Source organism: Vulpes vulpes, unplaced genomic scaffold (assembly GCF_048418805.1).
Source record: "Vulpes vulpes isolate BD-2025 unplaced genomic scaffold, VulVul3 Bu000000612, whole genome shotgun sequence".
NCBI classification, from domain to species: Eukaryota; Metazoa; Chordata; class Mammalia; order Carnivora; family Canidae; genus Vulpes; species Vulpes vulpes.
The window spans coordinates 36766-106560 of NW_027325718.1; the positions used below are offsets into that span (position 1 = coordinate 36766).

Below are 69795 nucleotides of genomic sequence, written 5' to 3' on the forward strand. Positions count from 1 at the left end.
TTTGCAAGTTCAGAGAGTTCCCTACACTTTGTCCCCGAGCATTGCAGAAATGGCGTGTAATTTTCACTGAGCAAATGCAGTATCTTGAAGGCAGGATGGGCCAAGCCTTTCATCTCTTCAGGGGATTTGAGACCTTCTTAAAAGCAGAGAGGCTGAGGAAGGAGAACCAAGCCCCGCAATCTGCTCCCCACACAGGGGTCAGGGAAGATGCTGGGCTGATGGGCCACTGGGTCCTGAGGTCCTTAGACCCTGTTCCTCCAACGGCAGTGGCATCCACATAGTATTTCAAGCCGGCCACGTGGCTTAGCCATTGCTCACGGTGCTGAAGTTACTTCTAACGTCCCTTAGAAACAGATGAAGGCATTTAAAGAGCTTGGTGGTCCTCTCTAGAGATTAGAATCTCCTTAAAGTGACTGCAGTTACCTAGAGGCCCCAAGGGTGTAGACTAGAGGTATACAAACACCTTATGCTATTTATACTGAAATATTTTTATTTAAACTACATATAGACAATTTACCACATGTCTACATATTAACTTTAAAACGTGTTAGTGAAAATCATCAGCACATGTATCAATTAAGGCATCACAAATGAAATAATTTCAAGAAGCTTCGATCTCACATCAAAACTGGCAACCGAACCCCAAACCGTGTAATCCACTGAACTCATTGCGTTGACCAGTCCTGAGGATAAATACAATGAGATAAACCTACAACCACCATAGAGTGATTGGATTCCAAATTCTTAACTGTAATCATACATTGTTTGTAGGGTTTTCACCTTTGGAACTACCTGCCATCTTTTAAGGGGTCTTAACAGTAAAAACCTGACATTTAACTCCTTAAATAGGAGGTAATCAGACTTCTAAAAAAAGTTTCCGCGGGCCTAACTGGTGAGCTTGTTCATAATTAAGACACAGAGGTACACATTTAACAAATCTCACAAAACTCTTAGCCTTTCTACCCCCAAATTAAAACAATTTGAATTAAGAGTAATAGGAAATGCTTCGGGTCTTTAAATAGGCAGAGTTGGAATATGTCTAAGGTGATTTGTAAATCTAAGTGGTTTAGAAACACTCAAGGGCATTTAAATAAAGCAAAGTGTTCCCTCCCTTACAGCTCCCACCCCAAGCCCTACCAGCCACGGGAGTCCAGACCCTGGAAAGTCACTGTACCTTCCTCTGCAGGGATGACCACTTGACACGATGAGCACTGGGCATTAGACTGTATGTTGGCAAATTGAGCTTCAATAAAAAATATAAATATACATATTAAAAAAAAAAAGATGACCAACCCCCAATTTGCCCAGGTTAGGACATCTCCCAGGACACACAGAACTTCCAGTGGTAAAAATGGGAGAGTCACAGGCAGACAGGGATGCGTTGGTTGCCCTACCTGAACCCTCAGCTCTCCAAGGAAAATCCACCTCACCCCTGCCCCACCGTGGCTGTCCCCAGGGCCAGGGAGGACCTCCCAAAGGGGTTTCCTCATTCACAGTAAGCTGCTGAGCTGCAGAGAACTGTTGCCAAGTCTCTCCGACTGCTTTAACAGTGTTCACGTCTCTGACCCTGAAGACCGCAGCTGCCTCTCATTAGCCCCCAAAACCCAACAGGAGGTTGGCGGCGGCAGGGCAGGTGAGAGGCTGCTGGCGCAGGTGGCTGTCCTTCCAGCTAATAGAGGGGGTGGGGAGAAGGCGGGCCTATAAAGAGGCAGGTTGCAGCCTCCTCCCTCCCGTGGGTATCTTGGCTGGTGTGAGCTGTTGGTCCAGCCCTGGGCGGTCAGATCCTGGTGGTCCCAGCCGGGCTGCCGGAGCTCTCTGATACAAGGGAGGGAGGGGGGTGGGGGTTGCTGGGCCTTTGTTTTCAAGCTGGCAAGGTGGGCTCTTCCTCTGGGTTCCTTCCTCCTGAGAAAGCTCCTGTTTTCTCTTGCTCTCTTTCACTCTGCTGAAGCCTAAGGAGGTTCCAGGCCGCAATAAGCCTGTTCAAACGCACCTCCACCGGCATGTCTAAGGCCTCCTTTGCTCTAAGACCTTTCTTTCCTTTTCTAAAGAGGATCATAGGAGCAATTCCTTGGCTCCTGGGCTAAGGGGAAGTTCTCTTTCATGCAGCAGAACAGGGTGGGAAGGAGACTGCTGGGTCCCTAGTGGCCCAGCCTGGGAGGGAATGCTAAAGCAGCCTTTCAAGAGCAGCCCCCGGCCCGTGGAAGCTGATGTTGGTTGGGAACCCTAGGCAGGGCCTCACAAAGCCTCTGAGTCAGAAGTTGGGAAGCCTGGAGTCTGCGGTACAGCAGTCTGCAGCTCTCCGTGCCTGTCGTTCATGAGCGGAATTATTAACTAGGTCAGAACAAAGCGCTAGTGATGGTGGAGCAGGTGAACCTGAGCTCCCAACCCACGAGCAGCAGGCATCTTCCCTCCCCAGCACCAGGACTGGCTGCCCTGGGCACTAGATGCTTCTTCACTTACTTCTGTGGTCCTGGAGGTCTAGGTGGCTTCTTAGATCTGAATTTGTGATGATAGAGAACCCTCAAACCTTTTGCGGGCTGGCTCCCCACGGCACCAGGTTAAGGAGGTGCTCAGCAGAATGGAGACAGGCAAAGATCTTTGAGGTTCAGGAAGCTGGTTCCTTTTCTGGGCTGTCACTAAAATAGGGTTTCTTCCTCAAATCTTGTCAACGCTGTCAGAGGGATTAGTCCTGCAATGATGGGGGGGGGGGGCTGTAGCTGTCCTCCAGAAAACCTTAAGGCCGTCTCTAACTCGTGAGGGATAGGGACCTCCGCTCCTCTCCCTGAAGGGTTATCTGGCTACTAGTTCATTAGAACTAAATAAACCAAAGCTCCCCGCCCCCCCTAACCTGGCAAGGGTTCAACATTCCTTGCTAGTTCTGCTTCTCTAGTCAGGTTTCATTCCCCAAGGATGAAGTGACCTGATCCTAGTTCCTGTCTTTTCTAGTGATCTGTTTGTAAAATTCCCTCCCTCCTGAGGTGAGGATTAGGTGTTCTGTAGGAGAGAGTAAAGTCTTATCAGCTGGGGCTTTCTCAAAGCACAAGTCCCTGTTTGAAAAGGCATTTGGGCCCGGTTCTAATCAACTCATTAGATCTTGCTTCATGATGCTGGGAACCACCTGAATCAGGTTGTAGCATGACTCCTTCCTATGCCTGTGAAGCTGAGCTTTCTTGTCTGCTTTGGTGCTGCTGCCCTCCCCTGTAAAACAAGGAGTTAGGGACTAGCTAGCTCTTGAGGTCTTCACAGACCCCACTTCAACATGGAGTGTGTCCAAAGTCCGGGCGCTAGCTGCAACACTTCTGTGGGTACTGGCGTGGGCCTCCGGCTGGAAGTGGCGTGCTAGCTGGATTGTGTGAGGCAGCCCCCAACACCGCCACAAGCGGCCAGCAGATGAGGCTCATTCTAAATGCAGGTGATGTTGGCGTTCCTTGTGGGAAACGCGGAAATGCAGAGGATGCGGAAGCCTTTGTAAGCCTGCAGCTCAGGGAGTGAAATTGCATGGAGCATGGTCTAGTTTAGCCGTCCTACCATAAGGGATCTTTAGGTCCCCCTTATGGTGCAGAGAACGCCGCAGTCCTGCTCATGAGCTTAGAGGAAGCCACTATGGATTCTCTTGCCTTGCTCCCAGCCCGGTGTCCTCCTATAATGTGTCCAAGCTGCCATTTCCCCCATCCATCATTGTGCAGAAAAGTGGTCCTTAGCTTCATGCTGAAGTAATCCTTCCCAAACAGTAGGAGGTGGGTGGGTGGGTGACCACTTAGGATCCTCCCTAGAGGAACACCATGAAGACTACTACAAAGCTAAGCCCCTAAGTGCCTTTGTGGTTTGGCCTTAACCTTGCCTTCGGAAATGTGGAGTAGAAGGTGCTTGGTTCTATTCTCTATATATCCATCTTAGATGGATCCTTAAGATCCAATCCTAAGGATCTTCTCAGCCATACTACACCCTCCACTCATGCAACAATTAAGTGCATGTAAAGTATAGGTGTTGAGGCTGCTCTCTGAAGTCATGTGCAGCTGGGAGGTGAGCTTCTCTGGCAACTTGCACGCTGTCCCCTGAGATCTGTGCTGGGGCTCTAGATGCCACCCTATAAAGGGCAGGTGGCCTCTGGTGGGCCTTGAGAGGCTCTAGGTGCCTGCCGTACAGCCCCCTTAGTCTCCAGTGAGGTACGACTTGTAATCCTCGATGAAAAGTCTGTTCGGACAGGCATGCCTCAGATACCACGGTTTTTTGCAGATACAATAAAGTGGCTAAATGAACTTCTTGGTTGCCTAGAGCACGTAAGAGCTACGTTTATACTACACCATAGCCTACTAAGTGTACAATAGTCCTAAAATGCCTGAACTAAATCTCCCCAAAATGCTGTCCCCTGAACCTTCAGCTGGTCTTTCTGCTGGTGCAGTGTCTGCCCCAGTGCTGACAGCTGCCGACTGATTGAGTGGCGGCTGCTGGGGCGAAGGGGGCCGTGGCAAGTTCTTGGGACGACAATGAACTTAGCCGCATGAACGGACTCTCCTCCCACACGATTGCTCTGTGGCTATGCGCTGCTGTTCCACAGCATTTTACCCACGGAACTTCCAAAACTGGAGTCGGTCCTCTTGAACCCTGCTATTACCTTATCAAGTAGGCTTATGGAAGAGTTCAAACTGCCATTTCAACAGTCTTCACAGCATCCTCACCAGGAGTAGATTCCATCTCAAAAACCATGTTCTTCACTCCTCCCCGAGCAGCATCTATTCTCTCACTAGCTCTAGCATGAGATCATGGCCGTGTGGTCCCACGTTCAGGCTCCACTTCTAATTCTGTCTCTACCACATCTGAGGGGGCTTCCTCCACGGATGTCCTGAGCCCCTCAATCATCCATGGGGGTTGGATCCACTTCTGAACTCTTGTTCCTGTTGACATTTTGACCTCTTTCCAGGAATCATGAATGTTAATGGCCTCTGGAACAGTGAATCCTTTCCCAGGTTTTGAACTTCCTCTGCCCAGATCCACCTGCAGGCTCCCTGTCTACAGAAGCTATATCCTTACAAATTGTCTCCTAAGAGGACTTAAGTCAGAAATACTCCAACTGTGGGCTGCAGTATAGAGGTAGTTAGCGTGAACACCTCAATCACTCTGTAGGCCCCCCTCAGCTCTTGGGTGACCAGATGCATTGTCAATGAGCAGTTAACTAGAAAAGGATCTTTTGAGTAGCAGGTCTCAGCAGTAAGCTTGAAATACTCTAAGCCATGTTATCGGCTATCCAGGCTTTGTTGCTCCATTTTTGGAGCACAGGCAGGGTCGATTTAGCGTAATTCCTAAGGGCCCTAGGATTTTTGGAATGGCCAAGGAACACAGGCTTCAATCTAGTCACCAGCTGCATTTGCCCCTGACAAGAGTGGCAGCTTGTTTCTCAGAACTCCTGGCCCCAATCTACTAGAAGTCCCTAGATGGCGTCCTACGATACAAAGCTGTTCTCGCTATAGTGGAAATATTCACTATCTTAGCTAGATCTTCTAGAGAACTTGCTGTATCGGCTTGTGCTTCTATTATGGAGACCACTTCTTGAACCTCAAGAACGGACCTCTGCCGGCCTCAAACTTGAGCATCCCCGGGTCCCTCCACTCACACAAAATTGGAGAGTTGGCCTTGCTCTGGATTAAGCTTTAGTTTGAGGGAATTTTGAGCCAGACTTGACCCTCTAGCTCCATCACTCGAACTTTATATCTATGTCTGCATTAAGGCTGCTGGCTTTAACCTTCCTGTGGTCCCTGGTGAAGTACCAACTTAAAGAACTTTTCCTTTGCATTCACAACTTGTATAACTATCACAAGGCCCAGATTTGGGCCTATCAGCATTCAGTGTACCTTCTCCGCTAAGCTTGTTTTTTGAATTGAAGCGTTCAAGTGGAAGGAAGAGTTCCATCTCTCTCACGGAGATCACTGTATATTAACTGGCTTACTCTTGTCTCAGGGAGGCTTGAACAGACGAGACGAGAGTACCAGGTGGGTGGACCAGTCAGAACACTCCTGTCCGTTTCCGATCCTATGGTTGTGGTTCATGGTGACCTGAAACCGTAATTATAATCTCAAAGGTCACTGATCACAGATCATAATTATGAAATCTCATGAACTATCAAAATGTGCTGCAGAGACAAATGGTATAGGAGGGAGTGGAAATGGCACAGATAGACTTACTCCATGCAGGGTTGCCACTTTTTCTTAAGAGTGTAAGGACCCAAGGTACACTTGTACAGGCTCAGATGTAGAGCAGCTTGTGCCGTCTCCTCCCAAGCGGGGGTGTGGGGAGCTCCTCAAAATACTTGAGTATTAGGTCCATAAGAATACTCTGAAAATCCCAACTGAGTGCTTTTCCAGATCCTGGAGTACAAAACCAGATCTCCTAAGCACAGGGTTTTGTTGAGGGCCTCTGACATGGGGATCTGCCCTGAACTATGCTCAGTTTCAGAATAGTGGTTGCTTCTAAGATGAATCCATCTGGTCGGGCTCCAGATGAATGAATCACAGCTAGACTATACTCCTGGCAAAGTTTAGAAGGCCTCCAAACAGGAGCAGAATACTGGACTGAGCAAGTTTGCACTCAGGGTGGCCCCTTAGATGTGCTCAGATCTCCACGGATTGGGTTTGCCTGAAGTTTCAGGCTCCCTTGTTTCTGCTTTCCTTACCCGGGGTTTGTCTGGTCTTGAGTTTTCTTTAACTTCTGTTTGAAGACCTTCAGGGACTCCCAAGAACTGTTCTTCTGGCTCTACAGTTCTGGGCTTGAGTGTAGCCTAGTATCTAATAAGAATTCGCTTTGTAAAGGGAAAGTCTTTACTGAATTCAAGTGGTAAAAACTAGCAAAGGTTGGCCCAAATACCCAGTGTTGGACCCTGGGCTCGGACTATACTGCAGCAATAAAATGAACAGCTGGTTGCAGAAAAGGTTAGCAACTTCTAGTCTACTTTCTGCGAGACAGAGGGCTCCGTTAGGGGGTGACTGGGTGGATCAGTAGTTGGGCATCTGCCTTCAGCTCTGGGTGTGATTCTGTGTCCCAGATCCAGGGATTGAGCCCTGCATCAGGCTCCTTGCAAGGAGCCTGCTTCTCCCTCTGCTTGACTCTGCCTCTTTCTCATGAATAAACCTATTTAAGCCTTCCTAAGAAGGCAAGGGCCTATTGAAAAGCCCCCAGATAAGGGCATCCCTGTTCTTCCTGACAGGTGTGGTTGGAGATTGGCAATGAAGTTTAAAGCCAAGTTAGGACCACTGAACTTCCAGGTCTTACAGGGTTCGTCCTAGCCAATCCTAAAGTCCCCTGGTGAGCTGTGGAAGTTGGGGTGCCTATCAGCTGTACACTACCAAATCCTGCGGTCGGTCTTGGTCCATGCCTAATGAACTTGACCAGACTTAAAGACCCGAGCTAAGGAACCAGGTTCTGTCATCTATATCAAGACATCACACTCGCCCCCTACCTCTGCTACTTGTGAAGAGGAGCGGTGGGGAGCTCTCCCAGATTCCTGACCTGAAAATTTAGTATTCCCATAACATGCACAATGGAACAGGACACTGGTATGAAGCTCTAGGTGTTGACTAAATTGAACATGGAGTTAAATGTGACCAGCGTGTGTGCCCAGTAGGCAACTGCCTGCTTAAAAATAACAGCTCTGAATCCTGGGTGCTTTCACGGAGTAACCACATTCAGGGCATTTTCCCTTATATCAGGGTCCAGAGCGCTGACATCTAGCTGGCCTTTCTACTATAGCCCTAAGGCCTAATGTCAATTAGGGGACAGTCTGACAAATACGGCATGTGGCCATATTAGTACCAGCTGTGCTTTGGAGGATACTTTTGAATCAAGATCTACTTAAATGGATAGAAGATCCCTACAGGCATTTAGCTTGGGTCCCAGATGACCTGGCATCCATCAAAGCCTAGCCCTGTGGCTGGATTTTGGAGGTGACTATACCTTCCCTTGAAGTTTCCTTTCAAGGCAGCAAAAAATGAACTGGAGTCCAAGAGATCTCCAGTGCCATCCCAGGACAGCTCTGAAAATGAGGCTCTTTGTGAGCATAGTATCCTCCTGTATAGTACTAGGAGCATACCTTTTGTGATGGAGGGTTATCAGGACCAGGCTTTAAAATGAAGGGATCTTGTTAAACCCTCTATCCTGATAGCTAACTTCCGGAGCCCAGCTGTGGCTCTTCCTCAAATGAGGGCTTTAGTTGAGAGTGACTCACCCAGCTTCTGGTGGGTTTTTGTTTTTGTCTTCTATTGGAGTTCAACTTGCCAACATCTAGCATAACACCCAGTGCTCATCCCATCAAGTTGCCCCCTCAGTGCCCATCACCCAGTCACCCCACTCCCTGCCCACCTCCCTTTCTACCACCCCTAGTTTGTTTCCCAGATTTAGGAGTCTCATGTTGTCTCCCTTTCTGATATTTCCTTTTTTTCCCCCCTCCTTTCCCCTTTATTCCCTTTCACTATTTTCCCAAATGAATGTACCATGTAATGTCTGTCCTTCTCCGATTGACTTATTTCACTCGGCGTAATACCCTCCAGTTCCAACCACATCGAAGCAAATGGTGGGTATTTGTCGTCTCTAGTGACTGAGAAATATTCTGCTGTATACACAGACCACACTTTTTGTTTGCTCTAACTGGCTTTACTAAGCCATTCATGAATAGGCAGCTATTCCACACAAGTAGAGAGCTGCTCCGAGGGTCTGTACAAAATTGGGATGGTCTTCTAGGCAGGAAGGTGGGGTGAGGAAATCAGAATAAAAGATTTTAGGCCAGGAGCTCTTCTAGGGGGTGAGGGAGTGAGCAGCAAGGTTTTCATCAACCAGGTTACCTCACAGGTGCTGATCAGGAACGTACAGATGGACTGCTGTTCCATTCTTGCGATGGGTTTTAAGTACCTGCTTCTTAAAACTACAAAACCCAAACTGCCTATGGCCAAGCAGTCAGGGGGAAAAAATGGCTTCACAAGATCTGCTTGTACTGAGAATGGAGTCCAAGAGTAGACCCCAACACTAGGGACCTCCGAGGGGAGAGGTGGTCCCACTAACATGGGCTGGAAGTACTGCCGCCGAAGTTGTGCAGCATGGACTGTATTAAAGCTCCAAATGGGGGATGGGGACAGGAAAAACCTACAAAGCCGACTCCCTATTCTAACGGATTCCTCCATTCTTAGCACAGCTGGTGAAGTAGCCTTCTTGGCTTTTAAGAGCCACAGGTGGCTTTAAGGTCTTAAGGAATGAAGGGATGAAAAGTATTAGGGGAATTGCTCAACCTGAATGAGTCAAAAGCAGTATCTCCATCAGTCACTCGAGCTCAAAAAAAAAAAAAAAATCCTGGTGGTGAGAAGCAAAAAGTCTAAACTTATTGCCTTAACCTTGTAGATCAGTCTGCAAAGGTCAAGCCCTCGTCTTCCTAATACATTCCATTTGTAACTTTCCCTCTTCCAGGATCGAGAAGCAGATCCTATCTGCAATCCCTTTCAGGGGATCAAAAGCATGGAGGGATTATCCTCCTAGGCAACCTGCCTGAAGTAAGGGTTTGGAGCACAACTGCCGAAGAACAGGGCTGGCTGCCTCCTACCCTAAATTCTGTGCCATTTCCTGTGAATGGAGGACCGGACACCACTCTATGCCGGGACCTCCCTGTTCTCCAGAGGTGAAATCTAGGTGAATCTGTGCTATAGTCTCTATCAAGGCTGAGGTCTTCAGGGCTCTGGGGGAGCCGTAGTTTCTACCTTAGGGACCCAGACCAATCTTGGATCTTCTTTCCTTATTAGTATCTTCTTGGGTTCTCTCTTCTCTGCCTCCAGAGAACTAGGTCAGGAAACCAGCAGCTCGCTGGGGACTTCACATACTAGTGTGCCTAAAGAAACGTGTCCAATGTTGCTGACAGGGCTTCTGATTGTACAGGTCATGGTGAACCTGGAAACCATCTTGTGCCTGGTGCTCCAAACGGTAGTTTTCTGGGTTGGATGAATAACTATCCCTTGGTTGCCTACCTGGGAGTTCAGGGAGTCCTGCCAGGATGCCATATCTGTTCTGCCAATACCTTGGTGGTCCTCCAAGGAAAAAGGTCCTTGGTCCTTTGGTGGTCCTTGGTCCTTGGTCCCTCAAGGGGGGCTTCTCGGTTGTAGAAAGCCTGTAAGGGATCTGTCACTCCCTGGGGGTTATCTGCCCTGGAAAAATGTATCTATTTTCTAGGATTCTCTCTAACCCCTCACCCCCACCATCTTCTGGAGGGATTTCAACTCCTTCTAGACCTTGAGCTTATCACAAAACCAGGATCTCTTTCTTGAAAACCATTTCCCCACTAACACTAGTGCCTTACCACGTTTGCAAGACCTTCCTAAATGTCTGGGGTCTGAATGTTCCCAAACAGACTTCAACCTCTTCAAATCTCCCTGGCAGATCTAGGTCTAAAGGGCTTCTGGCCCAGCTGACACCTGGCCCAGGGACTGACAAGTCTCCAGCTATTATGTTCAGGTCTCCTTTGAAAGCTGTTCTTCAGCTGGTCCCTATCACTCCTGCTCTAGGTTTGGTCTCAGAACGTCATAGCTTCAACTAGAAGCTAAGTGCTTGCTCTCCCTGCCCTCCGCCCCCCCGCTCTCCTCCAGTAGCACTCTTCTGAGCTTCCATTCAGTGTGTTGTAATGCCTACTACTGGTCCCTACTAGAATTTCCTAGGTGCTCCAAACATGGAGGATTCTGTGATTCACCATCTTCCTTAAACCAGCTAGATCTCCACAATTCCCCATCCCACACTTATTTTTAGAAAGCCTAAAACTGATGCTGCTTCAGGTTCCTGCTGTCCTTGCACTGATGGTTTTCTTGGTATCTTGGTGTTTAGGAGCTATTCGGAAGTTTAGAAGGGGCTGAGGGAAAGCTGGTGTCCCCTTCATGTTGGGTTATAAATTGGGCAATGGTGCTGCCGCCATGGTTCTAAATACAGTGGCATCTCCTAGCAGGCCCCCCACCCCTTCCACAAATCCTCCAAAATCCATGTCTGATGGGGAATCCTGGGAAGGAGCTTAGGGGGTTGAAAGCTAGGCCCATGTGTGAACTTAAGCCCATGGTGACTTGTATCAGATGAACAAGCCTGGCAAATGGTACTCCTGATTCCTGTAAGGAGGACCATCTTTGAGTTATGCTAGCTTCTTGGCTATTACATTTTACTTAAAATCTGGATGCCCCAAAGCACTTAAAATGTGAAACCCAAGATTGGAGTAGAAACCAGGGTTTTTTGGTGCTAGGAAAGAATTACCTTGGCATCCTGACTGAAGATCCACATGTCAAAGGGCACTGCCAGCAGCCATTCAGTGGTACCTAGATGTTCCCCAGGGGGCTTTCCTGAGTACCAACTTTGCTACTGAAACTTAACATTTCCAGTCATCCTCCCTACAAAACGTTCTCTATGTTTTTAAATTTAGCAAGGGACTATCAGATAACCAAACTTAATGCTGTCTTGGTAAAAGTCTCTGTAGAAGTATTGCCACGTGGCTTTAGAAAGAGCCAACTCTTGTCAGCAAAAGGGCTCCCACCTTAGATATCTGGAGGCCTTAGAGTCTCATACCCATGTACCCAGTACATAGGCCAGACTAGGGGATGGCTTGGTGGCTACCTGCCACAGGACTGGGGTCTAATCGAGGAGGAAGTTGTCCCAGCACATAGGGCAGGAGCCTTCAGTTCTGGACTTCACCTGGTTGAATGACTGGGTAGTGGAGAGGATAGGCACTACCCTTGATCAAAACTGGAGATGTTGACGATCTTTATTACTAGACTTCAAGGCAATCCTGGCTCAAGACACTTCTCCAACATGGTCTCCGGAGAACCCTCTACTGAAATGACCAATGATGGTTGAATGTGACTAACCTCGAAAATGCTGTGAGGCCTTTCAAAGTTTGATCAGTCTAGATACCTGATTCTGTGAATGTAGTTTAGGCATTGCTTTTTTCTTTTTTCTTTTTCTTTTTTTTTTTAAACCTTAAGCAGTTTTAGTTCACAGGACTTGAGCAGAACTATAGACTTCCATACAACCCTCTGCCTCCCTCACATGCAGTGTCCCTCCCTTGCTGTGAATATATACCACCAGATGGTACATCTGTCCATCAATGGACCTACATGGACCAAACCTCTCCCACAAAGCCCATAGCTAATATTGGGGTTAATTCTTCGTGTACATGGCTAATGAGCTTAGACAAATGACCTAACCACTATTATGGTATCTCCCTGAATATTCTGCCCTAAGAATATGGAGTAGTTTTTTCAAATTCAAACCTAATATGTTGAGGGGGGCCTTGGTTGGAGAACCTCTTGAGCTCCTTTGTATGTGACCAGGCTTTGGTCCACACAGACCTGCCTTCACACAGTTACCGTGATCCATGCAAGGAGCAGAAGCTCAAAGACCTAAAAGCACACAAAACAAGGGGCTGAGGAGGTAAGGAAGGGTGTTCCAGACATAAAACTGATCTTTGAATCTGCGCTAGAGGATGGAGGTGAAGGTAGCAGAATTGAAGAGCATGGTGGATAGGAGCTGGTCTTGCACAGACTAGGAGCAGAGGGGAGTGCAACTTGCTGACTATACCGAGATGGGGGCCATGGAGGTAGCATTCTCTATACTCCAAGCTCCAATAGACTTGGAGTTCCAACAAATTGGAGTCCCCTCCTGCAGGGCCTTCTGGACCATAGAAAGCAGGCTCACAAGGCCTGAGGAGGTGGGTATAACACAAGTCCTCACTGTTGCTCCTTGGTGCATCACCAGTGTCCAAAGCAGACAAGAGTCCAGGAAAGTCCCACCACGTCAATGACTGGCTGTGTGGTCACAAAGGATGTCTGTCCTTTCAACTAGTAGCAATTTTTCAAGCTCCTAATACTGATGAAAAATACTAGATTTCAGCAAAGTAGTAGACAAGACCTCTCTTCCCAGAAGACAGGCCAAATCTTCCTTCAAGTTGTTGAAACCTGTAGTGCTAAGGAGTCAACCGCAAAATGGTTCTGGCAGCCTTAGGAATTCCACCCCACTTCCCTGAGGTCAGCCCAGCCAAGGGTGTTTTCCGTTGTAACCAGCAGGTTCCTGGGGGAAGTCCGGATCTCCAGGGCCCCATTGCAAAGACCCAATTACCGGGAACTGGGCAAAAACCTTGAGAGGCAAATTTGCAAAGCTTGGACTGAGCCTGAACTCCTATGTGCTTTCCAGTGGTGTTCCTCTAACCTTACTCTACTGCGTTGGTGAAGTGTTAAAGTGAATCCCCTGCATGAAACTGATCCAGGAAGATGAAGTCATTACTGACAAGCCCAGACACTTTCCTTGTGCTGCCCCTGATCCTTATCAAAGGCAAGATTTATCAAGTGATAGAAGTGAAAACACAGGGAGGGGAGCGGCGCGGGTGATGCGGGCCTGGCCTTGGCGCCCCCGAGAGCCCCGGGCCGGCGACCCCGCCCGGTGAGTGGGCCCCGGGGCCCGAGCCCATGTCGGATGCCCCCGGCCACGCGAGCACGCGGTGCCTAAGGATGATGCCCACGTCGCGCTGCTGAGCTGCTGAGCCTCGCGCTCTGCATCTCCCTGGCCTTCTGGGTGGTGTCTCTGACCGCCAGCACCTACTACGGCAACTTACACCCTATTTCTCCTTGGCGTTGGCTGTTCTCTGTCGTCGTTCCTGATTTGATCGTCTCCAATGGCTTTAAAAAGAAAAGTCTAGACCACAGTGGGGCCTTGGGAGGGCTTGTGGTTGGATTTATCCTAACCATTGCAAATTTCAGCTCTTTTACCTCTTTGCTGATGTTTTTCCTTTCTTCTTCAAAACTCACTAAATGGAAGGGAGAAATAAAGAAGCGTCTAGATTCAGAATACAAAGAAGGTGGGCAGAGGAATTGGGTTCAGGTGTTCTGCAATGGGGCTGTGCCCAGAGAGCTGGCCCTGCTGTACATGATAGAAAATGGCCCCGGGGAGATCCCAATAGATTTTTCCAAGCAGTACACTGCTTCCTGGATGTGTCTGTCTCTCTTGGCTGCACTGGCCTGCTCTGCTGGAGACACCTGGGCTTCAGAAGTGGGCCCGGTTCTGAGTAAAAGCCCGCCGAGGCTAATAACAACCTGGGAAAAAGTTCCAGTTGGGACCAATGGAGGGGTCACAGTGGTGGGCCTTGTCTCCAGTCTACTTGGCGGTACCTTTGTGGGCATCACCTACTTCCTCACACAGTTGGTCTTCGTTAATGATTTAGACATTTCTGCTCCCCAGTGGCCAATTATTGCATTTGGGGGTCTGGCTGGATTACTAGGATCAGTTGTGGACTCATATTTAGGAGCTACAATGCAATTTACTGGTTTAGACGAAAGCACAGGCATGGTGGTCAACAGCCCAGCGAATGAGGTGAAGTACATAGCGGGGAAACCCATTCTTGATAACAATGCAGTGAACCTGTTTTCTTGATAACGACTGAAGAAAACAGGTTCACTGCATTGTTATTGCCCTCTTACTCCCAACTGCTGCTTGGGGTTTCTGGCCCATGGAGTGAACTTTTTTTTTCCTTTACAAAGGTTGAAAACTGGCAAAGTCAGCTAAATTTGCAATTCCAAGTTTCATCCTAAGAAGAATAATTGTAATGGCAAAGAGGAAAATACCAGCGCTTCCCATATTCCATTGTGATGAAATTCCACATTTTTCCTCTCATTAACTCCCCTGTAACAGCTGGCCTCTTTGTAGTGAAAGAGATGTGTGCATAGACCTTATTCATATTTTTCTTCTGAATAGAGCTTCTTAAGCAATGAAACTATAATGTCCCTATATATTGCTGAGCTGAAAGTTCCTACGTGGTAAATACAAATTTTGTTTTGTTTAAACCAGTCTAGGGACTAAAAGTATAATGCCACTAGTACCAGTTTCCCAAATTTTAGTTTTGGGGAATTTAAACTGATGTGTGTGGAAGCCTGAATAAATGTAGTCCTAGACTTCTTCCATTACTTGCTATTTCCAGTTGTGAAAAGTGTGGAGTTTAAGTTCTTAGTATGCTACTCCACATTTGTTTTTCCTTCCTCAGGGTTAGAATGAAAATAAAGTATATGTCTTTTTCATATGACCATTGGAATGCACGAAAAAATTATTTTTAAGTGAAAGAGATTTATCTTCTATCTAAAAAAGTGCACCTTACATTTCAGTTGATTTCTGAGCAGAAATTATTCTGAATTCAATATTTGTTAATGTATTTTCTAGCTTTCTTTGAAATTTGTATAGGAATCTGTTTTACTTTGGCATCCTGAATAGTCACTGGAAAACTATTGCAATTAGTTTTTTCGTTTGCTACCTAGAATTCATTGGAAGATGCTATGACTTCTATTCTGAGCTTAAGTTATGCTCTCCTGTACAATACAGACTCAACTAAAATAAAAAAAAAGTGAAAACACAAACGGTTTTGAACTTCATATACCACAGGACTCCATTTCTATATAGTTCTTCACCCTTATCTGAAACTTCTGCATATTATTTGTAGCAGTTCTCCACCGCTGTATGGTATTTCATTATAAACCTACTATGGGGGATCCCTGGGTGGCGCAGCGGTTTGGCGCCTGCCTTTGGCCCGGGGCGCGATCCTGGAGACCCGGGATCGAATCCCACGTCGGGCTCCCGGTGCATGGAGCCTGCTTCTCCCTCTGCCTGTGTCTCTGCTTCTCTCTCTCTCACTGTGTGCCTATCATAAATAAATAAAATTTAAAAAAAACTTATAAACCTACTATGGCTTATCCATTCTAGTGTCATACACTCAGTTGGCTGCACTACCTGTAACCGTCCCCAAGCTGTCATGTCGAATATGGCAACTGGTGTACAGAAATGCGCTCTATGCACTCTGCAGTAAAACCCGTGTTCTAGGCTTCATGCCTGGTGCCTTCCTGCCTTTTTTTTTGATTATGTAAACGCCTTTATTTGAACTAATTCATTGCTACCAGATTACATCACTTTTCAGAGTTAGCGTAACATTATGATCTCAGAAAGTACAGCAAACAGCTTGACAAAGCAAGAGTACATTAAGTTTTACATATGTATTTTTATTTTTTAATGACCTCATCTCCTTGTTTTAGGTGTAAAATTAGAAAAATTATGGTATGCTTAGCATGCTTGGCCTATGTATCCTGTCCACGTTCTGAGCACCCTCTCTCATCAAAAGTGTCATATTCAACAGCATTTTCAATCTAAAGAGAGAGTTTGATGATACAGGTTTTAAAACCAATAAGCATATATTGAACCAAGTCTTTTAAGACCAAATATGTCAACTGTTTACAGCTTGGGTGTGAGAGGGCAGATGCAAAATCAAGGAACACTTTTCCTCTACCTATAATGTATGGTTTTTACGTACTTGAAGACCCCTTAAAAAAAGTAGCAAAATCAGCACTCTTATTTAATGTAATCAAAATATCCTTAAATGTACAAAAAAGATCACGTAGAAAGAATACTGTAAAAAGATACTGATTTTAAGAATAAAAGAATACGAGTGCGAAGTGGTGAGGGGAATACATCGGAATGGCCTTCCAAAAAGTAATTCACTTGATAGGAGTGTTCCAGTTTCTCTGTCAACTATGTATTTGCCGAGGCTTAGTAAGATCTATAACCCTGCCTTGCTGTTGACTTGGAATAATCTTTCAAGATGGAAACGCATTGGAGGTGTTTCGTGCTAAGAAATAGGTGTGGGAGTGGGGGGTTCCTGGGATACTCCAAGGGAAACGAGGTCATCTTTCCTTCCAGCTCAACATGTCCCCACCTCTGAAGATGGAGGTGAAGATCAAAGAGCCTAAGGCAACTGTCCTAACCACCTCACTCCTTAATGACTATGCCTGCTGCCTCTAGAACAAGATAATAGCAAGTGTTCTCTCATCTTGTCTGCAGCCTGATAAGACCAGGGTGTTGAGAGGCTGAAAGAAAAGGCTTCACTGGTGATGTCCTAAAGTAGGCCGTGTGACCTTCTGTTAGAGCTGCAGAAACAGCAAATGGAATCCTGCTTTCTCCTGTCTTCTGAGCAGGACTCTTGTCCGTGTGGCACATCGTGGGTAGTAAAAACACAAGTGGCTCTCTGGATCCTCGGAACTATGTGTAGTTTAAGACAACCATGGTAGAGACTATAGAAGTCTATAGAAGTATAGAGCTGAAGGGGACTTGGGCCTCCAAGGACACTAGGAAATAGGCTGAAAATGTTCAGAGAAAGCCACAGCCAGTACAACTCACTCAGCTTGTTTTCCTCTAGACCTCATTCCCCAGACTCTGGCTCCTAGGCCTAGACTGGTTCAAAGAATCCCTTGGAGGCTGGTACCTACTCAAGAATTGCCCAATAAGCAATTCCTAGGTCTCCATTCAAGTCCTTGCCTATTTGGTTGATGTTGGAGCTCTAGGAAGCCTGGCCAGGTGGGGCTTCCAACCAGTTCAACTAGTAATATGGCTGTACCTACCTATACAAGTGGGTTTCTGTATGTGGTTCTTGAGTCTCAACCCAGCTTGGTGCCCTAACCATGTGTGGGCAGGTAACTTAAGACTTATTTACCAGTGGAAAACCACTAAACTAGCAAAGCTAAAGCCACCAGGGTTTCCCACTGACCTACTTTTCTGCTTGTATTTTCAGTAGAAGGAAAAACCCATTCGTATCCTATAGAACATTAGTCGGGGGGGGGGGAACAATGTGGCCTATAACTAATGGATGCTAGTCTATTCAAATATGGAGTACCTAGAGTGGTCAAGGCAAGATGGGGGAAGTGTAGGGGTCCTCAACTCCTGCTCCCACAAACTTCCCTAAATAAACCAAAGCTCTCCCCCCCTCTAACCTGGCAAGGGTTCAACATTCCTTGCTAGTTCTGCTTCTCTAGTCAGGTTTTATTCCCCAAGGATGAAGTGACCTGATCACTAGAAAAGACAGGAACTAGGATCTGTTTGTACACTTACTCTCTCCTACAGAACCCCTAATCCTCACCTCGGGAGGGAGGGAAAGTCTTATCAGCTGGGGCTTTCTCAAAGCACAAGTCCCTGTTTGAAAAGGCATTTGGGCCCGGTTCTAATCAACTCATTAGATCTTGCTTCATGATGCTGGGAACCACCTGAGTCTAGTTGTAGCCTGACTCCTTCCTATGCCTGTGAAGCTGAGCTTTCTTGTCTGCTTTGGTGCTGCTGCCCTCCCCTGTAAAACAAGGAGTTAGGGACTAGCTAGCTCTTGAGGTCTTCACAGACCCCACTTCAACATGGAGTGTGCCCAAAGTGTCCGGGCGCTAGCTGCAACACTTCTGTGGGTACTGGCGTGGGCCTCCGGCTGGAAGTGGCGTGCTAGCTGGATTGTGTGAGGCAGCCCCCAACACTGCCACAAGCGGCCAGCAGATGAGGCTCATTCTAAATGCAGGTGATGTTGGCGTTCCTTGTGGGAAACGCGGAAATGCAGAGGATGCGGAAGCCTTTGTAAGCCTGCAGCTCAGGGAGTGAAATTGCATGGAGCATGGTCTAGTTTAGCCGTCCTACCATAAGGGATCTTTAGGTCCCCCTTATGGTGCAGAGAACGCCGCAGTCCTGCTCATGAGCTTAGAGGAAGCCACTATGGATTCTCTTGCCTTGCTCCCAGCCCGGTGTCCTCCTATAGTGTGTCCAAGCTGCCATTTCCCCCATCCATCATTGTGCAGAAAAGTGGTCCTTAGCTTCATGCTGAAGTAATCCTTCCCAAACAGTAGGAGGTGGGTGGGTGGGTGACCACTTAGGATCCTCCCTAGAGGAACACCATGAAGACTACTACAAAGCTAAGCCCCTAAGTGCCTTTGTGGTTTGGCCTTAACCTTGCCTTCGGAAATGTGGAGTAGAAGGTGCTTGGTTCTATTCTCTATATATCCATCTTAGATGGATCCTTAAGATCCAATCCTAAGGATCTTCTCAGCCATACTACACCCTCCACTCATGCAACAATTAAGTGCATGTAAAGTATAGGTGTTGAGGCTGCTCTCTGAAGTCATGTGCAGCTGGGAGGTGAGCTTCTCTGGCAACTTGCACGCTGTCCCCTGAGATCTGTGCTGGGGCTCTAGATGCCACCCTATAAAGGGCAGGTGGCCTCTGGTGGGCCTTGAGAGGCTCTAGGTGCCTGCCGTACAGCCCCCTTAGTCTCCAGTGAGGTACGACTTGTAATCCTCGATGAAAAGTCTGTTCGGACAGGCATGCCTCAGATACCACGGTTTCTTGCACACCAGAATCAAGCGGCTAAATGAACTTCTTGGTTGCCTAGAGCACGTAAGAGCTACGTTTATACTACACCATAGCCTACTAAGTGTACAATAGTCCTAAAATGCCTGAACTAAATCTCCCCAAAATGCTGTCCCCTGAACCTTCAGCTGGTCTTTCTGCTGGTGCAGTGTCTGCCCCAGTGCTGACAGCTGCCGACTGATTGAGTGGCGGCTGCTGGGGCGAAGGGGGCCGTGGCAAGTTCTTGGGACGACAATGAACTTAGCCGCATGAACGGACTCTCCTCCCACACGATTGCTCTGTGGCTATGCGCTGCTGTTCCACAGCATTTTACCCACGGAACTTCCAAAACTGGAGTCGGTCCTCTTGAACCCTGCTATTACCTTATCAAGTAGGCTTATGGAAGAGTTCAAACTGCCATTTCAACAGTCTTCACAGCATCCTCACCAGGAGTAGATTCCATCTCAAAAACCATGTTCTTCACTCCTCCCCGAGCAGCATCTATTCTCCCACTAGCTCTAGCATGAGATCATGGCCGTGTGGTCCCACGTTCAGGCTCCACTTCTAATTCTGTCTCTACCACATCCGAGGGGGCTTCCTCCACAGATGTCCTGAGCCCCTCAATCATCCATGGGGGTTGGATCCACTTCTGAACTCTTGTTCCTGTTGACATTTTGACCTCTTTCCAGGAATCATGAATGTTAATGGCCTCTGGAACAGTGAATCCTTTCCCAGGTTTTGAACTTCCTCTGCCCAGATCCACCTGCAGGCTCCCTGTCTACAGAAGCTATATCCTTACAAACTGTCTCCTAAGAGGACTTAAGTCAGAAATACTCCAACTGTGGGCTGCAGAATAGAGGTGGTTAGCGTGAACACCTCAATCACTCTGTAGGCCCCCCTCAGCTCTTGGGTGACCAGATGCATTGTCAATGAGCAGTTAACTAGAAAAGGATCTTTTGAGTAGCAGGTCTCAGCAGTAAGCTTGAAATACTCTAAGCCATGTTAACAGCTATCCAGGCTTTGTTGCTCCATTGTTGGAGCACAGGCAGGGTCGATTTAGCGTAATTCCTAAGGGCCCTAGGATTTTTGGAATGGCCAAGGAACACAGGCTTCAATCTAGTCACCAGCTGCATTTGCCCCTGACAAGAGTGGCAGCTTGTTTCTCAGAACTCCTGGCCCCAATCTACTAGAAGTCCCTAGATGGCGTCCTAAGATACAAGGCTGTTCACGCTATAGTGGAAATCTTCACTATCTTAGCTAGATCTTCTAGAGAACTTGCTGTATCGGCTTGTGCTTCTATTATGGAGACCACTTCGTGAACCTCAAGAACGGACCTCTGCCGGCCTCAAACTTGAGCATCCCCGGGTCCCTCCACTCACACAAAATTGGAGAGTTGGCCTTGCTCTGGATTAAGCTTTAGTTTGAGGGAATTTGAGCCAGACTTGACCCTCTAGCTCCATCACTCGAACTTTATATCCATGTCTGCATTAAGGCTGCTGGTTTTATCCTTCCTGTGGTCCCTGGTGAAGTACCAACTTCAAGAACTTTTCCTTTGCATTCACAACTTGTATAACTATCACAAGGCCCAGATTTGGGCCTATCAGCATTCAGTGTACCTTCTCCGCTAAGCTTGTTTTTTGAATTGAAGCGTTCAAGTGGAAGGAAGAGTTCCATCTCTTACACGGAGATCACTGTATATTAACTGGCTTACTCTTGTCTCAGGGAAGCTTGAACAGACGAGACGAGAGTACCAGGTGTGTGGACCAGTCAGAACACTCCTGTCCGTTTCCGATCCTATGGTTGTGGTTCATGGTGACCTGAAACCAGAATTATAACCTCAAAGGTCACTGATCACAGATCATAATTATGAAATCTCATGAACTATCAAAATGTGCTGCAGAGACAAATGGTATAGGAGGGAGTGGAAATGGCACAGATAGACTTACTCCGTGCAGGGTTGCCACTTTTTCTTAAGAGTGTAAGGACCCAAGGTACGCTTGTACAGGCTCAGATGTAGAGCAGCTTGTGCCGTCTCCTCCCAAGCAGGGGTGTGGGGAGCTTCTCAAAATACTTGAGTATTAGGTCCATAAGAATACTCTGAAAATCCCAACTGAGTGCTTTTCCAGATCCTGGAGTACAAAACCAGATCTCCTAAGCACAGGGTTTTGTTGAGGGCCTCTGACATGGGGATCTGCCCTGAACTATGTTCAGTTTCAGAATAGTGGTTGCTTCTAAGATGAATCCATCTGGTCGGGCTCCAGATGAATGAATCACAGCTAGACTATACTCCTGGCAAAGTTTAGAAGGCCTCCAAACAGGAGCAGAATACTGGACTGAGCAAGTTTGCACGCAAGTTTGCACTCAGGGTGGCCCCTTAGATGTGCTCAGATCTCCACGGATTGGGTTTGCCTGAAGTTTCAGGCTCCCTTGTTTCTGCTTTCCTTACCTGTGGTTTGTCTGGTCTTGAGTTTTCTTTAACTGCTGTTTGAAGACCTTCAGGGACTCCCAAGAACTGTTCCTCTGGCTCTACAGTTCTGGGCTTGAGTGTAGCCTAGTATCTAATAAGAATTCGCTTTGTAAAGGGAAAGTCTTTACTGAATTCAAGTGGTAAAAACTAGCAAAGGTTGGCCCAAATACCCAGTGTTGGACCCTGGGCTCGGACTATACTGCAGCAATAAAATGAACAGCTGGTTGCAGAAAAGGTTAGCAACTCCCAGTCTACTTTCTGCGAGACAGAGGCTCCGTTAGGGGGTGACTGGGTGGCTCAGTAGTTGGGCATCTGCCTTCAGCTCTGGGTGTGATTCTGTGTCCCAGATCAGGGATTGAGCCCTGCATCAGGCTCCTTGCAAGGAGCCTGCTTCTCCCTCTGCTTGTCTCTGCCTCTTTCTCCTGAGTAAACCTATTTAAGCCTTCCTAAGAAAGCAAGGGACTATTGAAAAGCCTCCAGATAAGAGCATCCCTGTTCTTCCTGACAGGTGTGGTTGGAGATTGGCAATGAAGTTTAAAGCCAAGTAAGGACCACTGAACTTCCAGGTGTTACGGAAGTAAGACCAATCCTAAAGTCCCCTGGTGAGCTGTGGAAGTTGGGGTGCCTATCAGCTGTACACTACCAAGTCCTGCAGTCGGTCTTGGTCCATGCCTAATGAACTTGACCAGACTTAAAGACCCGAGCTAAGGAACCAGGTTCTGTCGTCTATATCAAGACACCACACTCGCCCCCTACCTCTGCTACTTGTGAAGAGGAGCGGTTGGGGAGCTCTCCCAGATTCCTGACCTGAAAATTTAGTATTCCCATAACATGCACAACAGGACAGGACACTGGTCTGAAGCTCTAGGTGTTGACTAAATTGAACATGGAGTTAAATGTGACCAGCGTGTGTGCCCAGTAGGCAACTGCCTGCTTAAAGATAACAGCTCTGAATCCTGGGTGCTTTCACGGAGTAACCACATTCAGATCATTTTCCCTAATATCAGGGTCCAGAGCGCTGACATCTAGCTGGCCTTTCTTCTATAGCCCTAAGGCCTAATGTCAATTAGGGGACAGTCTGACAAATACTGCATGTGGCCATATAAGTACCAGCTGTGCTTTGGAGGATACTTTTGAATCAAGATCTACTTAAATGGATAGAAGATCCCTACAGGCATTTAGCTTGGGTCCCAGATGACCTGGCATCCATCAAAGCCTAGCCCTGTGGCTGGATTTTGGAGGTGACTATACCTTCCCTTGAAGCTTCCTTTCAAGGCAGCAAGTTCCTTTCAAGAACTTGAGCCCAAGAGATCTCCAGTGCCATCCCAGGACAGCTCTGAAAATGAGGCTCTTTGTGAGCATAGTATCCTCCTGTATAGTACTAGGAGCGTACCTTTTGTGATGGAGGGTTATCAGGACCAGGCTTTAAAATGAAGGGATCTTGTTAAACCTTCTATCCTGATAGCTAACTTCCGGAGCCCAGCTGTGGCTCTTCCTCAAATGAGGGCTTTAGTTGAGAGTGACTCACCCAGCTTCTGGTGGGTTTTTGTTTTTGTTTGTCTTCTATTGGAGTTCAACTTGCCAACATCTAGCATAACACCCAGTGCTCATCCCATCAAGTTGCCCCCTCAGTGCCCATCACCCAGTCACCCCACTCCCTGCCCACCTCCCTTTCTACCACCCCTAGTTTGTTTCCCAGATTTAGGAGTCTCATGTTGTCTCCCTTTCTGATATTTCCTTTTTTTCCCCCCTCCTTTCCCCTTTATTCCCTTTCACTATTCCCCCAAATGAATGATACCATGTAATGTCTGTCCTTCTCCGATTGACTTATTTCACTCGGCATAATACCCTCCAGTTCCAACCACATCGAAGCAAATGGTGGGTATTTGTCGTCTCTAGTGACTGAGAAATATTCTGCGGTATACACAGACCACACTTTTTGTTTGCTCTAACTGGCTTTACTAAGCCATTCATGAATAGGCAGCTATTCATGAATAGGCAGCTATTCCACACAAGTAGAGAGCTGCTCCAAGGATCTGTACAAAATTGGGATGGTCTTCTAGGCAGGAAGGTGGGGCGAAGAAATCAGAATAAAAGATTTTAGGCCAGGAGCTCTTCTAGGGGGTGAGGGGGTGAGGGAGTGAGCAGCAAGGTTTTCATCAACCAGGTTACCTCACAAGTGCTGATCAGGAACGTACAGATGGACTGCTGTTCCATTCTTGGGATGGGTTTTAAGTACCTGCTTCTTAAAACTACAAAACCCAAACTGCCTATGGCCAAGCAGTCAGGGGGAATAAATGGCTTCACAAGATCTGCTTGTACTTAGAATGGAGTCCAAGAGTAGACCCCAACACTAGGGACTTCCGAGGGGAGGTGGTCCCACTAACATGGGCTGGAAGTACTGCCGCCGAAGTTGTGCAGCATGGACTGTATTAAAGCTCCAAATGGGGGGGGGGGAGGAACAGGAAAAACCTACAAAGCCGACTCCCTATTCTAACAGATTCCTCCATTCTTAGCACAGCTGGTGAAGTAGCCTTCTTGGCTTTTAAGAGCCACAGGTGGCTTTAAGGTCTTAAGGAATGAAGGGATGAAAAGTATTAGGGGAATTGCTCAACCTGAATGAGTCAAAAGCAGTATCTCCATCAGTCACTCGAGCTCAAAAAAAAAAAAAATCCTGGTGGTGAGAAGCAAAAAGTCTAAACTTATTGCCTTAACCTTGTAGATCAGTCTGCAAAGGTCAAGCCCTCGTCTTCCTAATACATACCATTTGTATCTTTCCCTCTTCCAGGATCAAGAAGCAGATCCTATTTGCAATCCCTTTCAGGGGATCAAAAGCATGGAGGGATTATCCTCCTAGACAACCTGCCCGAAGTGTAAGGGTTTGGAGCACAACTGCCGAAGAACAGAGCTGGCTGCCTCCTACCCTAAATTCTGTGCCGTTTCCTGTGAATGGAGGACCGGACACCACTCTATGCCGGGACCTCCCTGTTCTCCAGAGGTGAAATCTAGGTGAATCTGTGCTATAGTCTCTATCAAGGCTGAGGTCTTCAGGGCTCTGGGGGAGCCATAGTTTCTACATTAGGGACCCAGACAAATCTTGGATCTTCTTTCCTTATTAGTATCTTCTTGGGTTCTCTCTTCTCTGCCTCCAGAGAACTAGGTCAGGAAACCAGCGGCTCGCTGGGGACTTCACATACTAGTGTGCCTCAAGAAACGTGTCCAATGTTGCTGACAGGGCTTCTGATTGTACAGGTCATGGTGAACCTGGAAACCATCTTGTGCCTGGTGCTCCAAACGGTAGTTTTCTGGGTTGGATGAATAACTATCCTTGGTTGCCTACCTGGGAGTTCAGGGAGTCCTGCCAGGATGCCATATCTGTTCTGCCAATACCTTGGTGGTCCTCCTGGTCCCTCAAGGGGGGCTTCTCGGTTGTAGAAAGCCTGTAAGGGATCTGTCACTCCCTGGGGGTTATTTGCCCTGGAAAAATGTATCTATTTTCTAGGATTCTCTCTAACCCCTCACCCCCACCATCTTCTGGAGGGATTTCAACTCCTTCTAGACCTTGAGTTTATCACAAAACCAGGATCTCTATCCTGAAAACCATTTCCCCACTAACACTAGTGCCTTACCACGTTTGCAAGACCTTCCTAAAGGTCTGGGGTCTGAATGTTCCCAAACAGACTTCAACCTCTTCAAATCTCCCTGGCAGATCTAGGTCTAAAGGGCTTCTGGCCCAGCTGACACCTGGCCCAGGGATTGACAAGTCTCCAGCTATTTTGTTCAGGTCTCCTTTGCAAGCTGTTCTTCAGCTGGTCCCTATCACTCCTGCTCTAGGTTTGGTCTCAGGACTTCATAGCTTCAACTAGCAGTAGGTGCTTGCTCTCCCTGCCCTCCGCCCCCGCTCTCCTCCAGTAGCACTCTTCTGAGCTGCCATTCAGTGTGTTGTAATGCCTACTACTGGTCCCTACTAGAATTTCCTAGGTGCTCCAAACACGGAGGATTCTGTGATTCACCATCTTCCTTAAACCAGCTAGATCTCCACAATTCCCCATCCCACACTTATTTTTAGAAAGCCTAAAACTGATGCTGCTTCAGGTTCCTGCTATCCTTGCACTGATGGTTTTCTTGGTATCTTGGTGTTTAGGAGCTATTCGGAAGTTTAGAAGGGGCTGAGGAGAGCTGGTGTCCCCTTCGTGTTGGGTTATAAATTGGGCAATGGTGCTGCCACCATGGTTTCTAAATACAGTGGCATCTCCTAGCAGGCCCCCCACCCCTTCCACAAATCCTCCAAAATCCATGTCTGATGGGGAATCCTGGGAAGGAGCTTAGGGGGTTGAAAGCTAGGCCCATGTGTGAACTTAAGCCCATGGTGACTTGTATCAGATGAACAAGCCTGGCAAATGGTACTCCTGATACCTGTAAGGAGGACCATCTTTGAGATATGCTAGCTTCTTGGCTATTACATTTTACTTAAAATCTGGATGCCCCAAAGCACTTAAAATGTGAAACCCAAGATTGGAGTAGAAACCAGGGTTTTTTGGTGCTAGGAAAGAATTACCTTGGCATCCTGACTGAAGATCCACATGTCAAAGGGCACTGCCAGCAGCCATTCAGTGGTACCTAGATGTTCCCCAGGGGGCTTTCCTGAGTACCAACTTTGCTACTGAAACTTAACATTTCCAGTCATCCTCCCTACAAAACGTTCTCCATGTTTTTAACTTTAGCAAGGGACTATCAGATAACCAAACTTAATGCTGTCTTGGTAAAAGTCTCTGTAGAAGTATTGCCACGTGGCTTTAGAAAGAGCCAACTCTTGTCAGCAAAAGGGCTCCCACCTTAGATATCTGGAGGCCTTAGAGTCTCATACCCATGTACCCAGTACATAGGCCAGACTAGGGGATGGCTTGGTGGCTACCTGCCACAGGACTGGGGTCTAATCGAGGAGGAAGTTGTCCCAGCACATAGGGCAGGAGCCTTCAGTTCTGGACTTCACCTGGTTGAATGACTGGATAGTGGAGAGGATAGGCACTACCCTTGATCAAAACTGGAGATGTTGACGATCTTTATTACTAGACTTCAAGGCAATCCTGGCTCAAGACACTTCTCCAACATGGTCTCCGGAGAACCCTCTACTGAAATGACCAATGATGGTTGAATGTGACTAACCTAGAAAATGCTGTGAGGCCTGTCAAAGTTTGATCAGTCTTCTAGATACCTGATTCTGTGAATGTAGCTTAGGCATTGCTTTTTTCTTTTTCTTTTTTTTTTAAACCTTAAGCAGTTTTAGTTCACAAGACTTGAGCAGAACTATAGAATTCCATACATGCCCTCTGCCTTCCTCACATGCAGTGTCCCTCCCTTGCTGTGAATATATACCACCAGGTGGTACATCTGTCCATCAATGGACCTACATGGACCAAATATCTCCCACAAAGCCCATAGCTAATATTGGGGTTAATTCTTCTTGTACATGGTTAATGAGCTTAGACAAATGACCTAACCACTATTATGGTATCTCCCTGAATATTCTGCCCTAAGAATATGGAGTAGTTTTTTCAAATTCAAACCTAATATGTTGAGGGGGGCCTTGGTTGGAGAACCTCTTGAGCTCCTTTGTATGTGACCAGGCTTTGGTCCACACAGACCTGCCTTCACACAGTTACCGTGATCCATGCAAGGAGCAGAAGCTCAAAGACCTAAAAGCACACAAAACAAGGGGCTGAGGAGGTAAGGAAGGGTGTTCCAGACATAAAACTGATCTTTGAATCTGCGCTAGAGGATGGAGGTGAAGGTAGCAGAATTGAAGAGCATGGTGGATAGGAGCTGGTCTTGCACAGACTAGGAGCAGAGGGGAGTGCAACTTGCTGACTATACCGAGATGGGGGCCATGGAGGTAGCATTCTCTATACTCCAAGCTCCAATAGACTTGGAGTTCCAACAAATTGGAGTCCCCTCCTGCAGGGCCTTCTGGACCATAGAAAGCAGGCTCACAAGGCCTGAGGAGGTGGGTATAACACAAGTCCTCACTGTTGCTCCTTGGTGCATCACCAGTGTCCAAAGCAGACAAGAGTCCAGGAAAGTCCCACCACGTCAATGACTGGCTGTGTGGTCACAAAGGATGTCTGTCCTTTCAACTAGTAGCAATTTTTCAAGCTCCTAATACTGATGAAAAATACTAGATTTCAGCAAAGTAGTAGACAAGACCTCTCTTCCCAGAAGACAGGCCAAATCTTCCTTCAAGTTGTTGAAACCTGTAGTGCTAAGGAGTCAACCGCAAAATGGTTCTGGCAGCCTTAGGAATTCCACCCCACTTCCCTGAGGTCAGCCCAGCCAAGGGTGTTTTCCGTTGTAACCAGCAGGTTCCTGGGGGAAGTCCGGATCTCCAGGGCCCCATTGCAAAGACCCAATTACCGGGAACTGGGCAAAAACCTTGAGAGGCAAATTTGCAAAGCTTGGACTGAGCCTGAACTCCTATGTGCTTTCCAGTGGTGTTCCTCTAACCTTACTCTACTGCGTTGGTGAAGTGTTAAAGTGAATCCCCTGCATGAAACTGATCCAGGAAGATGAAGTCATTACTGACAAGCCCAGACACTTTCCTTGTGCTGCCCCTGATCCTTATCAAAGGCAAGATTTATCAAGTGATAGAAGTGAAAACACAGGGAGGGGAGCGGCGCGGGTGATGCGGGCCTGGCCTTGGCGCCCCCGAGAGCCCCGGGCCGGCGACCCCGCCCTGTGAGTGGGCCCGGGGCCCAAGCCCACGTTGGAGGCCGCCGGCCGCGCGCGCACGCGGTGCCTGAGGATGATGCCCACGGCGTGCTGCTGAGCCTCGCGCTCTGCATCTCCCTGGCCTTCTGGGTGGTGTCTCTGACCGCCAGCACCTACTACGGCAACTTACACCCTATTTCTCCTTGGCGTTGGCTGTTCTCTGTCGTCGTTCCTGATTTGATCGTCTCCAATGGCTTTAAAAAGAAAAGTCTAGACCACAGTGGGGCCTTGGGAGGGCTTGTGGTTGGATTTATCCTAACCATTGCAAATTTCAGCTCTTTTACCTCTTTGCTGATGTTTTTCCTTTCTTCTTCAAAACTCACTAAATGGAAGGGAGAAATAAAGAAGCGTCTAGATTCAGAATACAAAGAAGGTGGGCAGAGGAATTGGGTTCAGGTGTTCTGCAATGGGGCTGTGCCCAGAGAGCTGGCCCTGCTGTACATGATAGAAAATGGTCCCGGGGAGATCCCGATAGATTTTTCCAAGCAGTACACCGCTTCCTGGATGTGTCTGTCTCTCTTGGCTGCACTGGCCTGCTCTGCTGGAGACACCTGGGCTTCAGAAGTGGGCCCGGTTCTGAGTAAAAGCCCGCCGAGGCTAATAACAACTGGGAAAAAGTTCCAGTTGGGACCAATGGAGGGGTCACGGTGGTTGGCCTTGTCTCCAGTCTACTTGGCGGTACCTTTGTGGGCATCACCTACTTCCTCACACAGTTGGTCTTCATTAATGATTTAGGCATTTCTGCTCCCCAGTGGCCAATTATTGCATTTGGGGGTCTGGCTGGATTACTAGGATCAGTTGTGGACTCATATTTAGGAGCTACAATGCAACTTACTGGTTTAGACGAAAGCACAGGCATGGTGGTCAACAGCCCAGGGAATGAGGTGAAGTACATAGTGGGGAAACCCATTCTTGATAACGACTGAAGAAAACAGGTTCACTGCATTGTTATTGCCCTCTTACTCCCAACTGCTGCTTGGGGTTTCTGGCCCATGGAGTGAACTTATTTTTTCCTTTACAAAGGTTGAAAACTGTGGCAAAGTCAGCTAAATTTGCAATTCCAAGTTTCATCCTAAGAAGAATAATTGTAATGGCAAAGAGGAAATACCAGCGCTTCCCATATTCCATTGTGATGAAATTCCACATTTTTCCTCTCATTAACTCCCCTGTAACAGCTGACCTCTTTGTAGTGAAAGAGATGTGTGCATAGACCTTATTCATATTTTTCTTCTGAATAGAGCTTCTTAAGCAATGAAACTATAATGTCCCTATATATTGCTGAGCTGAAAGTTCCTACGTGGTAAATACAAATTTTGTTTTGTTTAAACCAGTGTAGGGACTAAAAGTATAATGCCACTAGTACCAGTTGCCCAAATTTTAGTTTTGGGGAATTTAAACTGATGTGTGTGGAAGCCTGAATAAATGTAGTCCTGGACTTCTTCCATTACTTGCTATTTCCAGTTGTGAAAAGTGTGGAGTTTAAGTTCTTAGTATGCTACTCCACATTTGTTTTTCTTTCCTCAGGGTTAGAATGAAAATAAAGTATATGTCTTTTTCATATGACCATTGGAATGCACGAAAAAATTATTTTTAAGTGAAAGAGATTTATCTTCTATCTAAAAAAGTGCACCTTACATTTCAGTTGATTTCTGAGCAGAAATTATTCTGAATTCAATATTTGTTAGTGTATTTTCTAGCTTTCTTTGAAATTTGTATAGGAATCTGTTTTACTTTGGCATCCTGAATAGTTAGTCACTGGAAAACTATTGTAATTAGTTTTTTCGTTTGCTACCTAGAATTCATTGGAAGATGCTATGACTTCTATTCGGAGCTTAAGTTATGCTCTCCTGTACAATACAGACTCAACTAAAATGAAAAAAAAAAGTGAAAACACAAACGGTTTTGAACTTCATATACCACAGGACTCCATTTCTATATAGTTCTTCACCCTTATCTGAAACTTCTGCATATTATTTGTAGCAGTTCTCCACCGCTGTATGGTATTTCGTTATAAACCTACTATGGCTTATCCATTCTAGTGTCATACATTTAGTGGGCTGCACTAACTGTAACCGTCCCCAAGCTGTCATGTCGAATATGGCAACTGGTGTTCAGAAATGCGCTCTATGCACTCTGCAGTAAAACCCGTGTTCTAGGCTTCATGCCTGGCTTCAGAGTGTGAAGTGGTGAGGGGAACACATCGGAATGGCCTTCCAAAAAGTAATTCACTTTGACAGAGCAACTGGAACACTCCTATTTATTTGCCGAGGCTTAGTAAAATCTATAAACCTGCCTTGCTGTTGACTTGGTACAATCTTTCAAGATGGAAACGCATTGGAGGTGTTTCGTGCTAAGAAATAGGTGTGGGAGTGGGGGGTTCCTGGGATACTCCAAGGGAAACGAGGTCACCTTTCCTTCCAGCTCAACATGTCCCCACCTCTGAAGATGGAGGTGAAGATCAAAGAGCCTAAGGCAACTATCCTAACCACCTCACTCCTTAATGACTATGCCTGCTGCCTCTAGAACAAGATAATGGCAAGTGTTCTCTCATCTTGTCTGCAGCCTGGTAAGACCAGGGTGTTGAGAGGCTGAAAGAAAAGGCTTCACTGGTGATGTCCTAAAGTAGGCCATGTGACCTTCTGTTACCGCTGAAGAAACAGCAAATGGAATCCTGCTTTCTCCTGTCTTCTGAGCAGGACTCTTGTCCGTGTGGCACATCGTGGGTAGTAAAAACACAAGTGGCTCTCTGGATCCTCGGAACTATGTGTAGTTTAAGACAACCATGGTAGAGACTATAGAAGTCTCTAGACTTCTATAGAAGTCTCTAGAAGTATAGAGCTGAAGGGGACTTGGGCCTCCAAGGACACTAGGAAATAGGCTGAAAATGTTCAGAGAAAGCCACAGCCAGTACAACTCACTCAGCTTGTTTTCCTCTAGACCTCATTCCCCAGACTCTGGCTCCTAGGCCTAGACTGGTTCAAAGAATCCCTTGGAGGCTGGTACCTACTCAAGAATTGCCCAATAAGCAATTCCTAGGTCTCCATTCAAGTCCTTGCCTATTTGGTTGATGTTGGAGCTCTAGGAAGCCTGGCCAGGTGGGGCTTCCAACCAGTTCAACTAGTAATATGGCTGTACCTACCTATACAAGTGGGTTTCTGTATGTGGTTCTTGAGTCTCAACCCGGCTTGGTGCCCTAACCATGTGTGGGCAGGTAACTTAAGACTTATTTACCAGTGGAAAACCACTAAACCAGCAAAGCTAAAGCCACCAGGGTTTCCCACTGACCTACTTTTCTGCTTGTATTTTCAGTAGAAGGAAAAACCCATTTGTATCCTATAGAACATTAGTGGGGGGGGGGGGGGGCGAACAATGTGGCCTATAACTAATGGATGCTAGTCCATTCAAATATGGAGTACCTAGAGTGGTCAAGGCAAGATGGGGGAAGTGTAGGGGTCCTCAACTCCTGCTCCCACAAACTTCCCTAAATAACTTTCAAAACATCCTGAACACCTATGAATACAACCTGAGATGTAAAGAGAACAGCTGGAATGCTACAGTTTTTGCTCCTGACAAGTAGTGGAAGGGGGGGAACCATGACAAGTCTAGGTGAAAGTGAAGCCCCCACAAGCTTCCAGGCATGAAAACCCAGCCATCGGCAAGTGGGAACTTAAAAAAAAAAAAATCCATGCCTGAGCTTTCCCTGACTGAAAAGTGCTTAGCAGGGAAGTAGAGCAGACTCAGGGAGGGGGCAGTGAAGCTTCAAGATTCCTGAAGACCCTAGTGGAGGAGCACCCGGAGGAAAGCTCATAGCAAATCGTGGCCTGATCTCGGTAAAGGGCCAGAGCACCACAACCCTCCTGGACATTTGGGAGAAGCCTGCCAGTTACATGGGCCTGCTCCAGAGCTCTTTGCCCTAGAGCCCAGCAATGGAGGTGGCTGTCCTCTATTCCCTTCAGGAGAACGGGGTCCCTGGGAGTGTAGGTCCAGGAGCGCAGGGCCCTGGATCTGAGGACACCTAAGTGGACAAAGCTGGCTATCCTGTTCCCCCAGGGAGACTGGTGGAAATGCGGAGGGCACAGGAAAACAAGAGCTTTCCTGCTACTGGGCACCCTGCAAGTTGTACAGATTGGTGCATCTTCACCTGTCCCCGGGAGCATCTGGACCAGTGTGGACGAGGAGGCCCCGGTTCAGTACTCACACGGAGCTCTTGGCTCTGGAGATCTGGCGGCCTCCATTTTTTTTTTCTCCTCGACTTTCATAAGGAAGGGGCAAGACCTAGGGAACAAAGGCCTCACAGGACAAACAGCTCATACTGAGTCCTGCACCTGGCAAGAGGCAGGGCATCTCCTCTCAGGCACAGACACCTGAGAATCCATGCAACAGGCCCCTCCCCAGAACTACAGTAGAATAAAGGAAAAGCAAGCTCACTGGACAAGCAGCGCTGGAAAGCTCCAGGGCTGAAAGGGAAAACAGCATAAAGAAGAGGGTTGGAGATGCCTGGATGGCTCAGCAGTCGAGCATCTGCCTTCACCTCAGGTCATGATCCCAGGATTTGGGATCAAGTCCCACACTGGGCTCCTTGCAGGGAGTCCGCTTCTCCCTCTGCCTGTGTCTTTGTGTCTCTCACGAATAAATTTTGAACAAAAAACCCACCCTCTTTCGTTAATCACAACTTGTTTTTGTATAAAGTTAAAAATTCCCAAGATTTTTCTCTTCCCACCTTAGCTACATTTTACCAACTTGTTTCTAAGCTTTTTCCTTTTGGACTTTCATATTGCTACAATTACATGTTTTAGATAGATCTCTTCTGGATTCCCTTCAATGTTGTCAGCTTAATTCTGGTAGACCCATGGGATATGGGGGGGGGTTGTCTCATTTTGTTTTCCAATGATAAAAGTTAATACCTTCTAACGCCTGGATCAAGATACACCCAAAACCAATTGGAACACCATGTTGGCTCATTCTGTGAGACTACAGTCTCTTCCCAGTCTGCCCCCCTCTTCTATCTTTACATTTTTGTAGTTGATGAGTATTTCTGGTTTACTTAAATTTAGAATTGAGCATCTTCAAACATACAGAATGAAATCCATTCTAAAACAGGAGGATCACCCTCTAGGGTCCCCTTTGGGAGACTCTATTATCTACTCCACCTTTTTTTTTTTCTTTTCCCCTTTTGCTATTTTAAAAATTTTCACTTTAATGGTCCTTTTTCTTGTCTGGCCTTATTTAAAAACACTTAATCATGAATGAAAGATCACCAATACCGAAGAAATACAAGACTCTTAAAGTATGAGCAACCATATGCCAACAAATCAGTCAATCTAGAAGAAAACCAATGCTTGGGAATCATGATGCCTGATTTCAGGCTGTATCACAAAGCTGATCATTAAGACCATTATAGCACTGGCACAGACACTAGATCAATGGAACAGAACCCAGAAATGGACCCTAAACTCTGGTCAACTAATACTGGATAAAGCAGGAAAGAATATCCCCTGGAAAAAGGACACTCTTCAAAAAAAAAATGGTGCTGGGAGAATTGGACCACCACATGCAGAAGAATGGAACTGGACCATTCTTACACCATACACAAAGATAAACTCCAAATGGCTGAAATATCTATATGTGAGACAAGAATACAACATCCTAGAGAATGGACAAAAACCTTGAATTTGTCCACAGCATCTTGCAAGACCAAACTAATAAAGGTGAGGGAAACCAAAGCAAAAATGAACTTGGAACTTCAAGATTAAAAGCTTCTGAACAGCAAAAGAAACCAACTAAAAGACAACCTACAGAGTGGGGGAAGATACTTGCAAATGACCTATCAGATAAAGGGCTAGTATCCAAGATCTATAAAGAGCTTATCAAACTCAACACCCAAGTAAACCATCCAGTCACTAAAGGGGCAGAAGACCTGAAGTGTCTCCAAAGACCTACATATGGCCAACGGGCATGTGAAAAAATGCTCTATCACTTGCCATCAGGGAAACACAAGTCAAAAACCACAATGAGACCGCCTGACACCAGCGAGAATGGCGAAAATGAACAAGACCGGAAACAACAAATATTGGAGAGGATGTGGGAGAAAGGGGAACCCTCTTGCACTGTTGGTGGCAATGCAAACTGGTACCGCTACTCTGGAAAACTGGAGGTTCCTCAAAGTCAAATACCCAAAACCCGACAATTGCACTACTGAGCACTTACCCCAAAGATATGTAGTGAAATGCTAGGACACCTGCACCACGATAGCGGTAATGTCCACAATAGCCGAACTATGGAAGGAGTCTCCATGTCCTTCATCAGGTGAAGGATGAAGATGTGGTCTGTATATGCAATGAAATATTACTCAGTCACTAAAAATGACAACCACCATTTGCTTCAGTGGGGGTGGAACTGGAGGGTATTATACTGAGTGAAGTCCATCAGAAGGACAAATCCGATGGTTTCACTCATACGTGGAATATAAGAAATAGTGAAAGGGATTGAAAGGAGGGGATCTGAGGGGGGTTGGAATTAGAGGGAGATTAACTCTGGGAAACAAAGGGTTGCAGAATGAGGGGTGGGTGGGGGGATAGGGTAGCTGTGACAGACACTGAGGAGGGTATTTGATAGAATGAGCACTGGTTGTTATAGTAGGTTGACAAATCGAATTTAAATGAACAAATATAGAGTACCTATAATGTATAGTGGTAATCTAAGGGAGCAAATGTGCCTCCACCACCAAGGAGCCCCTTCTCTAGTCAGTGGTGTAGACCATATAGCCAAGTGAGTATAGGAAAGTCTCAGGTCAGAGATCTTGCAAGGACTTTGTGTTTGGTCTTCTACTTAAAGCTCACCACTAGATTCCCATTTCACTCCATGCGGAAAAAATAGCCATTAAGAGCCTTAAGTTCTTGTTGTAGAAGACGGGTGGTAGGGAAGAGACCAGTTAAGAGCACCATGTAGAAATCAAGATGTGGTTTGGCCCAGGGTGTACATGGCAGTGGAAGTGAGAATGGGCCCAAAAAACCTTTTTTCAGGAAGGATGAACAATTGCTGGATACTCGAGGTAGGGAGGCCGGTATGAAAAAAGTTCAAGAAAGTGAAGTGAGGAACCAAGCTTGACCAATAAGAGCAAATAGCTTTGACAGTGAACTGCTTGAAGCTTAAATTCTCATTAAATTCTGCTCAGAGCTTCTCCTTTCCTTGTGCCTCCTGCTAGGTGGTCTTGTTCTAGAACACCAGCATGGACCACAACTCCAAACAAAGGACCTCCCAACGTACCATCAGGGAACAAGAACTTTGGCCACAAATGCCCAGTTTCCTGGTACAATCAAATATGACAGCACTCCAAAGATCGAGGAGATGGAGTGGAGAGCCAGCTTTCACTCAGGAACCTGACCAATCACCCTTCTGGGTCTGCAGTGTGGGCCTTGACCTTCATACATAACTGTGCTCACTAGGACAGGACACTGCTTGAATCCTCTGTAGATGAAGTAGGAGCATCCTACCTAGCAACGTCTTGTGTTCTGCAAGAACCCTTGGTTTCCTTGGCAAGGTCAAGGAGAAGTGTGCCTCTTAAGCCCTATGCTGTCTTTAACTGGCTAACAAGGTGAAAAGTACCTTGGAATTCAAGATAGTTGGGTCTTAGGGGTCAGGGATAAAGAGGGTTTTTTTCCTCAGGTGTATCTTATGTAAAAACTACACATGCTTGTTATACCTTGAGTTTGGGCACAAACTTTTGATCATGGTACTAGTAGTTTATACAAGAATATTCTTACAAATTCACACACACAGAAACCATTGACAGGTTCCTACAGGGAACCAAGACAAGGGAAAGTTAACCAGAGAACAGTCTGTGGTAACAAGTGGACCGTAGCAAGAAGAGTCAAAGAAGGCTGAGCCAATGCGAAATAGAAAAAGGTGACCTGAAGTCTTCTGTTCAGGGAGAGCCTGTAGCCCTGGAGTGAAGGAAAGGAAGCTGGCTGATACCATTTAAAAAAAAATCTTAACCAGAAGCCCAGAGAAGCTGGGAAGTTCATGTCTGCAAACCAAGTATGGTGTTTAAAAAAAAAAAAAAAAGGCGGGGGGGGGGCTTCTAGTCCGAAACCAGCCACCTCCTCTAGAGTTACCACCAGGATAGACTCCACTTCTAGGACACTGGTACCCCTGCTGATGTCCAGTGAAACCAGATTCTCCGTGGGCCTCTAGACAGGCATCGAACACAGGAGATTCCAGGGCCACACAAGGCCAAATTTGTGTTCTTCTAAAGAATGCATCAGGCCTAGGTCAAATGACCGAATCCTCTCAAATACCGCTTTACTCCCACCTCCCTGAGGTTTGAAGGACAGTGATGGGTCTCCCCAGGTGAGAGACCTCAGCACAATATGTACAGAGGATGGAGTCTGGCCAAAGTTCTTAAAACGCCTTCAAGTCAGGCTGAGCTTGACTTCAAGTCAGGCCTGACCCTCATGCACAAACTAAGTCAAGTCAGCATGAGCCTTAGGATCAAGGTTCAAACCAGGACCAGAGATTAAATGGGAATAACCCTCAGACTCAAGATGGTAACCTGGTGAAACTGGAGTCTTTTGACCTCGGAGTTAGCTTGGTCTCAAATTTGTTGTACTGACCTTCTATGCAGTATGAGCTTGTGATTACTTGTGTCAGAGGACATCCAGTTTGATAGTTCAGTCACTGGAAAGTTGCAGGCATTTAGTGACCCCTCTCTAGGCATGTATCACTCCCAGGACCCCGGCAGGAGAGGAATTGACTATCAAACTAGCAGGACTAGGCATGCTGCTTCTCTAGGAATCTGTGATCAATCAACTGAGGATTTTTGTTAGCTCCACATTGTATTCTCTCTGCCCTAGATCCTTCCATGTTATCTGTTAAGTTGTATACTACGTGGCATGGCCACCCCTATACTGGCCTGCATGAAGCCAAGCCGCCTTGGCTCTGCATCCTACTCCAAAATAGCAGCTGTAAGGGTGAACTGTTCCACAGGTCTGAGCCCTCCAAGACCCAATGTGCTGGGTCTTCCAATTCTTCACATTAGTGCAGAGACAGCAACTTGCCCTTTCTTGGAAAGTATCTCCTGACCAGTTCCAGATCCCTGACCACCGTAGTGACCCTGAGGCACATCTCTCCCTAGAGCATCCTCCTTGCATGTGCTTGAAGCACAGCCAGATTCTTAGCACCACCACCCCATCCCAAAAAGCAGAGGTCCCTTGGCTTTTTGACATGGACCAAGTAGAGCTCTGACCTCTCACCAGCCAGAGGTGCTAGCTCCATGAACTAGGTCAGCTTGGGAAAGCCCTTGCCTAGAGCTGGGCTTAGTGGTCAGGGCTGCCTCTGGGACTCCTTCCCTACTGCCTACCCCGGGCCTCTAAGGATGTGGCTATTTCTGTCTGTCACTGTTCTGTCCTTGAGTAGAGGAGGTATACAGTACTAAGTCCATCTGCTTGTCTTTGGGTCTGTAACCAAAGATATCCTGGGATACAGGATGCCAGGAGCTTGGGGAAGATGTTCTTTCCAATGATCCTGCTCTGACTACAGTATTCCTAGGACAAACTCTCCTGAAGGGACTTTCTTAACCTGCCTGTTCTACAATCTTCCTGGGAGATGAAATTCTCTGTAGAACTAGAGAATAGACCTAGAAGTTTAAGGCTGACCCAATTTCCTGCATTTTGCTAGAGTTAGGGGTACCTCAATGATATCAAGGGGAGCCCGGGTTCTGCAGACCACTTGGTTCTATTGACCCAATCTGAACAGATTACTTCTGCTCTACCTCAAGTTCATGAATTCTCTTCTGTCCTCTCTATTCGAGTCCAGCCAGTGAGTTAGAACTTGGGAAAGTCCAATAGTTCTCCAACTGAAATGCAGGTCTTCTATTTCGAGATTTTCTATCTTCCATTTGTTTCAAGTGTTCATAACTGTTCATTGGAGCATCTGACAACCCTTCTCTGATCGTTCTAATCTGTTCTCAGTGTTCACTTCTTGTCTGTCTTCCCCCTTCAAGCTGAAATTTTCCTGGCTCTCAGTAGGAGTAATTTTCGGCTGTATTGAGAAATCAGGCTTATAAGCCTGTTCTTATAAAAGAGGCCTATGTCCCCATTTGAGCAGGTAGTTAATCAGCCCAGAATGTACATCACTTTCACGAGCTGTGGATCAAATGTCCATTCAGTTAAGCACCTGCAGAGCTCTCCTGGTCGGTCTCCAGGTGTGTTGCCCAGATGGCAAGACTCCAGTCATTCCCTCCACGTTAGCTGGAGGGGGAAGTGTGCTGCTGCCCCCAGACTCCAGGAGGTGTCCCTCTCCTAATAACTGTAAAGGGAACAGCTTCTTCTGTGAACTCTGCTGTGGTAGTGCTCATTATGGTCAGAAAGGAGTTTGGGATTTTTTCCTCTCACCAAGAATGGTGAGAGGTGTTTTTTTTTTTTTTTTTTTTTTTTGCATTTCAATAGAACTAGCTTTATTATTATTATTATTATTAAACAAAAGAAATGGTCTAAAAGCAAATGCAGATATGTACCGAGGGATGGACATTACCTGGTACTTACAGAGATGGTGCTGTGTCATAAATGAAAACAGAATGTTATCACCTGAAATATCATTTTTCTCCTGTCTGTTTGAATAATCTGGAGACACAAGTGAAAGAAAGTGGTGTGCCAAGCAATCAGCAGGAACAAAACAGAAAAGAGTGCCAGTAAAGCACTCTTGTCCTATTGGGTGTCCTTGCCTCAGGCTTCTGGCTGGAGTTATTCCTTGGGGCTATTTCTTATCTGTGCCTGTTGGCATCTCCTGGCTGCAGACCTCTGCAGTGCCCAGGCAAGGGCATCGAGGAGCTCAGAAGATCACCCAGGAAATTTTTTTTGCTGGTTTGTTGCTCATCTCTCAAGATCCCTAGCAAGTATGCTGACTTCTCTATTCTAGAATCTTCTGGTAGGGGACTTCTTCAGGGAATAGGTCACTTCCAGCCACCACTCTAAAATTAAGCTGCTGACAACAGGGACTACTCAAGACTGTGAAAGAACACTGAATTTTTTTTTTGAAATACAGAATTTTATCTAGACACTGTTTAAAGTAGAAAAAAACCCTGTCAAGAAAGACCAATAAAATGGTATTTTAGGACAACAAAAGTCTAAAAGGTCACAAAAGAGAAATAGCACCACTGTTTTTTGAACAATGGCTAGTTACTTGCATTTTTTTGGCATTGTTAATCACTTGGTATAGTGCTAAACAAAATAACTGACGTGTATATGTCCCGGTAGAATTTGGTATTGTGAAACGGTGAACTGAAAGTCCAGATTGCCAAAAGAGAAAGCTGCAGAATGCTAAAGAGACCGGAAGTAAAAAATCAGGGGTGAGTGGGCTAGTGGAGGTATGCGGCCAGGCAGGCCCTTGGGTACAGGACCCAAAGTAAGGGCTCCACCAGCATGGCTGAGGTGGTGGTCTACCATGATGCTCCTATCTTTCTAACGTTAACTGGGTCTCCTGTATCTTGGAGGCTTTTTGCCTGAGTTCTGACTAGTGTTGAAAGAAATCAGTTCACATATAAAAATAGACCCTTCATGTGTGGTTCTGGATGAACCTGGGGGTCCTGGTTTCCTCACAGCTTGGAGAAACCTCCAAGAAGTCTCCAATATGAGAAAACCTCAGAGCCAGTAGGAGACCTGAGTGTTCATCTCCATAATTCATGTTCATTCCTAAATAAATGGTGATGCTTCTAGGGCTTCTGAAATGCCTGTACATCCTCCATAGTCCTGCTAGGGCTTGAGGCTGAGAAACAGAAGATCTAGGCATTCTCTGGTTCAATGAAATATGCAGGGGCTAAATATTCAACTACCCCCCCCAAAGCCTGGCTCTTGCTCTCAGGCTAGGGTCTAAGAGGCTCCTGACACAGCCAGGATTAGACTGAGCCTAAATCTTGCACTGATTAGGCAGTGTTAGCCCCTGGGACAGGGTGAGAAGGAACATGTGAATGGCCAGTCTGGCTGCAGGAACACCATTCCTGAGGCTCTATATCCACATGAAGCACCTCTACCTATGGTTACCAAAATCCAAGAGCCTCATCCTGGCAAGGAAGCCAGCCACATGGTTATGAAGCACCAAACATCATAAAAACTGGGCTCCTCCCAGGAGTTCGAATTCTCCGTGGTGGAGCAGGCCCCAGGATCCTTAATTCCTACTCCTGGGAATCCTCTGGCCTTGATGTGCAGCTGAGCTCAAAGGCAGCATCTCCTGTAGAAGTTGCAGCAGGCTTTCCTGGAGCATAGTACTGAATCTCACCTGTCCCAGAGTCCTCGGGTGGGACCATCTTGGCTTCCTTGGTGGTGCCTTCACAGCCGAGAAACTGGGCCACTCTTCTGATAAGGGTTATCAGGTTTCTATGGTATGGTCCAGGAGAAGATAAAGCAGGGGAACCAGAACTGGTCTCTACCAAAAACAGCTAGCTGTCTAAACATGTGGCTCTAGGAGCCAGGATAGTTCACATAGGACCGGATAGTGAAGCTGCTTGATCTAAAGGGGCTTAAATTAAGATGGAATGAAGGAGCTTGTCAATGTGGAGTCCCTTTCTTGGAATATACTCTAAGACCTCCAGGACAGTAGAAACTCACCAGGCAGAACCTTACTCCACAAATTTCCTAGAGGTTCTAAATGAAATACTGGAGTTACCTTGGCAGCACAGAAAGGGGCGATGGGGCCCAGTGAAGAGGGCATGCTGGGGAGAATCTATTACAGGAGTCCAGAAATTGAATGGGAGATCCTGCACTTGTGAAGGCTATTGGGGGCCCACTAGTGAGTGGGACATGGCAACCCTAAGTTCACTTCCTACAGGACTAGGTTAAAGGCAGGGGAAGTGTTCATGGAATTTGGCTCCCTAATTAGCAATGGGGATTATTCCACACCCTTATAGTGACCCAAGCAAAGTGGTCAGAGCAGTGGACTATTGTAGTCAAGGAACCATGACTTTCAAAGAACTGTAGAAATGATTGAGAACATGTCCGATATTAAGCAGCACGTTTGGCTGAATATTAGGATCAAAAGATTAAAGGGTAAGGGACATAATACTCAAGCCTAACTCCTGAGCCTGATCACCATATGCATTCAGTTTTCCAAGACTGTCTAAACTTGTTCTGTCCATACTACAGAAGGACTGTCAACATAATTGTTTTTTTTTTCCCTTCAGGATGCCCAGCCAGTTCAGTGTCATGTTGACCATGTGGAGTAAGAAGAGGCTAGTATATAGGAGGCCTTGGTAAAACACATGTATCTCAGAGGGTAGGAGACAAACTCCAATTCTTCTGGAAATAAGTTCCCAAAATCTTGTAGAATTCAAGAGCTTAAGGTACACTGGGGCATCCCTTTGTAGGAAAAGAAATTGTGGCATCTTGCATCTACAACTGCAAAGAATCCCAGTGCCTGACAGGTGCCATGAGGGTTCTAGAGGCTATACTCTAGATCTAGGCATGTACTGTTCTAACCCACATACTCAATGACCTGGAAGAAGCTGTCAGCTTTGTTTGCGGTTGAGAGCTGAAAAGGGCTCTACAACACGTCCAGGCTGTGGAGCAAATGGCCTTGACGTGAAACTTGAGCTGCATAATCCAGCAAACCTCAGGGCTGGTAGAGAGCTCGATGAGGAAAAAGGTGCACAGTGGCATTCATAGCACACCGTCCAGAGAAAATCAGATTGTGGGTTCCCAAGATCCTACCTAAAGGTATGCCATGTGCATATAGCCCCACAGAGAATGGTCCTAATGAAGCAAAACATTAGCCTGCTGCTTAAGCAGTTGAAGCAATAGTTTAGCAATGATCTGTGAGGATGGGTGCCATCCTTGAGGATTGAGAACCCTGAACAGAACTCTTCTGTGGTGGTCTATCCCAATAAAGAGAACATGGGTCTAGAAACCAAAGTGTAGAAGTAGGTGTGGTGATAATACTACCATTGCCACTGACCCATGGGGGACTTTGTGTTTACTATCTCAAACTTGGCTCTGCAGGGTTAGAGGCCTAGTTCCAAGAGAAGAGCTTGGGGGAAAGGATAGGAGGGAGGGCTCATTCTTGCCAGGGGACACAGCAAGGGTCCCATTGAATCCTAGGATATGACTGCAGCCCAGACAACTTGGATTCCTGGTATCCAGGACCCACAGGCAGGAAAAGTCATGACTGCAGCAGGGGTGGCTGACCCTGGCTGATCAGGTGAAGGTGTGGAGCTGCCAGTATATGAGGAGGGCAATGGGCAAAGTATGGTAGCCCAGTGATCTACTTGGACAACTGTATTCCCTTTCCCAGGTGTGACTATGAATGGACAAGTTTTGCAACCCAACCTGAGAAGAAGAAGTCTACTGGGGACTCCTCCTCAGGAATGAGGATTAATTCTCCCCTAAACCAGTGAGGGCAGCAAAGGTGGTGACTGAGGGTCAGGGGAATCGTTGGAGATGGGAGAAGACAAGGTCCTGGGACCAAATGCAGTGACACTGGCTATGCATCATATTGCTAGCCCTTTCCTCCCTTTCCTGAGCTCAGGAAGAAGGGGCCTACCAGGGCCTAGGAAGAGCTATTCCCCCAAAACTCAGACCAAAGAGGTGTCACTCTGCCCTCTGCTTGATAGGTTTCAGACAATGGCCAACGTGACTCCAATTCCTGACCGTCCGCAAGTTCTCCAGAAATGCTCCTTTCTTCCTTGGAAGGGCATTGATCCACTCTAAGAAATCTGGAAGCTCAGGGCAGCCCGGGTGGCTCAGCGGTTTAGCGACGCCTTCAGCCCAGGGCCTGATCCTGGAGACCTGGAATCGAGTCCCACCTCAGGCTCCCTGCATGGAGCCTGCTTCTCCCTTTCCCTCTGTACCTCTCTCTCATTAATAAATACTTAAAAAAAAAAAAAACCTGGAGGCTCTAACTCCCCTCACAGCAAGGGGTCTATCCCCCCGCCTGATCACAGAAAACATGCCAACCTGCTCACAAATGGAGTCTTAACACAGCATTTAGTAGGATGTAGGCCAATGTTTCTTGGAGAGGCTCAGAGGTGCTTGCGCTGAAAGATGATTCAGTGGCCTTGGAAATGAAGTAGATTGGAATTCTGAAGGGTTGTATACTCAAAGCAAAAGTCAAATAGGTCAGCTTACCAGACTTAGAGTTGCTTTTCTCAGACATCCCAGAACTTGAAGAGCTGTTTTCCTGTGGCATCTGTGCATCTGATCACAGGCACAGCCATAATAGGAATCAATTATGGAAGCTACCAGTAAGTAGACTTGTAAGTAGACTTGTTCTTTCTCAGGACCGTAGTCCAAGGAAAACCTCCTAAATCCTTTCTTACCTGAATTTTTACTGGTATTAAACATGAGCCCAAAGAAAATAGCACATGCCTCAATATGGGTAGCCCTTACAATGGAAGAGGAATGTCCCCTCTGATCATTAGACACTTCGTGGGAGCAGGTGTTCAAGAACTCCCCTGCCTCTAGTGGAGGGTGGAATTTCCCGACACTTGCATTGCCAGATCTCCTTGTCCTAAAATAGTCCATATATCAAGATCATTGGGAACGAGTGATTCTCAGGGTCCAAGCCCTTCAGAGAGAAAAGGACCAGTGGAAGTTAATACTAGGATGCTGGCAGGAGGCTTCTTGGAGGAAATTAAAATGGAGACTTGACATTGTACATCCTACGTGTCAAATACACAACAGCATGTACTTAGGTCATAGAAGGTCTTCACTACCCTAAAAAGGCTATTCCACCAAGAGTAGACCCCTGAAGTAAACTATGAACTCTTAATGAACCTAAAACATCCCCAAATATAACAATATTGTAAATAAGATATTACAACTTTAGTGGATGTGGATATTACAGCCCTATTGGAGGATGCTGATAATGGAGGTACCTATGCACCTGTGGGGCAGGAGGTATATGGAAAAATCTCTACCTTCCTCTGTTTTGTTCTAGGTCTTGAAATCCCACATTCCTCTTTGGATCCAGGGCCCTGTCTCCCTCCCACTACCTCTGACTGGGGCATCTCTCTTTGCAGTTCAAGTCTCCACATGGCATCTTTCATGACCATCCCCTAAGTTCTCCAGAATCCCATGCCAGGGAGTGTCAAGTCTTCCAAAGCTAGACCCATGTCTGTGAGTGTACTGCCAGCACATCAGTTGCTCACTTTAGGAAGCAGGGTTAACTCCCTTTCGAAAAGAAAGCTGTTTCATGGGCAATTCCCAGTGTGAACACTTCTACTTTAATGGAACAGCTTATTCTAAGGATACAGAGTGTGTTGGTGATAATCTTGTACACACTTCAGAATTTCTTTTGGCCCTCAAGTACCAAGCTGGCCTGTTAAGTTCCTCCCACCCCCCCCCACCCCCAAGATGGCCAGTTGAAGGTTGACCTACTTTCACAGCTAGTTGAAACCCAATGACATGTGGTATAGTATTTGGGTTCTCCTTTTTTCCTTTTTTTTTTTTTTTAAGATTTTATTTGGGCAGCCCCTGTGGCTCGGCCATTTAGAGCCACCTTTGGCCCGAGGTGGAATCCTGGAGACCCAGGATCGAGTCCCGCATCAGGTTCCCTACATGGAGCCTACTTCTCCCTCTGCCTATATCTCTCTCATGAATAAAATATTTTTTAATATTTCTATTCATGAGAGAAAGGCAGAGACACAGGCGGAGGGAGAAGTCGGCTCCATGTAGGGAGCCTGATGTGGGACTCAATCCCAGATCTCCAGGTACAGGCCCTAGGATGAAGGAAGTGCTAAAGAGCTGAGCCACCTGGGCTGCCCACATAGTATCTGGGTTCCTAAGAAGATACTGAAGGTGCCCGAAATACAATATCCAGCTCCACAGAGGCCAAATCCTGACCTACAAGAAAGGAGACAACAGGCTGCCAAACTTGGTCTCTGTTCAATGGACTAAAAGTATAATCTTTGTAACACTTCTGGTCCCAGTGAACAGACCTGCTAAGCATCACCTAGGTCAGCTTGTAGTTCTTGACCAGATAGCCAGAGGAGTGTATGGCCTCCCATCACTTCATTTCCTCCTCCACTTCCTCCCCCTAGCAGGGCCCAGTCACAGTACAGATCTGGCCACTTCAACCAAATGGGGGACTTCCAGGGCATGGCCACTGGAGGTCCAGTGTGGGGTAGAGCTGCAAAATCACTGGCAAGGGCTGCCTATGAAGAATACACCGTCCAATCAAATGGTGGGATGACTCCTGAAATCACTGACCACTGGAGCCTGTCAGACAAGTATTCCCCTTTAAGGTAAACCTTAAGGATGCAAGGCCTATACTTCATAGCTGCCCTAGCCCTCACCTGTCCTAATGAAGTCCACCTCACATGTGTAGAGGAACAGCTTCCCAGTCCCTAGTGGGCAAACTTAGAAGTGGGAGACTGGAAGAAAGAACTAGTGCCCATCACTGCAGGCAGTCTCCGGGGGCTACTGGCACTCACTTTTACTCCTCCACTATCCATCCTAAATTCCCTTTACCAACCCACACCTCCCCTGGTCTCAGTGACTAACTTGATGATATGACTCAAACTCTCATTCCTGAGGGGTCTGAGTGCCTGATACTCCTCCCTTCTCAGGCTGGTGTTGCTGTACTAGTCATTCTTTCACTCAAGTGTGACAACATATCCAAGAGGACTACTCCATGCCCTAGATCCCCTCCTGCTGCCTGGTATCACAGAAGCCCTACTGCATTTTGATGATCAGGGCCAATGCTCCTACCAGAAGAGTGGCCCTTTTTGTCTGCTGGTTTCGGACACAAGGAACCCAAGATCCCCAGTAACAGTTAAGACTGGAAGGTCAACAGGATCCTATGGCAAGAGTGTGCTATTCCTGAACAGAATCTATTATAGAAGAAGCAAGAGTTGCAGGGACAGGAAGCACGAAGTCCCCCAGCGAGTCAGTTATGGCAAAGGGGGGGGGTGCTCTGCTGTTTCAACCTTTTGGTTTCTATACCCATGTGTCCCTTCCCCTAGGGACCTAGCCCCTTAGAGACCTCTGTTTGCATGCATCCAGGAGGATACCTGTCCTTGCAGAGGGTTGCCTCTGAGCTAGTGCTATAGCTATGTCTTCAGGAAGCTGTTCCAATGCTCTATCAGGCCAGCACCCTCTGAAAGGCCTAGCATAAGCTTCAGCCACGAGGTCCCAGGATTGTCTCCTCAGCATCTTCCACCAGAGAGGAAACCTTAGAGCCAACCCCCCAAGGTAGCTCACAATATCTCAATATTGTGCATAAGATAGTGACCCTTTTTCTAAGGAACCATTCTGCCAGGCCGTGGTCCCCTCTAACTTTTGTTAACTGTGTCCAGTGTCCTAGGGCTGAGTTATAAATGGATTCCAGAAAGGCCATGGCACAGCTTCTTCGACTGGAGAACCTGAAGACTGCTAGCAAGTGGTAGAGCTCTATCATTGGTGGTCCTGAATCCCACTGTCTCTCCTGGTATCAGGGTCTCTGACATGTCACCATGTTGTCACCAGAACTCCTTGTTTGGCCTCTGTTAGCCAAACAGAGGTCTTGCCACATATACCCTCACCTCTGCCCCCACCACATGCTCCAATCTGTGTTTGGTGGCTCTTAAGCAAGAGGTACTTTTCCCCCATGTCCTGTGACAAAAATCCCAAAGGTTCACAGCTAGCTCCTTGCTCAGCTGCAGACCTACTCTGCAAATATATCCAAGTGAGTATGACCTTGGCCAACTTTGGGTATCCTTCAAGGACAAAATGTCCTTGTCTGTCCTTGACCCTTGATTTGAAATTTTTTGTGAAAGTAGTGACACATCTTCCCATTGCCAACTAACATCTAGGGATGGGAAAGCACAAGTTTTTAGAGCTTTGAATGAAAGACCTTTGTACTGCAGGCCAAAGGAAATTATCTTAGATCCCAAAGGGTGTTGTGTTCCCAGGGTGTTTTTTTTTTTTTTTACATGATGTCCCCAGTGTATTCTGATTTGGAAGGTTCCAATTGTTATGTTGATGGGCGTCTGATTTGGGAACAGTAGGAAAGGGGCCCGATGGTGTCATCAGCTCTGAAAGTCCTTGGTCTTGTAATCACAAGATGGTTCTAGGTGGCTAGAAGTAGCTCCTCTACTTCCAACTAAGCCTGGGTGAGAGATTCCTTCTTGGGATATAGCAATACTAACCTGGTTGATAGTAAGGAGGTCATGAGGGAAAGGCTACCAGGCCACACTGGTGACTAAAGCTGCCATGGATAGGGGCAAGTTCATGTGCATGAAGAATTAAAAGCCCAGGAGTACTGGTTCCAGGAGGAGAAGTACTATCCTGGGAATGGTTCTGATAGCTTCCCAAACTGACTTCTCTACCAGTGCGTCTTGGCCACGGCCTCTAACTGCTGCTTGAACTTCTAGACAATATCCTCCTCCAAATCAAATGGTGCAAAGGGCCCTATCTCAAATGAAGTAAACCATCTGGTGGAACAAATGCTCTTAGGTCTTGAAGTAATGGAAAAATGCTGCCATGGATGAAACCTGATGGGGCTCTTCTGAGAGCTGTTCCCTGCACAGGGGCAGTACCCTTAACTGATGCTCCTCTGCAGTCCTCACCAGCACTAGAGCTCTGGGATTGCTTGAAGTACCTTGAATCTGACCACTGCTGTGAGGGTGAATTAGAGGGGCAACCTGTCTGGAGGGGAAGGGTCCCCCCCACACTTGAAACTGGACACTTAGGCTCCTGAGGTACAGGCTTGGCCCAGTTGTGCTGTGAGGCCCCCCTCTCCCTTTTCTGCCTTACATAACCAGTAAGAAGGGGACCCCAGGATGTTTCTGACCCTTTGTGAGCCTGACCCGCTCTTCTAGAGGCCCTGGATTTGACACTAACCATGTTATTTGATAGGAGTTGAAGAAAATGATTCAGTCTTTTGTGACTAATGGTTTTTCTTCAAACCATCCCACCTGCTTTCAGTTTCTGATGGGTTCCTTTGGGCTGATGGAGATGTAGGAGAGGTGCATATCCTTTGTAACAAAAGACTAAGTGATCTCTCATTTACTCAAAATCAATGTTTTCTTAATGTGTCTGAAGTTTCTGATGCAACTGTATATTATAGGCTATAATTCCTATTTCCAGTATACAATGCTACTAATAAAAACAGAACCTGAATATATTAAGATGTTCCCAGTGCTCAGTGCTCCATGAGCTACCAGAATATGGACCAGTCTGGAAGCACGGAGTGCCCAGCCAAAGGATAGATCTTGCTTCCTACTGCATCATTGGCACTTCACTTCACCCCTTGTCATCTCCCCAGTTCCCAACAAAGCTTGAGGGGCAGGAAGGCAAAGCTTGAGGATGTCTCCTACCTCAAAACCCTCTCAGTTCAAATTCCTCCCCTCTCAGGAGGAAGAGAGCAGACCTTAAGAGGTGTGACTTCCCAGGAACATGGAGAAAGGCTTTCAGACTTTATTGGGCCCTAGAGAAGTAGAACTGTAGGTTTTGAGATCCTTCCTCTGTAGGAAGTTAGGCTGGGCATCTTTACCTAGCCTGCCATGACTTCCTTCCCAATCATGTAAGGGCGGGGGGGGGGGAAATGTCACAGGACTCCAGGGTTGGGCTGTGGAATGAGGTGGTCCAGCTTCCAGTATAACTGTCAGGGAGCCACAGTGAATAGCTAGTTGGGGCCCAGTCTAGTGGTGGTTCAGAAAGCCGGAAGGCCTAGACGAGCCTCCACACCTGTTCTCAGGGCTCCGCTGGGAGTATTATTGGAAACAATTGGTTTCTTGACTGCTAAGAAACCTAATTCAAGACCAGGTACTGGGGAGGAATCCTTGGGTTGGGACTATAACAATGGTGTAATTCGGTGTCTTGGCTCCAGGCTTAGCACTGGGGGTCAAGCCCACATTGAGTTTCTTTGCTGAGGGTGGTTGGGTGCATGGCTGCATTTTCATGCAGCCCCAGCCAGGTCTCTTAATATCCGTCACCTGTAGGACAGAGCCCAGGCAGGCTTGCTTTTTAAAACTAGAAGGCACATTGAAATCTATGTCGAATACAGCACTCCAGAAAAGTCTTTCGGGGGCTATCCCCTCACCAATACTTCTGGATGTTTTTAGAATATAGACTCTCCTGGTCTTTCACCTTAATGTTCTTGTCAGTTTTCTTGACAAACCCTGGGTTGGAGCTTCTGTTCCTCTTGGCTCTAGGTGAGTCTTTTGACTCCTCTTAAATCCGGAGGCTAGAGCACCACAGGACTTCAAGGAGAACCTTCTGTGGGTTGTGGAATATCCAAGTTCCTACCAGGTCATCGTGGACTTCTCCACGAAGGGCTGAGGTGCCACTTGTTTTCCTGTACTTCAAGTTTGAGTCTGATCGTCCTGCTTCTTCCTTGCCCAGGTTCTGCTCTCCTTTAGATACACTCCCCTGATCTGTACCCTCACCCTCTGTGCTGCTGCTTCATCTCCTTTGCTGGCTCCTTTTTCTACCATGTTCTCCTTAACAGTTCTGTTCCATGGGACTCTAAACTGTTCATCCTGAGAATTCTCTCCAGGATGACAAACGAAAGCCCCGGTGACCTAATACCTCTAGATCTCTTTTCCACCTTGCAAATGACCAGCCTGAACAGAGCTTCAGACCCATGTATATTCATCTACTGGTTTCATGATCTCTCCCATCCCAAAATGGATCTTGTGTGCATTTTCCCCAAACCTATCTTCCCTTTCTGATAGCATTCTGCACCTAGATGGCCAGGTCGGAACCACTCTGCTGGATTCCTCTATCCACCTTGCTATGCACCTAAATCTAATCCGAGTCTGGATTCTAATCCTCTAGAGTTTGGATTTAAGCAACAGGTGAAAGATTCGTTTGAATTAGTCTTCATCTCTTTCTCCCTGTTCACTACAGCAGCATTCTAACTTAATCCTCCTTTTTAAGCTTACCTCCTTCCAACACTTAATTCTAGATAGTCTTACCTATATTCCACTAAATTGACTTATATTTGTCATGTTTCTAATGTTGAGCAACAATATAGGGCAGGGCACAAAAGCAAGGGCTATTTTCTTAGGAAACTGGTCCTCCAAGCTCTCTGGCTGTCTCCCTAACAGCTCTCCTGCCCTTACTGCTGCTACTTGCTCATCCTAAGGGGATGACAGGCAGGGCTGCTGGAATGCGAGCCTCTCAGGGGATCCGGAGACTAAATAAGGGGCCTGCCAGAGCTCTGTCCCTTCGAAGAGCCTTATTTTCTTCTGGAAGCTTCCTATGTCCTTCAGAAATGGATCTTGAGAATGGAGTATCTCCAATTCAGGAAGCCAGGGAGAGAATTGGGTTACAGATTAAAAAGGATAGGGCAAGGAAGAGCAGCAGCAGAGGGACAGAGAGATTTGACCTCACCATGGAAACCAGTGCCTGGTAGGGAACTTGGGGAAGCAGTGGAGGGCTGCTAAATACTGGAGGGGTGGAGCCTTGTGCACATGTGGGAGAGCCAAGCAGTGAAACTCTTCATACTCCTTGTTGAACTCCCTAATTTCTACTTTAACCTGGCAATTGTTAGACAGCCGAGCCCCGTGTAGTTCTCCATTGATTATAAGCAGTCCTGTCGATCCCTAAATGGGGAGATACAGTATGGTCTTTAATTAGCAACTCTATTTCCTCCTCAAAGTGAGGGGGAAATAGCTGCCCTTGCAGTGCCCATAGAGAGCCAGACTCTGTCCTAGAATGTTAAATCAATAGTTCTTGTGGTCTCTGAGGATTAAACGGTGATGGGTAGAGATGCTCTCTTCATTAACTAGTAGAGCTCTATGTAAAGCTTCAGTGTATCACTTGATTCAAATAAACCCATATTGGACAGATTTTTCCAGGGACTGAAAAAGGCAAGATGCTTCCAGTAAAACAAAGTATAAAATTCCTGATGCTGGTTCTTAGCTGTAACTGAATAAACATGAAGCTTGTCTCTAGATCCCCCTAGAGAGATCTCATTAACTATGCGTGGGATGCAAGAGGTAGATGGAGCCTCCAGTATAACCTAAGAGACTGTCAGTAGCTCCTGCTGATCGCAGGAAACCTGCAACTAAACTTCATAAATATGTTCATAAAGCACTGTCTTAGTACTGAAGTCTAGTACCCAATCTCTACTATAGACAGTATTTGCTTATGCAACTTAAGTAAACATCAGCTCACTAAGACTCAATCTTACAAATGGAATTCTGGTTAGTCCATCTTTTTTTCTTAAGATGTTTCAGTAGGATTCATGGTGATGGGAGTACTGTGGTCCTAGACAACTTGTGTATGAGGAGGTAATGTAGAAGATCTCTCTACTCAAAAGTATACAGAAGCCATCCTCCCACTTCAGGAGGAGTAAATGGGCTTGGTGCTTGACTTGCTCAAAGCAACACAACTAGTTACTGGTGCAGAAGGAATGGGGTATGCAGCCTCCCAATTAGGCTGAAGGCCTTTACTACCTGATGCTGGGGATCAAGAATTGAACTGTGCCTTAGATTTACCGCAGACCTGGTACATTTGGGCTAACCTCCCAGATTGTGATGCTAGGTTTCCTGCACCTGTATACAAGGATGACCTCCTGGGGTTTTATCAAGTCTCTTCCATGGATGATAGAGTAGATATGGAGGATACTAAGTGAAAGCTAATAATGAGATGGGCATCCTGCTGGAATGCTAACTGAACTCGTGGGAAATGCCACTAACTAGACTTGCTGTGTTCAGGTTCTCTGGGGAAACGAGATAAATCAGATAAAAAGCTAGATCATGCAATTGTGTGGAGGTGGACAAGTCCCAAAATCTGCAGGGTGACTTGGTAAGCTATATACCCATGAGAGCTAATCGTGTGGTTCCCATCCATAAGGCCATGAGGCTCAAGATCCAAGAAGAGCCAATGTTCCAGTCAGTCCAGAACCAGAAAAACTGACATCCGTGTGAAGGCAAGGCAGGAAGAATTATCTCCCGGAGAGGGTCAGTCTTTTATACTCAGGTCTTTAACAGCCCTCTTTAGTGTGAATGGCCCTCATCCACTCTGCTTTACTTATTCCACCAATTTGTGTTAATCTCCAGAAATGCTTACGGTTACCCCCCAGAATACTTGACCAAATATCTAGGCACCCAGTGACCCAAATAAGTGAACATAGGTAGCCATCACCCATGCCAAGTCTAAATACTCTAGATGAGGCCTTGTGTTCCTAGTGAAATTTGAACTACAGCAGTAGAAAATGGCCTGTAAGGAAAAATCTTAGAGATGATCCACTTAGGTAAGAGGATACTATCATATATACTAAAGCCCTCTCTCATGGAGTAGAAAATGCTATGGTCTAACACCTTGCCTGTAGCTTGATTGGAGGACATTCCTAAAACTCCTTTTTTGATGGTCACAGCCTGGGTCCTGTTCTGGTTTCATGGTCTTTGCAACTAGCACTTTAGAATTCAGTGTCCATAAGGGTGATATCAGGAGATGTTTGCCAAACTGGTGGTTCTCAAACAATAGTATACGACCCTCTGCCTGTATGCCACAGTCTCCTTCCTACTCCATAAGATGGGTTAATGTGACTCTTGAATAAGACAACCATATTTAAAGGCTTTAGCATCCTTATTCTGAAATGTTGAAGAGGTGGTACTATTAGTCTTATCAAAAAAGTCTAAAACCCAGTGTCCTCCCAAATTAAAAACATTTTGGCTTTGAAACCTGTCTCAGGCCACTTAAGAATATATAGGTCTCTAGGAATTTTCCAGTAACATCCAGGCTTTTCTGTGAGGTCAGTCTAGTATAATATGCCGTTTTATAGGGTTGGTGGTGCTAATGGACTCCTAAGGTTGTTTTCAGGGTGAATGAGTAGACCAATACATTTTGGGGAGAGACCAAGCTTGGCCCTAAGGGTAGTTTCTGCCACTATGATAGATGGCACTGAATACTTTTGCTTATAAAATGCAGCATTGGGAAGAACAAAAACAATACGAGGATCAGTGCTAGGAACAGTAAAAATTGTTTTCTATAGGAGCTTTAGTCTGATTGTCACATGAGCTTTAAGAACGAGCACATGAATGTAAGACCACGACAACTGACTTTCTGATCACTTAAGCATCTAATCCAAGAATGAGCCATTGGGCTTCAAACATGAATGATCGTGTCTAGAGTTTACTTCCTATAGGGAATAGCTTATACCAGCCCCTCAAGTAGGTGAGGGGGACTGGGTATGTATGTGCTGAAACAAAGGCAAACACTGGAGGCCTTCAGCTGAAGCTTTCAACACTACCTTCCCTGGCCATCAGCTTAGCTGTGTGGCTGTTACCAAAAGCAACAACACTGCTTGATGCCCTGTTTTAGATCTTTTCTCTTTCGGGTAAGTGAGGAGCCTTCTGAAAGCAGTGTTTTTGCCACAAGCTGGTGAAAAGATACCCTGTCCCTCTTTACCTTCATGCGGAGTCTAGCATTCCCCTTCCCCTGGGGAGTTCTAATATTTCTGGTTGTCTACACAATGGACTTCTTGGATCAATTAACCAAATGGCTAATGAATCTACCTACCAAGGCACTAAGTGTAAGGGATGCATCTGTGAACAAGATGGACAAGGCTTCTGCTCTAGTGTGAAGGGAAGCCTAAGAGGGCAACATGACTTAATGGGGTTGGGAGGAGTAGGCTTTGGTTAGCTGTAACACCTTTCCCCTCAAAATCTTCCCTTTGCCTCTATACAAGTTGTATAAACTCAATAAATCTTAGCTGGGGTAGACCCCTTCCACTCCAAGTCTGCTGCTTCTACAGTAATGACTGATGCCATTCTAATTCACTTACAATCAAACCTGAGCTCTGGCAACACTCTTGAGCAGAAGCAATTTTCCTTTGGCTTTTCCTACCTAGTTCTCCACATGTGACACTTGAAGAAAGGTTTTGCCTTAAAGATGAGACATTAGTTCTATCAATAGCCAGCATCAAATATTTTACTGTATTTCAGCAAAACTTTTTATTCCATGGTCTCTACTGGATTCCCCCCTAATCAGGCTCTAAGATAGAAGACTTTGAGACAAGGGCTTTGAGTGGGAAGAAATGCTGGCAAAGAAATTGGGGAGGTGATCTAGAAAGATGTGACAGCAAGCAGGACGCGGAGGTTCCTAATAAACCAGTTGCTATGCGGATAAATGAGACTAATCCTCCAGAAAAGTTTTAGGAATTAGTATAAAACAGACTTCAGAATTATCCTGGACTGAGAAATATGGGTTATGTATACTCCTGACACTTATTAGTCACTTAGAGTACCTCTGGTGAGCTGTTAATTCTAAGCTTACCATGTTAGACAACATGGGTTCTGCAGCCCAAGGGCTGCCTCCAAAGAAGATGCAGGATTCAGGATGTCAGCCCAGGGTGCATAGAACTTGACATGAGGATTCAAGGAACATGGTGGAGGATTTACCATGTATTTCCACTAAGGATTGAAGTAGTAGGTATTAAAAAGGCCTCTTTATATATTGCCCACAATGCAGAGTAGGAGCTGATACTAGTGGATTGTAGAGCTAGAGGTGGATTTTTGTCCTTTTGCATTAAAATGGTATCTTTAGAGGGAGGGGAAGACTCAAGTGTTAGCATCTTCCTCAGATGAAGAGGGGTGAGTAGTAGAATTGGCCTTGTTCTGTCTTGAATCAAGCAAGCGCTTCATGGAAATCTCTTGAAAGCCTAATCTCAGTCTCAGATATGTAGGAACCATAAGAAATACCTGGTCAACCTTCAGGCCTGCTTGATTCTTTGCTCAAGCATACTAAGAGAACAAGGAGCACGAACACTATTTTGAGAAATAGGACCAAAGTACCCCCAAATATGAAGAAAAACATGAATCTATTCAAAAAGTTCAATGAAGCCCAAGGAGGATAAGCCCAAACAAATCCATATCAATATGTATTATCAAATTTTCAAGACCAAGGACAAAAGAATCCACTCATCATGTACAAGGGTATCCTCCAGTAAGATCAACAACAATCATTAGATTAAGAAGGCCAGAAGGCTGAAGGATAATACTTAAAGTACTGAAAGGAAGGAAGAAAAAAAAAAACCCTGTCACAGAATTCTATATCTGACAAAACTATCCTCCAAAACAAAGTCAGATTGATATTTCCAGATAAAAACTGAGTCTGTCATTAGTTAGCCCACAAAAAATACAAAAAAACCCCACAAATCCTAAACAGTCCTTCAGACTTAAAGGACATTAGACCATAACTCCATGTAAAGAAATCATTGGTATGGGTTCCCTATTAAGATGACGTAAACATTGTGGAACAGAGCAGTGATGGCTGCACAAAATTGTGGATATCTAAATGCAATGGAATCATATATTTTAAAATGGTGAATTTTGTTAAATTTCATAACTTTGAAATGTCTTCTGGGAGAACAACTGGAGAGCTATATAGGATCCATCTGAATGAACTATTGTGTACTCAAAGGATCCTCCTATCAGTAAAACCAAGATGTTAAAACCACATAATCATATTTCTAGAACTTCTAAGAGTATTAGAAGATGTGTTTGGCAGAAATATGTGTGCATAATAAATGATTTTGGTGGAACTGGCTTCAACTCAACCTTAATGAGCCGATAGTAAAGTTTTGGCTCATTAGCAGTTTCAGATGGATGCAGTCATGACCCATACTGAGATTGCCTGGGAGATCCCCAGACACTGAAAAAGGTCAGATGCTGTCAATCTTTCCAGATCTGATTTAATATCAGGATTTAAGAATGAAGAGTAGACTTCCGGTAAACCCACTGACCCCTCTTTAATTGTAGTGGTCTTAGAGGGGGGCTGGAGATGCTTTGTCAGCAGGAGCCGTCTATTCTTTGGCAGTAATGGTCTCCTTCTGCTCCTTCACACCAGAATCTCTGAAGACAAGGTCCCTTTATTCTCTTATGCCAGGTCCTCCAGGGTGAAGCCTCTATGGCCACTGTTGTAGCTTCTGTTGTGGATCATTCCTGAAGAGGAGATATGTGCACTCTATGCAGTGTATTTGGGATTGTACAGGTTCTCTATCTGGGGGGAAATGATTACAGCCTGAGCCTAGGAGGTTGAAGGAGTCTGGCCATAGTCTTTAACAGTGAAAGCTGTTGTAGACTGAGCTTTTCAGGAAGCAGCTTTTGAGAGGGAGTTGAATATACAGAAAAGCGTACTATGGAGTGCTATCAGGAGCAATGTCTGTAAAAGAAGTGATCCAGCAGGACTGGGCGGAGAAGTTAATCTATCACTTAGGAACATAAAGGCCTGGTCCTCTCAAGCATCTTGGTGATTCAGAACTCTCAACTCCACTGGAATGTGTCCCTGAGAATGGTGCTTGGCCTTTGCTAAGTAGATCTTTGAGGCAATCCCATAGAAGAGTACAGGATTTTCCTCACGTAGCACTTCAAGTAGCTGGGCTGGGGTGGGGAGAGAGATGGGTTCTTTGCATCTAAAGAGGAATGTGGGTAACATATAATCATGTCCACTATAGCCTCTGCACCACCCAGAGCCACTTCTTGGAATAAATTCTAGAGGGAGTTTCCCTAAGTTCAAGTAGGTTTCTTCCTGAAGAAACTAAAGACTGGAAAGACAAATCCTGTGAAGGAGTTCTGTTGGAGTTTCAACTGGTACATAGCGGCCCCTTCCTCTGTCCAGATTTCTCTTACCCTTATATACCCTTTTGGTGGATTCCCTGGTGGCATGACAAGGTCCTCCTCTCTCCTGGACCTGAGCTGAAATCCTGTATTTCTCAGGCTATGGATGCTGTGTACTTTATCATCAAATCAGATCACCAAGAAACCTACAAATAGGTTGTCTCCTATCCCACTGTATAAGAGCAACCCTGCTTCTTCCTGGTGACTAAAGCCAATTACCTCTGCCAAGACGATGTCCTTGTCTGATGGCCCGTTAACTCAAGGAGACTTGAGGGCTGAGGCAGCAACCATAGCTCATTTTTAAAGTAGGTCTTTGTCCCTTGATACAAGCATGTGCCTTTTGGGAACCAGTAACTCTAAATCTAAGTCCCAGAGATGTAGGATCAGGAAGAAATACAAAAGCACAACAGGGTCACTAGGAGTGCTGGCAAATAGGAGGCATGCCTACTTGGAAGCCTTTTGAGTGACCACACCCTAATGCAGTATACTTTAAGGCTGAACCTATCTATAGGGGTGTACCATTCAAACAAGTGCGTTTTAAGTATAAAAAGGGGGGATCCCTGGGTGGCGCAGCGGTTTGGCGCCTGCCTTTGGCCCAGGGCGTGATCCTGGAGACCCGGGATCGAATCCCACATCAGGCTCCCGGTGCATGGAGCCTGCCTCTCCCTCTGCCTGTGTCTCTGCCTCTCTCTCTCTCTCTCTGTATGACTATCATAAATAAATAAAAATTAAAAAAAAAAATAAGTATAAAAAGGATGGATTGTGATTACTACTGCCATGGGCCTGGGAACCAGTATTGCCTGCAAACCAGTGCTTCAGCTTTGAGGAATTGTACGGATGTACTGAAAGATTAACCCAGTACTGAGTTGTCTACTCCCTGCATGTTCTAAATAAGGGTTTGGCCCCTGCCTGGCTCTTAAGAATCTGACACCTTGGGATGTTCTGCCGGATGAGTGGTTTGTTATTTACTTGGAGCCCATGAGCCACATGAAACAGTCTGTTAACAATGTGACTTATGGGGGACTTGGGCCATGAGGTATTGGCTTGACCTCTGGAGAGGGCTAGGAACCACATGCAGAAGTAGACATCCCAGGCCTACCACCGATTAAAAAAAAAAAAAAAAAAAACCTGGCTGCCAAGGCTCACATGAGTTGCCCTGTTTCCATGTGAATGCTCACACATTACTGGGAGAGCTAAATATCTGACCCCACAGGGAGAAGACCACTAGAAACTTGTGGCTGATATCTCCTGGACTCTGCCCCTTGTACATGCGGGGCATGAGTAACAGTCACTACAATGGCGCTTCATGTGAAATCTTATTCTTGGCTTCCTCTTTCTTATGCTGCTCATCCCCACTCCCTTGTTACTTCCTTATGGAAGCACTTTGCTTCATAAACCAGTTGCATGTATCTTATGTTTCTGGGATAATTGCAAGGCAGTTGCTACCAGAAGCCCTCCTTGGAAGGAGGGTTTATGGAATGGGATCTCTTGAAGGCGAATTGCTTACCAGTCAAATGATAAGGATCTCATCCCTGGAGATAAGTGGATTATTGACAGGAATGGTAAAGCTAGAGTGGTGGTTCTCAAAATGTGGTTCCCAGGCCACCAGCATCAGCATCTTCTGGGAATGTTTTTAGAAATGCAGGCTCTTGGGCCCTATCCCATACCTGCTGAATCAAACTGAGTGGGGCCTAGTCAGTTGTGACAAACCCTGTAGGTATTTCAAGTACCTACAAAAAGGCTGACTTCCATCTCTGAACCTAGATGGGAGGGGGATGCATTGTGTTGTGACCTCTCTAGCATGCGGCAAAGAGTAAGGGAGGCCGAAGGAACAGCTGGAGTGAATAAGAACTGGAACTGGTTGAGTATGGCTGGGCAGGTCCTGTATATTAAGGCTCAGTGTAAATGTTGAAACGGCCCCCATGGTGATAGTTCTCAAAAACCTGCATTTCCTACAGCCCTGATCTCATGCAGTGAGCCTAGTTTACAGGGTTCTGTGGAGTTGAAGGCCTGTTATCTACAGACTTATTTCCAGACTTAACACCCAACAGAACACAGCTTCATCCCCAGCTTTTTGCATGTTGCTATATCCCTTCTAAAGAACATACTCACTATACTATGTTGACTGTTTGGAATTTGTTTAAAAAATAACAGAAGGCTGGATATGTGGCCTGACAAGGACTCCAAGCCAAATTTAAAAGCTAGAAAGAGACTAGTAGGATGAAAAAGCCCCATTCCAAGGGGAGATTTTTGATTGTAGGGAATTGGTCACCAATTCATATGCTGTACCTCACTGGCTTGTATTAGTTTTCTTTCTATTCACTTCAATTTGGTCCACATTAATAGAATGTCCAATATACTTGATGCTAAATAGAAGTGTCCATTTTAGCATAGCCCTTTGGACTCAGAAGGTCATGGGTTTCTGCATGTTTTACTCCACACTATTCTGAAATACAACTTCCACTTGTTGACTTATTTGCTTGTCTTAGAATCTACTTTCGAAAGGGTTGCCAGATAATAGTGCTCAGTGAAACTTGAATTTCAGAAAAACAGCTGTTTTAATAGAATGTCCCAAATATTACATGGGACATAATCATGCTATAAAAATCACCTCTTTTTTTTTTTTTTAAATCACTTCTCATTTAAACTTGGCAAACATCCTGCGATTGGAAAGCTCTGTATACTTACACAAAGTAAGGTATGTTCTTGTGCTTTAAACACCTGCTACATCCTAGCTTCTAAACTAGAAATTCTATTCATTATTCTTCTAGCAATCTTCTGAGAAATAATTTCTAACTTATACAGGGACCGTGATAGAGCCAGGATCCATTGTACTAGTTCTACCTCTTAGTAGTTGTGTGGGCTTGAGCACAGTAGTTGGCCCCTCTGAGCCTCAGATTCCAAGACCAGGGAGTAAATATTCTGGTGCCTTCTACCAGCATAAATAAGTCTGAGTCCACTGGCGGGATCTTTGCTCAGAGTGGAGAGATTCCACACTCTGTCACTCCAGACAGCTCATCGACTTTGTCTCCGTCTCTGCATTTTCCCATGTTTCTGAATTCAAAATGAACATTAAGTGAATGTCCTGTGCCTGCATGAGTGTCATTCATGTGTGTGGTGTATACACATGAATGTCATGTCCCAGAGGGCATTTTAGGCTTGTTTCTTCAACTGCCCATCACGAACAAGCCCCTGTTAACAAAACTGAGTATTTAAATCCATTAGCATAGTGGAAATGAAGACCTATCTGCCTGATGTCTGTTTCCCTAGAACGGGGTGGGGGGGGGGACTTCCTTCTACCCTAAATTCTAAGAATTAAACCTGCTATAAGACAGATTAAACTGAGACAGACATACAGATTTAATATTTTTACACATACACTGGAATTTTCAGAAGGAAAAAGAAAACCCAAGGATGATGTTAATCCTGGGGGCATCTAGGTGTCTTGGTCAGTTGAGCGACCAACTCTTGGTTTCAGCTCAGGTCATGATCTCTGGGTCATGGGATGGAGCCCCTTGTTAGGCTCAGCAGGGAATCTGCTTGGGATTCTCTCTTCATCTCCCTCGCTACCCCTCCTGCTCATGTTCAATCTCTAAAATCTTAGGTATAAATTCCAGGGACTTTTTTTCTTTCTATGCACAGAAAAAGTACAGGGATGTGACCAGCCAGTGTGGTTAGCCTGGGGGCCGTAATTTGTGGGACAACAGCTAGGATATACATGGACAAATGGAGGTTAAGGGCTCATTTAGTGGGTTGGTTTGTACAGGCTCAGACTGGTGTCATCACCTAGTCCCTGGTGACAAAATTCCCTTGAGAGAGGTGCTCACTCTGCCCTAGGAAGAGCAGAACATTTTTTAAGACTTGCTTTTGGGCAGAAATTGGGGGGTGGGTGGTCAGAAAGCTATCTTACATCTTTCAGGTTCCTTCAGTTCAAAACCATGTCAGCACAACATAGGCACAGAACCTCTTCACCAAGAATTGACTGCACTCATGGCAGTCCTAACGCAGGCCTTGTGGTCCTCTTGTCCCCATCCAGCTTATGACACTGCTGCAGCGTCTGAACCCAACTCCCTGCCTCCAGTGGTCTTACTATCCTCTGTGGGGTGAGAATGGCCAGAATGAACTAGAGTGGCTCCCAGTGCATAGAGGGTAAAGCCCAGACTCCAGCTGGCACAGAGGGGCCTTTTAGGCCTAACATACTACCTTCTAGTTCTCACTCACTTTGCCTCAAACACCTGCCCTGCCTCCTTCCTTCCATGTCTCCATGCCCATACTCCATTTTAACATCAGCCAACCAAAATTGGGAGAGGTCTTTATACTAGAGACAGGTTAATCCTGTTTCAAACTCTGCCCTGTTGTATATGAGCTCTGTGGTGATACTGGGCAAGTTGCTAAACATTTACTTGTTTGTACGATGGTAGTCCATGTATGTGAGAATTTGTAAGCTATCACAGGAAAACTGACAGGTGAGCACACAATGATGTGTGGTGTAAATACTGACCTAACCCAATTCTACTGCCACAATGAGCATGGTTCCAATGTCTTATTCCCACACCTCCTCTTCCAACCTAATTCTACCAATGCTATCCATTCTCCTGGATCTCCCAGTACTTTGTACCCTGTACTTGGCCTACTTTGCCCTTTCTTGTAGACTGATAGCACAATCCTCATCTGATTCAATTTTATATCCCCAGAGGACTTGGCAGCCAGGAAAGTCTCCATGAACACTTAAATGAACAAATGTAATGGATTGCTTTGGATTCCAGTACAGTCACTGAGTTGCCACCCCACAAGTGTACATGGAACAATGAATGACTCTACTCCAAGTTCCATAGGACGCTGGGGTTACAATAACAAATTTGCCACTACTCTATCAGCAAAGCCCACACAAACTCAGTTGCAATCCCACACATAGAGAACAAGAAACCTATAGTCATATTAGGCAATCTGAGGCTTAATCTCAAGTGTTTTATGAAGTAGTTATCTGAGGTTGCCTTGGTTGACCTTGCTCTCCAAGTGTCATCAGGCAAACTAGGTCTGTGACCAAAAAAGTACCAAATAATGGTGTGATGTCCTAAGAAAAGCTTTGTTATTTTCAGTTGAAATTATACAACAAGCTGGTTATAAAAGTAGTCTTTCCCGAAAACCTAGCCAGAATTTCATAATTCAGCATTTGTTACCAACTTGAGCTTTCAGTTTCTTGGTTCTCAAGATGTGGATCTCCTAGCTTAAGAGATGGGAATCTCAGAGACCCAGAGTTTAGCACTGTAAGGTTTGAAGTCAGTAAACAGCTAACAAATGAACAAGTGAATCTGTTTCCTCAGCACCTAGCCCCTCAGCCAGCAACCCATCAGAAAGTATGTAATAAGTGTTGGAAATCCTACACAAAACATAGAGAATGTTCTAGTAGGCTGTCAGAAGGGCAATCCCTTCCAAATATGGTAGAGATGAAATCAAAAGATGAGGATGTCCACCTTAGTAGATGGATTGTGATTGTAGTCCTTCCAAACCCTAGACTGATGTTTGGTTGAATGTTTGTGTAGTACCTACCAGGTACTAGCTGGGCTATTTGTCACATTCCTATATTGATTTAATCTTCAGTACATCTGAGGTGTGAGGAGTAGTCTAATTTTGAGGTGGGCAACTAGAGACCTTAAGTAGATGTCCTAAGTCAACCTCTTATAAGTAGCAAGGTCAGGGCGGTCTAGGTTTTTTTTACTCCAAAACCAATGCTTTCAGCATTTTGGAACTTCCTGTCACATGATTCCTATTATCTGAGCTTCCTGCCACCAAGTTAGATGCTGAATACCTTGGAAAATTCTGTTCCTTATAACACTGACTAGTCACCAACCAGCAAAACTTTTTCAGGTAGCCTAGATTTTCCTATAAAGAATAGAGACCTACAGCATATAAAGTTTAGCCAAAGTGGCAAGTAGATTCTTTGCTGTGATAAATCAGCTTCACTTTGGAATTCATCAAGTTAGAATTCATTGGATTTCACCAAAGCCTCTTGCTCCCTTGGCTGTAATGCTGCATGATCCTTCAAAACAAGAATTTCCCTGACCTAGAGAGAACCCCTGCCCATCTTACTGTACCCAGACCTGCATCTGGAGCCTGGAATGTGAGCTGGACTCTGCTTTCCTGGTTTTCTGAAATGCTGCTGAAGGAGTTCAGAACCTACTACCACCAAATCTCTCTAGCATGTTGACCATTTTGAGTTAGTCACGTTAAAAAACAGCAATCCCTCCTTTAAAAGCAGGATATAAATTCCAATGTGAAAGGCATCCTACCTGAGAAGGAATACCCCATTCCGATCAAGGAGGTAAAGCTGAAACCCAGAGAACTCTACACAAAGAGACCTTGTCAAAAACTGTTATCTCCCTTTAGCCTCCCCACAGAGTGGTTATTCTCCCACAGCTACCTCTTCATTCAACCTAATAGAAATTGTTTAAGTTTTACCTTTTTCTTTGGGCCTTTCCTTAGAAAGTCTCCATGGCAAGTAAGCGTTGTATTAAATGAACATACTTTTCTCCTGTTAATCTGTCCTATGAGGATCTAATTCTCTAGGAAGCCAAAAAACCCTGAGAGGAGAAGGTAGAGATCCTGTCCTTACCTGACTGCTGGGAAGCAGACCCAGGAATGGGTGGCAGCTAGCTCTCTCCTGAGGTGGCTTGCCCAATGCCACGTCTCTCCCAGGGGAAGATGAAATCTTCATTCTTACTAAAGTATAAGCAAAAATACCTGAGTCTGTCAGAACTGGGGTGGGGGCTGGCTTGGAGAGCATCTGGCACAGGATCCTAATTTGACAGATGGGAAAACTGAGGTACGCAGATGGGTGGATCCCTTTGTATCACAAGGCACTTGGATTGCAGAGCTGAGGGGTGCGTCCAGGTCTGGTGCAGCCAGGACTCCTGTTCTGCGTCATGATGCATCTGTCTCCCGGGGCATGGGCTAGAAGTCCGTTAATCTGGAAATGCTCATGTGCAGTTGGGGAAAACCACAAATCAGTATGGCTACTCCATACACATTTCTTGGGCTTCTCCACTTCTGGAGAGAATCTGACTTCCAGGGACACTAGATTCTGAAGCTAAACATAGAAAATGAGTATCCTGGACTGGTCAAATGCATGCAAGGGGTGACAGAAGAATGTAGATAAAGGAGTCTGACGGGGTGGATGTCTCCTGTGGCCCTTCAGAGGATGGAGTGCTAGATTGGCCCCCAAGGTCCTGTCCAGAGCTAGAGATGGAATGTACAACCTTATATTTCCTTCTAAATCAATGTGGCTTGAGTAGCAAAATATTCTGGGCCTCAGGTCCCCCATCTCTAAAATACGAGGTTTTAACTGGATTGCCCTTAACATCCTTATCAGCTTTATCATGCTCAGATTTGGGATTTTAAGACTATTTTGGCTTTTCCAATTGTATATGCATAGACTGGATTCCTGCACGGAGCCAAGAGGAGACATAAAAAGCATGCCCACCAGACTATCATCATGTACTACACATCCAGGAGGTCCACTTGGCTCTTCCTTCAGGGAGAACTCATGGCTTCAGCTACTGGAAGTCCCACCAGCAACAGCAGCTGTCTGCTGTCCCCTCCTTTTAGGGCTTTCCTGAGCTGACCCCTGCCTTGCCTCTCACCTGAACCAAGCATGTCTGTTGCTTATCTTTGGCACATGGCCTGATTCCAGTATATTTCCCTTTGCACACATGTTGACCATCTTACTGTTAGGTCACTAACCTGACACATCCTATAGCAAGAGTGTGCCATGGGACAAGGGCTGTGCTAGGCTCTGGGAGCTTCAGATGTGGCCCCTACGACCATTTGTGGCATCTCCTCTGAGGATGTCAGTCACTCCCACCGAGTCAGTGGGTATTGATGGCAGGGCCTGCTTCTCCACAGCATTAGACTGCATTCATGGCTGGTACTAGCAGCTGAGGCCAGATGCTCAGCAAACGCATCCCAGACAGAGCAAATGACTTAGGCTCCTGCCACACTACTCCACATTAGGGAATGAGCCCGCACCTTTGGACAGTGGCTTTCATCTCACATTTGTGATGTGAATGGCAACTGAGCATACCACGCTCCATAAAACCTGTATGTTGGCTCTCTTCCTACCTCTCTAACCATTCAATTCCCCATAGAGCATGAGGCTCACGTCCCTGCCCCACTATGTGGACCCCATATCTGTGATCACCCCTGCTGCCTTGTGCCTGAATTTCCAGTGATGCCAAATACCAATTAAAGATCTCACATGTAAAGAACACAGGATTTGAGGGAATCCCAACTATGTAGCAAATCTATAATGATGCCAAATCTCACCAATGAATGAAGACCTCAGAACAAGCAGTCCTTTGAGTGTCAATATCAGTGGTTAAAGGAGAGAACAACACTATTGCTGAGGCAGGGTGGGATAAAACCCTCTCCCTGCCCCTCTTTGGTGTAATGACTCTTCTGGAAAGCAATCTGACAAAGTATTTCCAGAGCCACAGAAATATTCAGTCTTTCACCCAATAATTCACTTCTGGGATCTGTGCCTAGGGATATAATTCTATGTTTGAGAAAGAAAAGTGACATCTATATAAATTTCCTGGGGCATTATTTTTTAATGGGGAAAAAACTAGCCAGATCCTTAAATAATAGGGAAATGGGTATATTAATTATAGTATACACACACAATGGACTGCTACTTATAAATGAGTCTAAAGCAATGTGGAAAAATACTTCTGGAGTAAGCAGGGGGAAAAACGGGTCACCAAATTTGTGCCATGATCTTACACAAAACCTGAAATGCCTAAGAGCGTGTCCTGAAACCAATACAAATAAGCTTTGTGATGTAATTGAGGGGAGGCTGTTAGACCTTATTTTCTGGCTTCCAAGTCTCCCATGTAGCTACACTACTTTAAAATGGTAAAAAATATATTTCAAAACTAAAATGCAGAAATGCATATTGAGGAAAAGCTGATTAAGGGGGTAAGAGGAAATTTTTACTGCTTGAAAGAAACATCAGGAAACTCTAATGACTACCCTCCTTATGGTTGACTACACAGGGAGACCCACAGCTTAAAATTTAGCTCTAGGAAACAACCCTGCCTCACCTTCTGCTGATCAGACTCAGCTGGAAGAAGCTTCAAAGAGTAATGCACTGCATCTTCTTGAACTAGAGGCTTTTTAAAAAATATGTAAGTCATCGTCCACACTTATTCTAGATCTTGGCAATGGAGCTACAGCTGCAACAGACCACTCTGTAAACAGAAATACCTACTCTCAACCCTCAGGGTATGCATTTGTCAGCTTAGAGCTCACAGGGAATTTTTACCTGTTAATGATCCTTAAAAATACTGTCAGATATAATTTATATATATATATACATACAGGTGTTATTGGAGTTCGATCTGCCAACATAGTATAACACCCAGAGGTTGGTCATACTGTTAGGGACGAATAAGTGACCCAACCGAGATCACTCAGCTATAGGTGAGAGGTGCTCCCAATCCCTTTGAATGGGCTCAGAGTTCAGTGAGCAATTTGGGTGAAATCAAATTCCCTAAGGGGAATTGCATTTTATTCCCCCTTTACAATTTACTAGCGTTGTGTCCATAGCTAGTTGATTAGTCTCTCTTCAAGATGTCTATTACCCAGAGATAACATCTATTTCACTTGGTTGCTAGGATAAAAACAAACATTCTAACATCTTTAAACTTGCCAACACAATCATGTCACTTTGAGGATGTATTACAAGTGAGCTAAATCATGACCTAAAAAACATTTATTGCCTTAAGAAAATCAGAATATGCACCCCCATGTATGGGTGCTCAATAACCTTTATTTTTGATCAATATTCAAGGCTTTTCTAATATGTTTTATATGGAAAATAGGCATTCTTCTATGAAATCAGGGCAATCCATGAGATATAGTATAACTAAATTCTTTAAATACGTTTTCATAAGTTAGGTAAAAGAACCTAGAACCTTAGGGAATTTGACTTCCTTAAGGATTCAGGCTTGAGAACATTTGATCCCTAGTGACCAGTGGGTTGAATTGTGTCCCTCAAGACGATGATGAAGTCCTAATCATGGATACTTGTGCATATTTCCATATTTGGAAATGGCCTTCACAAAGATAATCTGAGGTACAATTGGATTAGGTGAGCTAGGATTTCCAGGTCCTAGTTCAATAACTCCCTGTATGAGAAAGGGGAATCTGGACACAGATGCATAAGGTCTGCATACATAGGGAAGAAATCCATAAAAGATAAAGGCAGAGGTTGGAGGGGACTATCTATAAACCAAGGGATGCCAAGGATTGCTGGCAATCACCAGAATCTGAGAGTCGACAAATTCTTCTTTGGAGCCTCCAGAAGGAACAAAGGTTATTGTCCACTTGATTTTTGAACTTCTAGCCTCCAGAATTATAAGACAAATCTGTTTTACCCAGTTTGTGTTAAGTTGTTATGGCAGCTTTAAGAACACAATAACCCTGTGTCCAGCACTGGGTAAAATTTTTGCTGTCTGCTGACCAAGAGGGTATCATAGTTCTATTTCTGGCATATTATTTGGTCTCCAGTTAACCTTGAATGCAAGGCATGATTGTACCAGCTAACAATAGAGAACTAGATGCATCCAGAGCTGCTGGCTGCCAATGGAGAGGCTAGTGATGGCTTCAGTTATGAGGTAGCGGTAATAGTGGCCATATCACGAGTTCTGTGAAGCAGTAACCAGGAAACTCCAGAGCTTTAGGGAGCTTCTGGTCTGTACCTTGTCTGTTGTACCTGTTTGCTTGTTTTGAGAAATGAAAAGCAAAATGAGAGCTTTGTTTACAAGCAATGGCAAGTCCTTGTCAAATATCCCTTGTGCCCCAATCTTGGGCACACAAGACGTAGCTCTAAGAATGTTATCCTCCACATTCTTGAAGTTTTCAGAAGTCCCTGTAGACCCTCAACCTGCAGGGCCCTCACAGTGCTTCACTCTTTCTTGCAAGTCTCTGCTCAGATACCCCTGATACTCTCCAAAATAGAGCTTTGAACAGCTCCACCTAGAGATGCTGCTCTAGACCTAAAAACACATATGAGATAATGAGCACTCATTGCTCTTTGCCTGTGATGCAGGAGACACATGGGAGATGCTGACAAGTAGTTAGTGGCTCAGAGTCCCAGCTTGTCCAAAGTAGGTGCCACAGGTCAGGCTGCCAGCATGTGCAACACTTCAGGAGAGCTGTGAGCAGCACCTGCTTCAGAGAACTCCTTGGCATCCTCATTGTCTTGCTTCCTGTTTGGAGAGGGGTCTTTAATGGAGGCAGGGCCTGCCCAGGCCTGCTTAATGGCTCCAGGAGGATGCCTGTAATTCTTAGGGTGTCAAGTTCTTCTATCCTTCTTGAGTGTAATTCTGTTTGGCTTAAACACTTTTGAGCAGCTAGATGCAGTACAGGATCAGGAGGTCAAGAGGAATTAGCACTTAATGGGCAGCTACTCTGTACTACACATTCTCTATACCTCATGGCATCTTCTGTGCAGTCTTCTCTGCTGGTATTACATTCTCTGTGTTCTAATGTGGAGAATAAAGTGAGCTACCCAAGTACAAAGTGACTTAGTCTGTTGATAAATACCTATTAAGCAAACACCATGTGCTAAGCACTGTTATGTCTCGTCATTTGGAGCGTGTTAGCTCAAAAACTTTGGACTTTGGAATCCAATTGTTCTGCATTCAAATTCCAACTCAATCCTCTTACTAGCTGTGATTCCTGTGTGGAAGTTCCTTATCCTTTCTATGACTTAGCATCATATCTGTTCATTTAGGATACTGATGCCTCTTTGACAATCATTGAGGTGTTTAAAGGAGATTGTGGTGATGTTATGCCAGGCACATAACATATTAATGGCATAGTAAGTGCTAGAAAGTAACCAAGTAAAATAAAGGCCAAAGCCTTTCTGAATGTTGTTGCAGACAATAAGAATTGGGGGGGGGGGCATTTGAGGAAAAACACATGATGTGGTATATTTATGTGGAAGTGCTTAATGGCACTGATGGTGTTTCTCAAAATTGTGCATGAATATTTCCAGTAAGCTTTTAAAATATAGGTCCTAGCTTTTCCCCTTAGATTAAGGATGTCTACTTATTAGGAATAAGACAAGGAGATGTAGTTTATGTATACAATGGAATATTACTCAGCCATTAGAAATGACAAATACCCACCATGTGCTTCAACGTGGATGGAACTGGAGGGTATTATGCTGAGTGAAAAGTCAATCGGAGAAGGACAAACATATGTTCTCATTCATTTGGGGAATATAAATAATAGTGAAAGGGAATAGAAGGGAAGGGAGAAGAAATGGGTAGGAAATATCAGAAAGGGAGACAGAACATAGACTCCCTAACTCTGGGAAACGAACTAGGGGTGGTGGAAGGGGAGGAGAGCAGGGGGTGGGGATGAATGGGTGAAGGGCACTGAAGGGGGGGGCACTTGACGGAATGAGCACTGGGTGTTATTCTGTATGTTGGCAAATTGAAACCAATAAAAAATTATTTTAAAAAAATAAGACAAGGATGTCTACTCTCACCACTTTTATTCAACATAGTACTAGAAGTCTTAGCCATGGCAAATGGACAAGGGGAAAAAAGAGCATTCACATTTACAACAAAGTAAAATTTTTACTATTTGCAGATGACATGATACTACATATAGAAAACCCTGAAGTCTTCAAAAACTAAAACGAAGGACACCTGGGTGGCTTAGTGGTTGAGCATCTGCCTTTGGTTCAGTGGTTCAGGGCATGATCCGGAGTTCTGAGATGGAGTCTGGCATTGGGCTTCCTGTAGGGAACCTGCTTCTCCCTCTGCCTATGTTTCTAAGT

The 69795-nt window shown here is 45.7% G+C and overlaps 2 pseudogenes; both read left to right on the top strand.

Annotated features, from left to right (window-relative positions):
* Window positions 1–12580: 12580 nt before the first annotated feature.
* Window positions 12581–14533, top strand: LOC140596709 (transmembrane protein 19 pseudogene; annotated as a pseudogene).
* A 13391-nt stretch (window positions 14534–27924) lies between these two features.
* On the top strand, window positions 27925–29974 carry LOC140596710 (transmembrane protein 19 pseudogene; annotated as a pseudogene).
* The last annotated feature ends 39821 nt before the right edge of the window (window positions 29975–69795 follow it).